The 72,089-nt window shown below is 40.3% G+C and overlaps 1 protein-coding gene across 2 annotated transcripts; it reads left to right on the top strand.

Moving 5' to 3' along the window:
• Positions 1-13,524: 13,524 nt before the first annotated feature.
• On the top strand, positions 13,525-45,099 carry ANXA5 (annexin A5). Of its 2 annotated transcripts, none has more exons than XM_082463008.1 (13): positions 13,525-13,950; positions 14,165-14,212; positions 26,807-26,891; positions 28,175-28,269; positions 29,450-29,563; positions 31,327-31,417; positions 33,988-34,067; positions 34,807-34,863; positions 40,079-40,172; positions 41,075-41,170; positions 42,735-42,793; positions 43,002-43,124; positions 44,568-45,099. In XM_082463008.1, exons 2-13 carry the CDS (start codon positions 14,204-14,206, stop codon positions 44,625-44,627), a joined length of 963 nt encoding a protein of 320 aa, XP_082319134.1. In that variant the 5' UTR covers positions 13,525-13,950; positions 14,165-14,203; the 3' UTR covers positions 44,628-45,099. The 2 variants fall into 2 exon arrangements, with proteins under 2 accessions (XP_082319134.1, XP_082319133.1); XM_082463007.1 differs by having other exon boundaries at positions 13,525-13,962.
• The last annotated feature ends 26,990 nt before the right edge of the window (positions 45,100-72,089 follow it).

Here is a 72,089-nt window from a genome sequence, read left to right as displayed (position 1 = left end):
CTAAATGTTTATGTCCCCCCCAAATTCATAAGTTGAAACCCTAACCCCCTAATGTGATGGCAATAGGAGGTACAGCCTTGAGAGGTGATTTGGTCATGACAGTGGAGCCCTGATGAATGTGATTAGTGCCCTTATAAAAGAGACCCTGCAGAGCTCCCTCATCCCTTCTGACAAGGGAGGACACAGCAAAAAGATGGTCATCTATGAACAAGGAAATTGGCTCTGGCCAGACACTGCATCTGCCAGAGTCTTTTTAAAATTAATTAATTAATTAATTAATTAATATTTTTGGCCGTGTTGGGTCTTTGTTGCTGCGCATGGGTTTTCTCTAGTTGCAGCGAGCAGGGGCTACTCCTTATTGTGGTGTGCGGGCTTCTCATTGCGGTGTCTGCCAGAGTCTTAATCTTGGACTTTCCAGGCTCCAGAACTGTGAGAAATAAATGTTTGTTGTTTAAGTCACACAACCCGACCCAACTAAAACACCCTCCTGGGGTTCCACCTGAGGACCTGGGGTGTTCACTGTGGCCCTGTCCTCCTGTGAGTCTTTTGAGTTTGCAAAATCTCTGTTCTACTTTATAGAGACTTTCTATTTAGTTTCTTAACATCTTGATCCATGTAGTGTCAGAACTTGGGAAAACAGGTCCAGTGTCAGACTCGGTTTTCCAGCCACCCTTCTCACTGGCATCCCAGCCTCACAAGATTCTGACTTTTCTCTCCAGTCCCCCAAACTGCCGACAATTCTGCTGCCTTATCTGCCCCTTGGTGATCTCCTGCCCAAATCTCTGGCTTAGATTCTTGGCCCCTTGCCAGGTACTCAGAACTGGCAAGTGCCCCCAAAGAAAAATCAATTGCAGAATGCCAGCACTCCTGTCCAAGTTTCGTCCTTCTCCAGAATCTTATTGCTCAAGTCTGAGCTTCCCCAGCAGTTCTTCAATGCGTTCAAACAGGTACTGTTCTGCGTATTTTATCCAGCTTTTCTAGTCATTCGCAGAGAGAGCATTGGCCTTCATCTCAGCTGAAAGCAAAAGTCCTGACATACATTCCTGACAGATGCTTCTGTATTTTCTCATTTATTCTGTTAAGATTAACAAATAATAGAAACAGTTTAGCCAAGCAATCTACCTACATGCTTGATTTTATGGATGATTTGTCATTCACAAGTATAAATCTGTACTTTAATTTAGGATGTTGCTATATTAACATATTTGATCATCTGTTGTGTAAATACTCATGAATTTTTTCATGAATTTATAAATGAATATCTGGTGGTCAATAATCACCATATTTGTGTACTATACATGAATTTCAACTGACCAATAGAAATATTGGGGAAATATAATTTTTTTAAACTGAAGTATAGTAGATTTACAATTTTGTGTTAGTTTCTGATGTACAGATAATTTTATTTTATTTTTTTTGTAACTCAAATTACTTTCAATCTTGAGCTTCCATTTTACTTGGGTGGCAGAAACTAATCTCATTCAATTTGGGGATTTCCCTAGGATTGTGTTTAAATAATGAGGGACTTACATAGTGTCAAAGCATCAGGGATGGGAGGGATCTCAGTGTCATCTGTCCACGATGTATCTACCACACGGGCATCATCTGTTCATGATGTATTCACTGACATGGCACCATCCTGTCTCCCCACTCAGTGGTCTAGTCTGGCATTTCTTGACCTTCATTCTTATCTGTGAGGCTCCTTTAGATCCACTGGCTCTCTCTGTTTACCTTGTTTTCATCCATGAATGCAAAGGAAACTTTCCAGGGCTCCTGAACCATTCCAGTGGGATGAAATGATCCCAACTGTCTAGACACACTGTCTATTTTTTCTATAGGACTTTGATGCCTCCCTGGAGCTGACCTCTGACTCTCTTTTGGATCAATCTTCCAGTTTTATGGGAGAGATAGAGGTATGCTTCACAATGCTTTGCCCCAATATTTTGTTTATGCCATAAGCCCTTTGAATTTTCCTAACGACCGAAACATTTGAAACTCAAAATCCTGGCAGAGTTTGCTTTCTGTTGTCCCATGCATTCCCTGAAGCCGTAATAACAGATTAGTCTAGCTGAAAAAGGGAAAATGAAATACTGGAGAGAAAAACAAAGCAAAACATTGGTTACTATTTCAGAAAAATTACCGTGCTATGTGTGTATTCATTCCATAACCCCTTGCTTTCTTACTGAGCGCCTCATCTACGCCAGGCAATATGCGAGACACCAGACTATCATGATACGTGAGACACAGTCCTCGGCTCAGCTACCACCAGACTGAACAGGGAACACAGACAAGAAAGAGGCAACTCCAAGACTTCTGGTTAGAATATGGCAGAGTAAACACGTTTACTCACCCTCCCTCCCAAAACTACATAAAAGTAACAGTAAAGAGTTTTTTAAAAAACCATGAACGTATAAAGACAAAAAACGAAATACTTGTAAGTCGAGTATATGGCAGCAATGGAATGTTGGAAACTAGAAAGCAGGGGGACTAGTGGCAAAACTGACTTAATAATTGAAACCAAAGCTGGCAGTAAGGAAAGCTAAGAAGAAGGCTGATTTGAACTACAGGATCTCAGAAACATTTAGAAATATTAGAGGAAGGGTGCAGGTGTTGCTGGCAATGGGAGGATTCGTTGCTGGTCTGTAAAAGAAATGAACGGGCAGCCAAAGATTTTTTTATACTTTCCTGGTGAGAGTGTGGTTGAGTCATCTGTGGGAAGCTAGCTAAAAACAAAAGCAAAGGAACAAACAAGAAACAATGTAAAACCTAGTCAGACCTGCTGTATAAAAAAATAAAATAAAATTTAAAAGTTAAAAAAAGCAAAAAACAAACAAAAACCTAGTCAGATCACCTACAGGGATGTAGACCAGTCTATTCCAGGCAGTTTTTAAGAACTGCTTTATTTTTAAATATGAACAGACAACAGAGTTTTAAATTTTAAGGTAGTCAAATGCATTAGTTTTCCTCTTATGATCTGTTATTCGTGGTCTTAATTTCTTTGTTAATGTAAGGCCAAAACAAAGTAGAGTGAAACAATTGCTAAAAAGCACGTGTAGTATGTTACTAATTACATTAAAATGGAAACATATCAAGAAATACTACACATTGTTTTTCATTAGATACATAAATATGTAAGGGAGAGTAACGATAGTAATATTATTCTATGTCTACAACATTTTCTTTATTTTAAAATCTGTTTAATTAAGGTATGAATTGTAACAAGGTTTAATTGGGAACAAAGTATCCTTTTTTACTTTTCTATAATTTGAGATATTTCATACTTAAAAAGAAGATAAATAGGCAGCCACAATACCCTGAGGCAAGGCTTACCATAGAGGAAGGTACTTGGTGTTAGGGAACCCATAGAAAGGCAGATTGCTGGGTGGTTAGGGAAGAGTTGGGAGGGAGTGATGGCATGCAGTCTACAACCCAAGGGAAACATTGGCAGTGCTGGAGGAGGGGGAAGGGGGGGCGGGAGGGGGTGCGCCAGGAGTGGTGGAGCTGTGTTTCCCTAAGAAAGTTAGGGGCATTTGTGGTATGTGTGTTGGGGGAAATAGTGAAGACCTTATAAAACCAAGTTCTGTGAGTCTGGATCTCATCCTCAGGAAAAGGTGAAGCATAAAGAGGGCTGAGCATCAGGGCCAGGGAAGGACCCTGGAGACCTAGTGAGGAATCTGGTGTCAGTATGTAATTGGCAGGAGCTCAAATTCTTTACAAAGAGGTTTTCCTCTAACATGATGCCTTTCTGTCTCAGCGAGCTATACTGTTTTTGCCTTCTCCCCTTCCCCTCGGCAGAGGGGAGGGAGGAGCCCTTGTTCCTAATTGCTTTCCCCTCGTGTCGCAGCCCCCGGCCTTCTCCAGTGTCCGCTAAGCGTGTCCAGCGCTCCCTTCCTGTTTCATCAGCCGATCCCACCTGTCTCTCAGGCAGCCCCAGTTTGCAACTGTGAAGGCCTGGTCAATATGTTTTTTCCTTCTTAGTCTCCTTTCTAAGCCCAAACCTCTCTTCCTCTGTCCTTGTGGGATTCCTGCACGCTGAGTCACCCGCGGAGCCCTCTAATTCCTGCCCACTGCCCTGACGCCTTTGCTCTGCCTGCCGGCCTTTCTGCTGCATGGCGGGTCCCCTTCCTGCAACGTGTGCTTCATGAGCAGAGCAGCGTCCCAAGTGAGGAGAGGTGGATGTTGATTTTCCCATCGAGCCAGCTTGAGAGACAAGGCAGGGCTTATGCTATGAATCAGTGGGTATTTATCATGGCTCAGGGGCTGGGGTTTACTTCTCTCAAAGGTAATTTTTGGAAAATATTTGGAAATATTTACTTTCTTTAACTTGTGTGATGTGAAAGCTCTTTCTATTTGGTGTTCTGAATTCCCTGTTTACACCTTCTAAAAGAGAGTTTATCCATCCAAAGGGGAAACATGGTTTAGTTTTTACTTTCTTTTCTTTTTTTATGTTGTCTTTTTTTAGATTGAGGTAAAATTTACATATAGTAAAATGAATATAAGTAAATTGTGATTTTTGATAAATATCTACACCCATGTAGTTATAATCCAAATCAAGATAGAGAACCTTTCCATCCTTTCCAGGAAATTCTTTTGCTCCTGTTTTAGTTAACTTCACTCCTACAAAAAACTACTCTTGATTTCTATCACCTTAGCTTAGTTTTCATGTTCCTGAACTTCATAAAAATGGGATCAGATGGAATCTATCCTTCTTGTGTCTTGCTTCTTTTTCTTTTGTTCAACACGTTTTTGAGATTATTCCTGTTGTGTTCTTTTTTACTGCTGAATACCATCCCATTATATGACTATACCGCAATTTATTTATCTATTCTCATTGTGATAGACATTTCAGCTGTTCCTACACACTAGTGTAAACTAACTGTGTAGAAAGATTTAGAACTTTTCTTTATAGTGGAGAGTGTTCTTTATAAAATCAAAATTACATCCCTAACCGAGAACAAACTAGTAGTTACAAGTGAGGAAAGTGGGAGGAGCAAGAGGGTAGGGGATTAAGAGGTACAAACTATTAGGTATAAAATAACCTACAAGGATATATTGTACAACACGTGGAATATAGCCAATATTTTATAATAACCATAAATGGAGTATAACCTTTAAAAATTGTGAATCACTATATTGTACACCTGTAACTTATATAATACTGTATAGCACCTATACTTCAATTAAAAAAAAATTACATCCCTAGCTGATTATCTAACATACTGGAATTAGAGTCTCTGTGTCTTATAGACTCTTCTATTATTGGAAAAATAGAAGCTTGAATGTCAAGATCCTTGTGGCCCTACTCCCCAGGTTCCTGAGTCAGTGGGCTTCTGGGAATTCCCTGGCGGTCCAGTGGTTAGGACTCCACTCTCTCACTGCCAAGGGCCCGGGGTTCAATCCCTGGTTGGGGAACAAAGATCCTGCAAGCCATGTGGCACGGCCAAAAAAAAAGAAAAAGAAATGTCTTGATGTTTCCTCGACTCCCATCCTGAGTCTTTAAGGCCATATTAAATAATAATAATAGAGTTTTGAACTGTTACTCTGCATATTACTGTATGAACATTGAGTAGTTAATCCACTAAAAATGTAATTAGTTTTACCGTGTTTCAAAAAGAAACTGGAGAAATAAAAGACAGTTCCCGGGTATTGTTTAAAGACCCCTGGAGGCTTGAGTTAGGAGGACTCAGCACCCCACACTTGAAACTTGGGTCTGGAATTTCGTTCATGTTGACCTCTGCAGGTAAACTGTTTGAACTGGTTTCCTATTGCTCTGTCACAAAGTACCCCAAAACTAACTTGGTGACTTAAAACAGTAAACACTTTTTATTTCATCATTTGTGTGGGTCTGGAGTTCAGGAGCAGCTTAGCCGGGTGGATGAGCTCAGGGTCTGTCGAGAGATTGCCGTCAAGGTGTCGGCACACGTGGCCAGAGAGGGGCCTTAAGAGAAAATTGAGAAGAAGATGCTTAGCGACGGGCCTTGAAGGAGGAACAGGAGCTCACCAGGGAAACTGAAAGAATGTAGGGGTGGGTGTTTGAGGCAGGCAGAGGAGGTAAATGCAAAATACGAACTTTTATGTGGTTCATTAGCGAGAAAGTAGAGAGTGCAGTAAAGTTGGAGGAAAAACTCAGGAAGGCCATAGTACATCTTGCTAAAGAATTCTGAATATTTTCCGCAAGCAATTTGGATGTACAAAAAATCTGTTGATTTTAAGCATGGAGTAACACAATCAGATTCACATTTAGAAGACAAATTAGAGAGAGGGGAAATTAAGAGGCCAGTAGAAAATGATTGCAAAGCAAATGGGTAGAAGGGAGCCGGAACAAGACAAGGAGGGGTGTTATTAGAATCTACCACCTTAGATGTGGTGGTGCGAGGGGCTGGCGAGGGAAAGTGAAAGATCCAGAAGTGTTGCCGGGATTCTGCATCAGTGACTGATTAACAGTGATGTCTTTAACCAGGACAGGGAATGTGGAAGAAGCTGGTCTTGAAGGAAAAATGGTAAGTTCGGTTTGGGCATGCTGCTTGTGAGTTACCTGTGGCCCATCCTGGCTGAGACATGAGAAGCAGGCAGGGAGCTATGTGAGCCTAGAGCGCAGGAGAGAGGTCTGAGCTGAAGATGAGGATTTGGAAGTGTCCTTTGTTGTGGCAGGGCCTGCTGCAGGCTGGGTGACACAGTAACGAATGAACATGGAGCTGCGGCTCAGCAAGGAACCCCTCATATAGGTTAGTGGTTCTCAACTGGGGACAATTTTGACCTGCAGGGGACTTTTGCCAATTTTGGGAGACATTTTTATTTCTCACAACAGGGGCGGGGGGCGGGTACTACTGACAGTGGGTAGAAGGTGGAAAGGCTGTTACCAGAAAACTGGGTTTGCCTCTTGGTGGGTATTGAGCCAAAAGACACAATCAAGCCAAAGAGCCGGAGAAGAAAAGATTTATTATTACTTGCAGCAAGTAAGGAGAACACTGGGGATCTTTCCCAAAGCAGCATCTCCCAGGATGGCAAAATTGGGGAAGTTTTAAGCTAAGGGTACATGCAAATTAACGAAGGGGCTTAAGCAGAGGAGAATTCAGCGTAGAATTGGGGCAAAGGTTGACGGAGTCCAAGCTTTACTTGACTGAAGTCAGAAAATGTCAACATCATCATTCCATCTTCCACCTGGGTGGGTGCTTTATTTCCTGCAGAACTCAAAGGTATATATTAAATTGTTATGTGTATCCCTGGAGGAGGACCTAGGACTCTATTTCATGCTGAACTATTATTTCTTGTAGCCATGTTTTTGCCACAAGAAGAAAGCTGGTCTCTGAGAGAGGAAAATAAGACAGAGAGAGCTAAGAGTGTGTGATCAGTCATACCTTCCCTTTATTGGCATTTCTGTTTTTGTTTTTCTTTTTTAACTTCTATGAAATTAATGTGGGAAGGAAGGATCCTGCTTCCATAAAGTTGAAGTTAGCACTCACTTCCCAAGACCTTGAAGTATGACTGATGACACACTCTTAGCTCTCTCTCTTTTTACCTAAACTAGCTTGAGTTGGGTTTCTGTCACTTGAAACTAAGAAAGTCCCGACTTAAACAGCTTTGTTAATTTAGCCTGAGAAGAAGCTAGTGAAAGGAAAAGATTTAAATACAGATGAGAATAAGATCATTATCCTGGAGGATGAACCTTAAACCTTGGGTAGGAAGAGGGTCCTCTCACCCTCTGAGTGAGAAAGAAGGAGGTAAGAATGGGTGTGGGTGAAGATGAGTTTGTAGGTGTAGGGTGAGAATTCAGGGCAAGGAGACTGGCTGAGTAGGAATTAATGTCATCTGCTGGGAGAAAGGATGAGGACTAGAATCTTAAGGAGAGCAGTGCAGATTAAAATAAATATGATGAGGGATGGAAAAAGAGCTGCGCAGGGACATATTAAAGGGTCACTAAGAAACGCCAAGGGCCCAGTTGAGACGGATGACTCCAAGTCTGTTTCATGGCCAATCTATGGTATGATTTTGTTGTGTCCAACTGTGCTCAGCAGCCTGCATATAGGGGCAGATGATGGTGGGGTAGCGGTCAGCTGGACGTGTGAAGAGAGTAGACTGGAGGAAAGTGACAAGACGGTGGGGAAATGACTTACTCTATAGGCCATAGGTAGGATAGAGAAGAAACGAAGCAGGAGAAAGGATGGATGGTGGTCTGGGTGGGAAGGGAGGCTAGGGGTGGGTGAAGTCTGAGAGTACTAGCAGATGTGGCTGGAATGCCAGGAGAACATGGAGGAAAGGAGGGAGCTGCCGGGGGTGGGAATAAGTAAGGTTTTAGCGGAGGAACCGTGTAGAGAATGGCAGTGTTCAGGGTGTGAGAGAGTGAACCCTCATTCCCTCTCATCCAAATAATAAGGTTGCATAAAGGGGAAAAAAATAACACTACTTCCATCCACCAGGTGCCTTGATATGCCCATTAGGCTGACTTCTGGGAAGGACACCACCCTCCTGCCCTACTTCTCCCACCCCTCCACCGCCGCACGTACACACCCACCCGGCAAAGGCTTTCCTTGTTTAAGACTACTTCCTACTCTAACCTCCTACCCTAAGGTTAACAGAATTCTGCTGTGTCATCTCATTTAATCTGCTAGACCGAGCACTGTAATTAGAGAGATTTTATTTTTTATTTTTTTAAATCACTGTATCCTTAGTGCCTATGACAGGGTATGACACACGATAAAGCTGTTGAATGAATGAAGATAAACTTCAGATAAAGAAACCAATGCTGAGAGGACCATCAACTGGCCCCAGAAATGGGAGTGGGCTGGGGGTAGGGCACCAGTGCTGAGAAGCTGGCTGTTGGTGGGTAAAGCCTGCTGCAGTGGGGCAGTGGATGCAGAGGGACTTAATCTGGGTTTTTAAGTGGGATGGGTGGGGACTGAATGATCAGCATGGAAGAGATGAGGGTGGGGTTTTGTGGTGAGAGTTTTTGGAAGGAGAAAGAGGGATGGGAAATTGAAACCAGTCTTCCTGTTATTTTTAGGCATTAAACAAGTGAGCTCATCTAATCCTAGCCACCACCCCAAATTAGGAAAAATCAAATCATTGTCCAAGGTCACACACTACTAAGATCATAAAGCAAAACTTTACCCACCCAGGGATGAGTCCTCCCCAGAATTCAGAATCCCTGTCTGGGACTACATCTATTCCACTGGCAAAATTCTCTCTTACAAGGTTTCCTTTTAACTTTTTTTCATATCTTCCTAGTCATTTTGAATATCAACGGTTTGCAGTTAATAACCCACACCACAATGGATTCATTCAGCCATTCACGCATCCATTCAAAACATTCACTGCGCTGCTCCGAGCAGGTACTGAGTGTTACTAAGGGCACTGTGCTAGGTGTTGGGGACTCAGCAATGAACAAGAGAGACAGGATGCTTGTCCTTTTATAAACAGGCTGAGTAGTTTTGGGTTTCTTTTTACTAATTGCTCTGAAGATCTTAATCAAGCTTAAAAATCCTGCCTGAAAGATTCCTATCAGAACCTTTTTTACCTAATTATTTACCCAAGATCTATATTCCAGTCTCCTGCTAGGGAAGCTGACTTAACGTTTTACTGGATAAACACAAATATTGTTTTGAATAAAAACAGTGGCAGGACTTCTAAAGATAAAAATCTCCTGAGGAGTCTCTGCTTTTAATTTCTGGTGAGCATGTGGACCTCAGTGAGGGGAGATTAAAGTCTCCTCCTAATTTCACACTGTTGGCTCAGGATGAGTTTCTGAAAGTAAATCTGGACCTATTTCTCCAAAGGACATTACAACCACTTTAAGTCTAAAGGGCAAGGTTGGTGGTGGGGGGCCACTAGAATGCTGGCTACGCTCCAGTATTACTTCTGGGAGGTAGAAGTGATGGTGAAAATGGACAGGGCAGGATCTGCAGAAGAATGAGGCCTCACCTTCTCACCCTGGGAGGTTCAGGGATGGACGAGATGAGGCCACATAGACGGCTTGAATTAAATTCCAAACGGTGCTTCTGGAGTCTTTGGCCACATCAGATGGGGACCGTGGGGGCCTGCATATGGAGAGGAGTATAGAGGGTGGGAGTCTCATTTAGCTGTATTTGACAGGGGCCACTGATGGGAGACTCTAGTAGAGGAAGGATAGGAGAGAACCAGGAAGCATCAGCTTGGCCCTGGAGAGTTGGGGCCTGCCGGGCCTGAGGGATTGGCTGGTGATAGGACAGGTCCTGTCGCACAGGGCAGTGGGACCATCAGAGATTAATTTGTTTTAAATGTGAGAGTAGGGGCTGAATCATCAGGTTAGGAGCTGAGAATGGTAGTGAGGGTTTTGCAAAGGAGGAAGAACTGTGGAGGAATGAAACCAATCCTCTTATAATTGCTAGGCAGTTTTACAAATTAGCTCATTTAATCCTTAATTTCTTGCAATTCACTATCTTGTCTTCTTCTTCTTTAAGTAATCATAATTTGTAACAACTATATTTATTAAATGATATTAATTTAAAAAGAAGACTAATTGAGAATTTTATATTCTAAAAAACAAGACTAACACTTCTAGAATTAGGGAATATTGTCTTACTTATACAAAGCCTAATACTCATTTTGTTTTTCTCTTTATGTATCAGTATAATTAAGGGAAACAGTAGGTCAATGAATATATGATGAAAATATTAGATTTGAGACATGTAGAAATTACAACACAAGGAAGCTAGACCTGTTTAGAATAAATTGGCTAGTTCCTAAATGATCCAAATAATTGAGATAAAGAGGGAAATCAGGAAAATCTCCGGTTTACAAATAAATTGAGGTTCAAAAATGTGTTTGGGGACTTCCCTGGTGGTTCAGGGGTTAGGACTCCACGCTTGCATTGCAGGGGACGTGGGTTCTATCCCTGGTCGGGGAAATAAGATTCCACAAGCTGCACAGCTTGGCCAAGAAAAAAAAAAGAAAAACAAAAACAAAAATGGGTTTGTAAATTAGTTATCTGAGATTTGGTACATTTCCCCAATGAAAAGAAAATTTTAGGCTGTAAACTGATATCTGATTATCTCATCAGAAAATAGCTGAAATCCATTATTTGTACACAAGAACTGTACAGCAAACAAACCAAAATTATCACAAAATACTTAAAATTAACGCAACATAAAGACAACGCACTAAGAAGACTTTAATTTTAAACTCAAGAAAGAGAAAGTTTAAATTAGGAGGATGAAAGAGTTAACTGAAGAATCTGGTGGAGAGCCTGAGGATGCCTTTTGGACACTGAGCAGGGACTTTTGGGATAGATGACAGATACTGTTTTTAAGACATAATAAAGGAGATTTTCTGAGTGCCCATCATTTATAACACCCAGTAGTTAAAAAACACCACTCATTCAAAATCCATCAATTAAATATACCATTCAAAGCAGAGTCTTTAGGTGGTAGTTTTTACGCACTTTGCACTCCAGCCGTTTTAGAAATTCAATTCACACACACACAAAGGCACTTTCCTTCTTTTGGTTTTGCTGTTCACTTAACCAGATCACCCTTTCTGCCTCTTCATCTCCTGACAAAATATCCTCCCTCGAAGCCTAATTCAAATGACACATCCATCAATTTTTTAAATCCCTTGACAAAATATTAGCTGTCTCTCTTCTGAAACCAGTTGCATTTTGATTCCATTTTATGCATCTCGTTTATGATTTCCAGTTTGTCTCCCATTGTAGTATTTGTATTCATGCTCTATCTGTAATATTAATGGGAGTAGACTCTTGTGCAGGCCTTCTCCACAGCTTCAGACCACCTTTGCGAAACAGTGCTCCCCTCAGCCTGATTTCCCAGCTCCACTTTATTTTTTTATAGAAAACTTCATACTGGACATAATAGGTATTTTTTATTATCTGTCCCCTCCACCAGAATGTATGACTTATGAGGGCAGGGACTTTGTTTCATTTACTGCATTACCCTATCCCCAGTGCCTAGAACTGCACCCGGTCCACAGTAGGAACTGAATAACTCCATGTAACTGGAAGTGAAAGAAATACCAACTGGGGTATGTATATCAAAACACTGAGTCTAATAATTCATTGATTCTATCACTATTTATTTTTTATTAAAAAAAAATTTTTTTTTAATTTATTATTTTTGGCTGCGTTGGGTCTTTGTTGCTGTGCACGGGCCCTCTCCAGCTGCGGCGAGCGGGGGCTACTCTTCGTTGCGGTGCGCGGGCTTCTCATTGCGGTGGCCTCTTCCGTTGCGGAGCACCAGCTCTAGGCGAGCGGGCTTCAGTAGTTGTGGCATGCGGGCTCAGTAGCTGTGGCTCGCGGGCCTAGTTGCTCCGCAGCATGGGGGATCCTCCTGGACCAGGGCTCGAACCCGTGTCCCCTGCGTTGGCAGGCAGACTCCCAACCACTGCGCCACCAGGGAAGCCCTCTATCACTATTTAGCTGCAGGACACAGCAAGTCGTTAACCCGTGATGGGCATCATTTTCCTATAAAATCAACAACATCGTTAAACATAGGATTGCTGAGTTCTGGTGTCATTCCATTACTCTGAGAGTAGAAACTGAGAGAGACGATGAAGAAAAGGACTTCAAGTAAGTGGATGTGTGAGGGGAAAAGAATGCTCCAGGCCACACTGAAGGAGCTACTCTTGGTGAAGGTCAGAGAGAAAATGATAAGCATAAGTGAGGAGAAAAAGGTGCAGAGGAAAGGGCTGCCTTCAGACTCCTTTGCCTGTCAACAGTGCTCTGGGAGAAGTGCTCAAAGTAGGGAGCCTGAGGCCCTGTAGAGATGCCAGCTGCTTGGGAAGAGGCTTCCAGGGAAGAGGAAAGGCAAGCTGAAAGGGGAGTGTGTGTGTGTGTGTGTGTGTGTGTGTGTGTGTGTGTGTGGCGAGCTCCACATGCTTTGCAATTTTGCCTCTCTCTCCAGCAAACAATCACTCTGCTGTGACTTTGTCAAGGCCTGATTAAGCATGTGGCTCATACGTGAAAGCAAATGAGAAGTTCTATCTATACAAAGAACACATTCGTTCTACATTTAACTTATGACAAAAGCTCTTCTTTATTCTTTATTCTAGCAGACTAGATTCTTATGTCTTACCTTGACTCTCCACAGCACGTTGCGCTTCTCATCCTAGAATATCTTACTGCGTCTAGGGCTACCGGCTTCTGTCCTCCCGCCTGCCGGCGCCCGCCCGGTGCCTCCCCTCTCGCCACGCTAGTAAGTCTGAGAAGGGCACTGTCTTTCTGTCTTTGCGTTCTCTGCACCAGCCTAGTACAATCTCCTGTAGTGTCTGTGTCTCCGTCTTTCTCTCTCTCATACTCATGTATTTTACGTTTAACTAATAATAGGGAATGGCTCAAATTTAAGTTATTTTAAAGTTCTGGGCTGGTTCTGAAAATAGGAACCGACCCCAGGCGGAGGTTTTTAAATTTCCCAAGGAAGTCACCAACGAGCTATATATACATTTAAGAGAAGGCCATCTAGGAAGCAACGATTGACACTTTTTATTTTTTTTAAACAAACTTAAAAATAAACTTGGGAATTCTAGACCGTGGTCAAAGACGCGCTGTCCTTGCCCGCAGAGACTGTCTGGTCTTCACGCTCCTGCACCGTTAAGGCCGAGCACCGGGTGAGGTCCGCGTTCCTGCCGCCACGGAGGGGAGGGAGGCCCCAGCGATCCCAAACACGGAGTCCTGGACAGCTCCCCACGCCCTCCCGCTGCGCGAAGGCCAGGCTGTCCCCGGGGCCCTCGGGGAGCCGCACCCAGCCCAGGCTGCGAGGACTCAGACCGGCCGGGCTCCACGCAGGCGCACTGAAGCCCGGGCAGGGGCGTGTCGGAGGCGCGCAGGGCCGGGCTGGCGGGGGCGGGGCGGGGGCGGGGCGGGGCCGATGCCTTTTCCGTTGCCTGGAACCCGCAGAAAGCAGCTGCCTGGAGCGTTCTCCGCCCGCGTCTCTGTCTGCTCTCTGCGCCGCCGCTCTCCCGGAGGTTCGTGTCTGGGTGAGTGAGCGCTCGCCTAGCCCGCCGAGGGCAGCGGGGGCGCCGGGGTGGCGCGGACGCTCGGCGGAGGGCTGTCCCGGGAGCTGCGGAGAGGGCGGGTCTGCGGCGGCGGCGGGTCTGCGGCGGCGCCCGGGGGGCTGTCTGGACGCCGCGGCGGAGAAGTCCGGCTCGCTGAACCCGCCGTCTCTCTCTTCTCTTGCAGTCCTGCATCAGTCACCTTCTCCTGACCTGGGCAGTCGCCATGGCACAGGTAAGGCCGTGCGCCCCCGCGCAGCACTCGGATTTACCAACTTTCTAAACTGTTCAGGAGTTCTAGAATTTGTTGGAAAGCCAGAAGAGTTTAGGAGTAAACTGAATCTGCCTTCGGGAATTTCTTAAACCTTTCTGTTTCCCCTTTGCTCCCCTTCCTAGGGAGCGCCCACCCGAACCTACTCCCACCCGGCGCTGCAGCGCAGCTGGCGCAGCCGCCGGTGACGTGGCCGGATTTGGGGGGCGCTCCCTCTTCTTGAGTGAATGTGTAAAAGGGAGCCTTCCTAAAATTCCAGAGAGTGGCTGAAATTAGAACCAGAGCAAGTACAGCTCCTTGTGGTCATGTGACGCGAACGCATTTCTTTTTTTCTTTTCTTGGCTTTATTTATTTATTTCGCCAAATTTCCTGTATTTGAATACTATGGGTGGGCGTTGGCTTTTCCAGTAGAGTTGTAGTGGAGCTTTTTCCAGTCGCTCAACCCAATTTAACTAAAAGGAACTGTTCCTCGTTGGCACTGATTTTTTTTTTTTCCCCCCAAGCAAAAAGTTTAAACCGAAGAGCTGCTTTTCCTAAGTAACGAACTCGCGGAACGAGTTCTGAATTGAATCTGCCTTGGGACTGTTTCAGAATTTGATTACCTAATAACGGCTTTCTTTGCTGTTCTTAACATTTATCAAAAATGTGGGGAAGAGAAAATCGTTTAATCTATATAGCACTCTTTAAAAATTGACCGTGTTGTACAATCTTTTGTGAAGAAAATATCGGTGCTTACGACAGCTCCACCCCGAAACTAATTTTACAAGATCTCATCGATCTAACTGGCTTGTCAGAGTCCAGAAACTTTTTTTAAACAAGTGTTTCAACTGCTCAAACAATGCCCTCTTTCATGTATAGTTCACTTTTTAAAAAAAATCAGATTGACTAATCAAAATTGAATAAGGTTTCATGATCCTTTCCAAGAGAAGATGGGAGGATTAAGAGGAGTTGGTAATTTTATTAAATTTATACAGTACTTCCATTCTTACTTCCTCTTTTGCACTTAAGTATTGCAATAAACCAAGTCTCATATTACTTCAAGTGGAAACTTTGGTTTAGATTCTTCACCATATAAAGGATACTTTTATATGGAATTAACTTTGCTGAGCATTATTTTTCCTATCTTGATATGCCGGTGTGGTGATGTAAATGATGATTTCGTAAGCATTAAAGAATAATTCTCTGTATCCTAGCTCTTTTGGCTGTTTCTCTTGTCTCTTTTGTAAATTTACCCAGTGATTTCTGAAGCTTTTCAGTCAGTTCCTTTAATTATGTAGACTCTACCCAAGATAGCATAAATGAACACATTTTCCCAAATGTGGACATTGATAATTTCAAAGAATGAAAATAGTGTAAAAACCCTTATATATACAAAACCTGGGAGAATGGTGGCTTGTATTATAGAATTTTGTACATGACCTCTATTACAGTATAACCAGGACTGTTTTCTATCCAAGTCACAGTTTTTAGTTATCATAAAAATTACAAGTAATATTAAGAAAGATACAGTATTGAATTTTACACTAGCTTTGTTATTAGTTATCCTTGGAAACCATGGAAGTAAAACATTTTGTTAAAGTATTTAATATTAAGGTGAAGTTTTGTTGGCTTTATACTCACATTTGATGGTGTGCAGAATGCCCACATTATGGAATTGCACTTTTACTGTCTAAAATTTCCTTTGGACCCCAGTGTAATTGTAGGAAAGCTGAAGTACTTCAGTGTTGGGTTTCAAACAGTTTCCATGGTAGTACCTTTTGTTGACGTGCAGTATGGGCTTCCACTCTCTGGCCATCTGTAGAGTAATGGCATCATGGCTGAGTCTTAGAGGTGCACATTCTGGCAATTTAAAATATGTTGTTAAATATTAATGTCTCTTATTTAATGAAAAGTGAAAATGTAGCCTCCCACAGCAGTGATTCTTCATGTTTATGAGCTACATCTTCCATACCAGTGGTTTTCTCTTCTTACTTAACATTGGGACCACCCCGCAGATAACAGTCTGCAGATATCCAGGAATCAATTATTGCATATGTAGATCACGGGCACAACTGTCTTATTACGAATTTGACAAGAAAGCATTGATTGATCTTTGACAGATACATTGGAGTTTCTTTTTTTATGTAAACAAATATTATTAGGGATATTTTACACTCTTATGAATATTTATATTAATATATTTGTAAGTAAATTATAAGTTATATTATAATGAATGTACTTCATGTCAATGCTGCTTTTTTATTTTTAATTTTTTATATTTATTTTTTGGCTGCGTTGGGTCTTCATTGCTGCGCACCGCGCTTTCTCTAGTCGCGGCGAGCGGGGGCTACTCTTCATTGCGGTGCGTGGGCTCTAGGTGTGTGGGCTTCAGTAGTTGTGGCACGTGGGCTCAGTAGTTGTGGCTCACGGGCTCTAGAGCACAGGCTCAGTAGTTGTGGCGCACGGACTTAGTTGCTCTGCGGCATGTGGGATCTTCCCGGACCAGGGATCGAACCCGTGTCCCTTGCATTGGCAGGCAGATTCTTAACCTGCCTGGCAATACTGGGCAAATATTGGGAACAACATAAAAAGTGACTTATCATGTTAGGTAAATACATTCAGAGCTGGAGGCATTTGTGGGGTACCACTACTTGAGCTCTGCCCTTCTCCTTCTGGTCCTAATCCTCGTCCATTAGTATTGAAATATGTGGGATTCAACCAGTTAACTGTTATTTGGAGAGACATAGTCTAACCTGAGGCTTCCCAGTTTTTCTCAAAGAGAGCACACTGGTTAACAGTATCTTCTCCATGACATACGAGAATATAAATTACAAATGTACCTGCATGTAAACAGTTCCTGGACAGTATTTACTTTTTTATAGGTTTGAAACTATTCATTTGAATGGTTTTGTATTTATCTGGTTTGAAACCGCAGCATCCATGTTATTTTAGCATAAAAGGCTAAATGAGTAATAAATTATTATGATTATTGGATCAGTAACAAAATCTACTATGTTAAATTTGGGTACAAGCTAGTTGAAGATATTTACTAAGGAATAGCCAAAGAGCTGTTAAAATTGCCTGAGTTACCTGTATATAGTAAATATTTTTGAATCCCTTCATCTTTTTTCTCTCAGCAATCAACTTCTGATTATGTAAATGTGAATTTTTCATTAGGTTTTAGGGTCATTTCTTTAATCTGACTTACAGTATTTGGGATTTGGATTTCTTAAATAGGCTCCTGACCTATTTCTCTCCTATGGCTTTACTTGCTTACACAGGTTTTTTTTTTTTTTTTTAATCTCAGTATTTAGCTAGAGCCAAATTATTTCATAGATATTCTAATTTGTTTAAGTATTTGAAAGTACATCGTGTAGTTCTGTGTTCTTTGGAAAAATCAAGAGTTGGCTATATTTCATAGACAAATGATCCATTTAATACATTTTAATTCAGTTTAAGGCTTTTATGTCTTTAATTTTCTTTAGGATAATGAAACTTTAAAAAAATTACATTTTGGGCGGTCTGAACTCAGTTTAATTTATAGTGTTGTTTACAAAGAGTCAATATATTCAGAGCATCAGGAACGTCATGAAGCAAAAGCAGGGTACATAATTTTTGACTAGAAACTTCATGAACATCATAGTTATCAGCCTGATACATATTTAAGCTGTACAAAATTTGAATAGAAATTTTTTTGGTTGGCTTGAAATCATCGCACTATGATAATTCACAAGGGCCCTGTGCTGAGCAAGCAGGACCAATGTAAATAAGGAAATTTGAGGTGAGGTTCGTTCCAGAGGAGTTGACTGGTTGTTGAGTGCCTCTTTTCATGCCATTCACTTTACGGCCACATCTCTCTGTAGTGATTCCCTTGGGGGTTCTTAGATCAGGTCACCTGTTTACCCGTGGCCTATGCTGCTTTGGGTTAGTCTTTCTCCATTCCTGATTCCTTGACTATGGTCTTCATTTTGGATGCTGAGAAAGAACTACATCACAAGCTGCTTGGCTGCTTTGCAAGCTGCTGAGCAATTCATTGGTGTTCAGTAAACCTTAATTCTCTTATCTTGAGCTAGTGCCCCTTGGACACAGGTGGCAAGTTAGTCTGAGGTCCACTTCTGAAATAAATTCTATTCATATAACCTGTATGCTATTCTAAAACTTCACAAATGTATCAGTTGATTTTGTTTGTTTGTTTGTTTACCAAATTAGTGCTCCTAAGACCTTTTCTTTGTGTTTTATGGACCCATCTTTCAGTTTATTGGTTTGTATAATATTTACATCTGTAAGCAATTGATTAATTGAAAGGAATACATATTCCAGTTGGTGTCATTTTCTTTGGACTCCAGTTCCTAACTGTTCTCTTTACTTTGCCATTCATGCATACATTCATGAACGTTTGAAGCTTTTGAGTTCCTACTGCGTGTCAGGTATTATTAGACATGGGAAGTAAAAAGGGAAATGGAGCTAAGATTTATTGATACGACAGGTGCATTGCCAAGTCCTTTTTATGCATTATTTAGTGGTCATAATACAGTTTTGGAAATAAATATTACTATTTCAGTTTCACAGAAGAGGAAATTGAGGTAACTTAGCCGACGTTAGTCATATGGGACAAAGGAGGAAAGGCATGATATGTAGAGGCAACAGGAGCAAAACTACATGCTTGGGGCTGTAAAGGAGTTTGGCAGGGCCAGGAGCTGCAGGCAGTCTGGTCTTGCTGGCGTGAAGCTGCAGTCAGTTGGGGAGATGGAGCCCTGCCTTGGAAAGGGGTGCCGGAAAGGCAGACGGGAGCTGGAGCTAACGGATATGTGCCATTTTGTAGGTAATGGAGAGCTACCAGAGAGTCATTAGTTGGAGTATGCCGTGGTCAGATTTGTATTTAACAAAGATAGCCCCGGGGCCAATGTGATATTGTGCTTCTGGGGCCTGCAGAGGCGGGATGGTGGTGTGGGAGTTGAGGAGGGGAGAGGGAAGCGGGACATTGGAAGACTACTTGGGCATCTCTTGCTGTAATCCCAGTGAATCTTAAGGGCTTAAATTAGGCAGTAGCTGGGACTTTAGATAGGAGGGGACTGTAGGAGAGAGTGGGCAAATTGGATGCATGAGTGAGTGGGAGTTGGTGAAGGGCCAGGTTAAGGTAAAGGTGAGCGGCTTCCTTGATGGAGTGGTTGATTGTGTTTTTCTTTGAGAAAGGAATGCAGGTTGGAGGTGGGAGAAAGGCAGAGTTGGTAGATTTGTTGAATTTGAGTTCTTTATAAAACATTTAGGTGGAGCTATCTAGTACACAGCAGGGTGTATGTGATCTTTAAATCTATTTTCATCTCTATAGGTCATCCATTTGATTATGTATTATTTATCTCTTCCTACAACTAAAGATTTGAAGCTAACTTATTTCTTCCCTTTTTCTAGGATCAGCCAAGTTTGTTAGATTTCTGTCTCTTGTTTAGATGCAAAAGGAAGTAAAGTTGTGAATCCATGCACACTCTTCTCTAATATGAGAAATCTGTAAACTTGATTGTTTTCTGAAACATCGATGTGAATGAATTGGTTAGTGAAATAGCTTTTCACGTGCTATGTGCAAAATGGCCAATTCAACAACTAGGTAAAATAGCCCCTTCTTCGGAGGTTAATACATTTGCCCACTTTACTGACTCAAAGGTATCACCATTATTCATGGACAGTTAAACTTTCCCCTTTATTAGTATTTGCCAAGGGAAGGCATTCTTATACTAGCAGGGAGGTAGCCATAGGAGCATTAAAGAAACACAACAAAAATCTAAATTATGTTGACAAAACCTTTATTAAGTTACTAAAAACTTTTCTACCGCTGTGCACATAATGTAAACTATTTTATAGTGATGCTTTGTTTCCTTACACCTGACTTTGAGAGGTCAAAGGTAGTTGGATGATTAGACAAAATGGAAAGAAGCAAAAATAAGAAGGAGCATGAAAGGGAAAGGAAGTTATGTGAAACTTAGCAAAAGTTATAGACCAGTTCGAAGTTGAGGCTTTGAACTATAATTTTCACCACTTTTGATGGGATTGAGCAACAGTGAAGATTAGGACTTGAGACCTTATTTCTGACCCCTCATGGTATGTGTTTGTGCCCCTCAGTCCTCTTGGAGGTTCTAGTTTTTTCTGATATTTAATTTACTTTGCATCTCAAATCATAATCATGTTGCCCTGGCTTTTTCCTCTTTTCTTGCTCATCTCATTTCTTTCTTAGTACAGTGATTTTCAATTTTTTTTTCTTTGCTGATCAGTGGGACCCATTATCAAAGGAAATATTAATGGGCCTGTTCTGTACTGTGTCCGTCAGATAAGACCTGAACTGCTGTGACTGGAGAGGGAAGGCAGAACTCTGCCCTTGGCCTCCCCACCCCACCCTTTCTTGGGGGGAGGGGGGGAAAGGCTTTTTGCGAAACCGGAGCCTCAGAAGAACCGTGGGTAAAAACCATTGTACAGTTGCTCAGCTGTAGTGTTTTGCTTAATGATTTCTGGCTCTTAGTTAGTACTATGTGGAATGTTGGGTAGCTGTTTAGGTGTTGATTTCATTGAACTGGATGACAAATTTAAAGAGGGTTTAATTCTCCTGTTAAAATGTCCCAGACCAGGTGAATGTTTTCTCATCTTTAAATTTGAAGTGTTATTTCTGTATTATTTTCCTGTGCATTTAAATTCTGTGTCTAGAAAAGCAACTCTTCACTTGTGTTTTGGCTTAATTTTATTCGTTTTATTTTGGCATAACTAGTCTTTGAAGGTAAATAACTTTTTCATTTAGAGCAAACAAGTGAAAAAAGCCAACAAAATTATAGAGCTAAAAGAATGGATAATTTTGAAGCTGAGAGTTAACAGACCGAATTATATGTTTTGGCCACGTACCGTCTGAGCATATATAATAATTCCCTTGGTGCGGCACTGGTGGCAGAGCATTGAGGTAGATGGGGATGAACTGAGGGTGCGTGAGGGGAACAGTAGCTGCGTACGGTTGGAATTCATCTGGGGAAGGTGCACATGTTGAACTTGAGGCCGGTGGCAAAGATGGGAAGCAGGGGAAGCCCTCTGTGAGCCATGCAGAGTCCCATTTGCCCAGTAGATGGTTTTGTGTGGGTGGGGATGGAGCTTGGACAGGATGTCCAAACAAGGGTTCTCTCTGTGTGAGTCACGTCCTGTGATTCACATCTGGTCCCTTACTACCGCTCCGTGGCTTTGCTAGCTTTCACGATGACTGATCGAATGGAAATGTAGCAAGAGTGTTTCCCAATCTTCAGAAAGCTCTCAAAAATACAACCAGCAGTTATGTCTTCTTCACAGTAGCTGAGACTCAAGGATACATCTCTTCTTTCCATTGTTCACCTCGTTTCCTTCAGGCTCAGGGGTCGGATGTCTCTTCTTTTTAAGGCAAATTCCTCCTGTCTCCTCTGTTCTTAACCTCTTCGCTGTTTCTCTATCTACTAGAAACGTCTTCAGAGCCTATAAGCTGGAAAAAGTATTTTTAAAGTGTGTGTATTTTTTTAAGTATTAAAAAAAAAGCCTGTTTGTAAAATGGGAGTTCACAGAGATGCGCTGCCTCGCAATTCACTCTCTAGCGTCCTCCAGTCAGGCTTTTACCGCCACCAGAGACCTCCTAGCTGCCAAATCCAGTGGCCCCTTTTCCATCTTCCCTCTTACTTGACTGCCCTATGGTTTGGGCACTGCCTTTTCTTCCTTTCCTTGGAACATTTTTCTCCTTTGTCTTCCATTCCATCACCTTCTTTGGATTTTCTTTTTGCCTTTGGGAGGCTGTGTAGAATCATAGTTAAGAGCCCACAGTCCCATGGCCTGTGTTCAAGTGCCAGCTCTGCTGCTTGCTTGCTTGCTGGTCACCTGGGTGATTCGCCAAACCTTTCTAAGCCAGTGTGTTTCTTTATCTGTAAAATGGGGTTTCACTGAGATGGTCCACGTGAAGCTCTGAGCTCATTGCCGCCCTGAGCTGATATTAGCTGCCATTCCGATTGTAGGTGACCTTTCCTTCTCCAGCTCTTCTTTCCATTCCATTAATATTGCCTTTCCTGAAGCCTCCTCACACAGCTCTAGTTACCACTTATGTGCCCTAGTAACTGACAAGCCTGCTTCTCTTTCAGTATGTGGAGAAATGCAAAACCAGCCATCCTGTTCCTTATCCAAAAAATGAATCATCCTAAATGGTTTCCTTCTGCCTTGGCCCTGTTCCTGTCTGCCTTTTCCTTTCCATTTCCACTGCTCCTGACTTAGATCAGGTCTTTTTTAACCTTCTTAATGTTTAGTAGTCTTTAAAACAGTCTTTCTGTCTCCACACATGCACAATTCTGTCCTTTTGTCCCCACGGCTGCCCTAGTAATATTACTGTGCAGAGTCAAACTTGTTCCTTGCATGCTTGCTTAAATGCCCTCCAAGGGCTTCCTTTGCCAACGGGGTGAAGGCTGCTCTTCTCAGCCTGGCTTCCAGCCGTCCTCGCTCCCCACTGTGACCTTTCCCTTGTTTGTTTTTCTATCCAATTTTACTGCTTGTTCCAGTCTGTTGAAATACTTAACCCTTTGTCCAAAGCACCACATTGTTTACTTCTTCCATGTTTTTAATTCATACTGAAATAGCTGCCTGCCCTTTTCTACTTTCCTGAGCCAGCCTGGCAAAATTACAGGCAACTTTCAAGACATCTTGGGGAAGTTTTTCTGATTTCTTTTCTCTCCACTCTTCCTGTCTCAGTCCCTGCTTTGTGTGCTCATATTACCCTGATGAAACCTCTGTGTGTGTATACTGTACTGCGCTTGACTATTTACATGCCTATCATTTTCTCTTGACTTAAGAGATCTTGACTTTTTCCTAGTGATTAGTACAACACCTGGCAGTGGAAGGCATTCAGAAGATGGCTGTTGAGTGACTAGATAAGCAGACAGGTGAACTAAGTCATCCAAGTTCTCACAGTGAGAGAACCCATGGTATTTGTTCATTTTTATGATGATATTGATGGTGTCGTCCTCATGAGTTTGAAGTGGTCTTCCTGAACAGAGAGGAACTGCAGTTTGACTTGAGAGAAATAACTTTCCTAACCCATACCAATTTTGAAGGGCCATCTCCTCAAATCTTACCAGTTTCTCTCCCAACCTTTTGCTCCTTTTAATTATGTTGAACCATTTGAAGCTGCCAGTATTCAACCATTCACTTTCATATGGTCAAGCTATAGAACAAATGGCAGGGAGTTTATTGGCCCTTATGCATCTGTGCTTGTTAGATAGGGTGGAAATGGAGACTAGCCTGGCTTTGGGTGGATTTCTCAAAGGGCTCTGAACCCACTTCTAACGTGGGGTGTGGTTTCCACACACCAACAAGCAGTTCTCCTGTACCAGATGGGTGTCTTGCTATTCAGCTCAGTTCTGCCATTGTCTGCTGGAGATGGCATCAGCTCCCACAGGTTTAAGGGCTCAGTTCTGCAAGACCACCCCTCTTCATACCTGCACCCCCATTTCAGACGCCAGTTGCAAGGCCAGATTGTCACCTGTGATTCTGACTGACTGGTTGTAGATTGGAGTTTCCAATGACCCCATCACTGGCTCACAGATCTCAGAGAAACATTTTACTTACTAGATGACTGGTTTATTATAAAAGGATACAACTCAGGATCGGCCAGATGGAAGAGATGCGTAGGGCAAGGTGTGTGGGAAGGGGCCTGGAGCTTCAGTGCCCACTCCGAGTGAACCACTGTCCCTACAACTCCATGTGTTCACCAGCCTGGAAGGTCTCCAAACCGTGTCCTTTTGGATTTTATGGAGGCTTCATTACATAGGCATGACTGACTAAATCATTGGCCATTGGTGATTGAACCCCATCTCCAGCCCCTCTCTCTTCCCTGAGGTGGGGTTGCGGGTACGGGACTGAAAGTTCCAACCCTCTAATTGCATGGTTGGTTCCCCGGGCAACCAGCCCCCAAACCCCCATCCTTAGATGCTTCCCAAAAGTCACCTCATCAACAAAGTCAGGTGTGATTGAAGGGGGTTTGCTATGAATATCAAGCTCTTATCATTATGAAATTTATCACTCTTATCATCCGGGAATTCCAAGGGTTTTAGGAGGTCTGTGCAGGAAATGGGGACAAAGACCAAATATATATGTTTCTTACTATAAATCACAATATCGCATTTTCCCACTTAGTAGAATGAAGAGCTCTGGCTTAGTTTCATGACCTCCCCATGAGATAAGTGAGGCTTCCCTGCCCCTCCTTTTCCTGCTTGGCCACAATCTTTTGTTTGGCTGTGAGGGGTGGGGGGGATGGCTTGGGGGGATGAAAGCTGCTACCAGTCAACACTGGGGCTGGGAGATGAGACTGGGAAACACCTCTTCTCTTGGATTGTATGCTTTTGGCCACATAATTACAACACTAAGGTTTTCCTGTAGGTTCTCTCAAGGCTGACTTTGTTCAGAGGAAAGAAGAGTCTTTCTTCTTTCCTTGAACAAGAGGAGACTATTGTTAAAGAAAAAATTATTCTCACACTTGTTAAATGGTAAAGAAGACTTTCAAAACTATTGCAGTAAAGGTCATGCCTATTGCAATAGAAGAGAAGAGATTGGGTTCAAGTCCAGATATAGCAAAGGCAGCTGGGAACTTACAACCACTGAGCAGGATGAAGGGGGTCAGTGGATGGGAAGTTACTAAGAGGAGACATTAAGGGTAGAGGGATTCTTGCTAAAGGCAGCCCATGGATTTATACGTCAAAGATGGAGGATGAGTAACTTGAACAGATATGAAGGTTTGCGGGATTCTCTCTAAACTGACTTTAGCAGGATTCTTGCTACAGCTGGGCTTGGCAGGCTAGAGACCAGTCCTAGTCAAAAAGAGGGCTCTGAGGAGCCTGCCTGAAGTTTGGTCAAGGAGAGAGTCTGTCTCCTGGGTGCCTGAGTGCTGCTTTTTCAGGAGGCGAGATTCAGTGCCACTGAAGAGAGGTCTCTGAGCTGACCTCTGGTGCGTGTCCCATGGAAGTTCTTCCCCATGGATGTGTCTCTTTGTTGTCTTTTTTTTTTTTTTTAATGTGGTTGGTGTTAAGATATTGTAGGCAAATGCAGCACTTGGATGTTAAGGTGGAAGAGAAATTTTTTTCCTTGTAGGTGATCATGCTTCCATGCATTCATAATAAAACAGAAGTGATCGTAAACCAGACAAGTATTCTCAGTCCCCAACCCTTATAGCTGTTTATTTCTCAGTTTTGGCTGGAACCTTGACAGGAGTTGTGAGGTACTTCAAGAACATTTATTGGTAAAAATAAATCCTGGGAGCCTCCCTTTATCATAAGATAAAAATTTATGGCTCAGTAATAATAAAGCCTTCCGATTCTAAAGATCTAATGATATTACAAAGATTTTTTGGAGGTATTAAAATATTTGGATGATTAAAAGTATTATATATGATAACATAAAATAGGAACTCTTACAAACAGTATCTTCTAATATATCTTTAAAAGTTCTAAATTCAGAAATTTGTATTCTTCTGGCACATGAGCTACTGAATATCTTTTCAGGTTTTGCCAGGTTATCTTAAAATCCCTAAGTAAGTATAAGGAAACAGGACTAGATTTATTAAGAGCATTGCTTAGTGTTCAGTGCCTAGGGTAAGGCCTCAAGTTTTTTTTTTTTGTTTTTGTTTTTAACATCTTTGTTGGAGCATAATTGCTTTACAATGGTGTGTTAGTTTCTGCTTTATAACAAAGTGAATCAGTTATACATCTACATATGTCCCCATATCTCCTCCCTCTTGCGTCTCCCTCCCTCCCACCCTCCCTATCCCACCCCTCTAGGTGGTCACAAAGCACGGAGCTGATCTCCCTGTGCTATGCGGCTGCTTCCCACTAGCTATTTTACACTTGGTGGTGTATCTATGTCCATGCCACTCTCTCACTTCGTCCCAGCTTACCCTTCCCCCTCCCCGTATCCTCAAGTCCATTCTCTAGTAGGTCTGTGTCATTATTCCCGTCTTGCCCCTAGGCTCTTCATGACCATTTTTTTTTTTTTTAAGATTCCATATATATGTGTTAACATACCGTATTTGTTTTCCTCTTTCTGACTTACTTCACTCTGTATGACAGCCTCTAGGTCCATCCACCTCACTACAGGTAGCTCAGCGATGTTCCTTTTTATGGCTGAGTAATATTCTGTGGTATAAATGTGCCACAAAAGGCCTCAAGCTTTAATGCAGGCTCAGCATGCTCCCAGATCCAAGTGGCGAGAGGCTTAACGGGAAGGAAGCCTGCAAGGAAGTGCCCTCCGTGAACCAGGAGGTGCTGGTGGAGCTTGATCATGGGGGCGATGCCTGAAGGAAGAGGGCCTTGGAAGCCAGCCTTCCTGCTAATGGTATCGCAGGTGGCCCAGGAGAGCTCGTGCGCTGAATTGGTGCACTGCTAATCCACATTGTAATGGTCTGTTTCCCATTTCACATGGGGTTGTATTGATATATCTTATCAAATGATAAATTTATGTAAAGTCTGAACATGAAACAGAGCAAGCGGCTTACTGTTTATGTTGTCTGTCGTATTAGTCATGCTGTGAATAATATTGCTGTTTTTCCCGTGTCAGGCGCTCCGAGGCACTGTGACTGACTTCCCTGGGTTTGATGAGCGGGCCGATGCAGAAACTCTTCGGAACGCCATGAAGGGCCTGGGTAAATTCAGCCTTCTTTTTGTTCTAAAAAAAAATGTGACATTTGTTTTTCTGAACAAGAAGTCATTGTTTTACAGTAAGATTAACTTTAGAATACTTTGAGCTGAACGTATATAGAGAGAAACATTAAAGGAACAAAAATAATGACTGACCACCCCTAGTATTTAGTCTCTAGAACCAAGCTCTTTGTGTTTTTAGCTTTTCAGCTTTACCCGTATGGTAGCTGACTGAGTAGATAAACAGACATTCCTGGGGGTGATCAGCTGTGCAGGCTTTTGCTCTCAGTGTCCCATCAGATACCCAGTTCTGTAAGTTTCTTGCATCCCGCTGTCTTCTCTGTCGCTGCTTTCCTTTTCTGCAGTTTAAAAACCTCTCATCATGAGGACTTCCACCTATAATTAATCTTCCTGTCCTCAGGCTCCTTCTATACCAGTGTCCGTGTGAAGGCATCCGTCTTCCTCAGACTTGGCTCTGACCCCATCACTCTCCATTCTGAACATCTTGTGAGATCTCCTGTTGTAGCAGGAGGTGCAGGCTTTCTGGCCTTGTAAGGCCCTCCCTGGTACTCCAGCCCACCTCGTCGGCCCCAGCTCACATCACTGCCTGGCGTGTGCTCTGATCCAGCCGTGCCAGGTGATCTGCCGTTCAGGAAAGCTCTGTATTTCCTTACTGTTGAGCTTTTCCTGGATTCTAAAAGCCTGTCTTTCTTCCTTACATCACTGCCTGTCAAAATCTTTTCATCCTTCAAGACTGTTTGGGGTGGGTGTCACCTTCTCCATGAAGCTTTTTCCCAAACTGTCTTCCTCTGCCTTTCAGCTACGAGCACCTCCTCTGAACCCCATTTAACGCCTGGACCTCTCCTGAGGCCCTTGTCACATTCTGCCTTACCTCACACAAAGAATTTTGTATTTTTTACCCTAAATTGTTCGTAACTTGAAACCAGGGTCTATATCTTTTCTCCTTTCTCAACCCCCTGGAACACCCAACACATCATGCCTTGTGAAGAGCTGTTAATTGAGTAGCTATTTGTTGCAAGAAAAGCTGGGTGCACTCAGTTTTTAAAAAGTCAGGAGAATGTTTGCATCTCCTTCACAATGTGTAGGGGTAGTACGTATTGTTGGAAAAATAACATATTGATATTGTAAATTTTATAGTTTAATAAATTATTTAATAAAGTATATTTTATGAGGCAAGGAATTAAAGTGACTGGGGAGCTGGATACAAAGGTTGTTGAGAGAGTGGGCATGTGGGAGCCCGGATGTAACGGTTGGAACGTAATTGCAGGCACCGATGAGGAGAGCATCCTGACTCTGCTGACATCCCGCAGTAATGCTCAGCGCCAGGAGATCGCTGCGGCTTTCAAAACTCTATTTGGCAGGGTAAGACTGTACTTCATCCCAAGGTAGAATGTGAGAGCAGCTCTCTCTTTTGAGACTAGTTTGAAATCTACTAATATTCTTTTGTAAATATCATTAATCTTATGATTCTGACTTTCCTAATCCTCCTTTTTTCTTTTCTAGTTTGTTTCTTAGTTATCAGCTGTTGGTTAAAATGCTCACTCAGCTTATCCTCATATGATTGTTTTTCCTCACTTGACACTGTATAGGTGCTGAAAGATCCCATGGGGATAACTGCCCTTCTTTCCTTCTGTGTTTCCCACTCAGGATTGTTGTATCATTTTCCAGGTGTAAACCTGTATTGCAATATGTTTTGCTCTGACACAGTCACAGTCTTGGTTCCTTTTGGAGTGGTATTTTAATAAATGAGTTTTTAATTCATTGATTTAAATGTGCTTATTTGATTAACAATTCAAAGTAAAAATTAAATTTGTTACTAAATGAATTAGTACAGACATGAAAAACTTAAATGTAGTTTTGTTATTCTGAAAATTTTTGTTCATTATTTCGAGAAACAAATGCAAAGAAAAAGAAAAAAAAGCAAGTATTTTAAACACAAATTCTAGTTGCCTGTGTGCTGAAACTGAAATGGATGAGAAATACTGCTTTTATCTTTATAATTATGCAAGTTACCCATAATAGCAGCTGTCCTGAAGTAGTCAGGGGCATAGTAATGAACATAATCTATTATGTATGTATTAGAATATTATTAGATATGGAGAGAAAAGAAAACATTGTTTTGTTTAGGTGTGATAGGCCAAATTTTGTCTTTTGTAAAAATGCATTATGATATTTTGGGGAAATTTTTTTTTTGAGATAGACATGTTTCTCAGAAGAGTATTTTAAAAATATTTTAGGCTTATTTTAAAATATTTTAAAATAAATATTTTTTATGAGAAGTATTCATTTTTTGAAAACTCTGAGATTAAGAAAAACATCTTAAAAACAAATACCTTGACACATGAGTGGCTTTGCTTTAGCTTAAGGTCAGATGTCAAAAGTACATTATTAAAAGCCACAGGGTGTTGTTTAGCTCATGTGTCGTCTACTTGGAGATAGCAATGTAAAGAATTCATTAGAGCAAAGGGCTATCGTTCATATTTAAGAAGAATCTCCTTAAAATTTCTGCATGGTTAACCAATTTATATTTTCTGTGAGTTAGGACCTTCTGGATGACCTGAAATCAGAACTGACTGGAAAATTTGAAAAATTAATTGTGGCTCTGATGAAACCCTCTCGGCTTTACGATGCCTATGAACTGAAGCATGCTCTTAAGGTGAAAGGATGAGTGTGAGGAATATTCCTGTCACGTGTATAATATTATTTTGTGTTGGTAATTACTTTATGGTATTTTTACTTTTATTTATTTATTTTTATTTTATTTATTTTATTTTATTTTATTTTTTTTTTGGAACATATAAATCATCACATCAGTTTATTACAGTCATTATACATGACAATTAGCTGTTCTAACAGCTATTTCTTTTTTTTTAAATTTAATTTAATTTTTTTTTTTATACAGCAGGTTATGGTATTTTTATATTACAACAAATTGAATTATTTCACTGAGGGTTTCTGGAAGGACAAAACTGCATAGGAGGCAATAAGAAAAGGAGAGAGAAAATGACAAGTGTGTCATTTAATCTTTTTCTATAGTTAACTCAGTAGTAGTGGTTTTTTAAAATTTTAGTGTATTTTACAACCTTTTGTACTTTATTTTTATGCTTGTTTTCTAATTTTGAGATATGTTTTAAAAATGTTACAGATTAGGTGTTTTATCTTTTAGTTTAGAAAGTTGCCTGATCAGGGAACAATAATATTGGTAATCGTTTTAGCATAAAAGATGAAGCTTTGGAGAGAATTTTGAGATAAGAAAGATTTTCTAATACCCTTTCCTTCTTTCCTGTACTTCTAAATACTAAAATGAAGCAGCTGGTAAACTTGATATAATTTCATTGTAGCAAGTAACTAAATGTATATTCCCTTGCCTGGTGTTTGCAATGTTGTATAAATGTGATTACATTGAATCATTTGTTTAGACTTAGGGGACAGGGAATAACTCAGTCTCTAGTAGTTAGGTTTTGAATGGACAAACTGAAATTAACAAGGAGATGATGTAGCTCAGGTGGAGGGAGGAGAGGGTTTATCAAGTTAGGAACCTTTCTGTGCTTCTTCATTTTCCTACCATGATTCTTTGGAATAAATAAAATCTTAGGTTACTGGAAATGGGCATTTTTGCAGCCTTCTGAAATATTAGCAGTGGCTAAAATTCTGCCCGAGCATAAACCTAGTTCTTTCAGTGTTTTTGATTTTTTTGGTAAAGCAACAGAAATATAAGGAAATTAAGGCTTAAATATGCTATCTTTTAAAATTAAGTTCAGCTATGTCATTGCTTGTATCTTCTAATTTAGTAGTGTAGATATGACTTATAATCAGAAAAAGGAAAACCAACTACAATTATTCTTTAAAAATCCAGAAAGCAAGTCCCAATTCCTTTATGCTGATCCAATAACTGATTCCTAATAACTAAGCCATGCTATATTTATTGTTACCTGTGTTGCAGAATTTCCCTGTGATCCATAGAGAACTTAATTTGAGGGCAGGGTTGTTTATGTTTCGAGGTACATATTGTTTAAGTATCAGTGTTCCTCCATGTAAATTTATGTAAAGTTTTCCATTTTTACTATTTCAGCCTTTTTATTATTTCCTGTTTCATTAAAATGTTTCCCTTTAAAACTATTTAGAATTAAACTGATAAAATTACAAATTTATGTAATCTGTTATATGTCATATATGTAGACACATTCATACAATAAACATTTTTTTCATTAGGCAAAAAAGGATAAAATTGTCTTTGGAAAGAAAACTAATTTGAAATTTCGTATTTCTATAACTAATAGAACTCATATAGGAAGTGAATGTTATGTTGGACAATATATATATATTTATGCAGTTGGGGTAACATCTGTTCTGGGAAAATCACTTTCTTTTTAATCTTATTAACATGTTTTTTTCTATTAAAAATAAATCTCCAAACAGGGAGCTGGGACAAATGAAAAAGTCCTGACAGAAATTATTGCTTCAAGGACACCTGGAGAACTGAGAGCCATAAAACAAGTTTATGAAGAAGGTAACTGTTTCGAATTACGTCTCCCTTCACTTCCGCTGTCACTTTGTCGTTTCTCTAAAGTGAATGCAGTTCTTTGGAGTTATAGGAGGGCAGGCCATACGTGATTTCTGGATGAGTGAAGGAATGAGTAAACAAATAAGCAACCATTCAAGCTAGTTTCTCTTTCAGTAGGGAAAAGGCTGCCTTTTTCTATACCTATAACTACTTTAGTATTTGTAAGAAACTTCTGATGAGGATGGGACTTATTTTCATATAGGATTTACAGTCAGTGTTGGGATATACAGGTTGTCTCTTTCACATTAAATTTAACATGTAAGTGGTTTTTCTTCCTTAAAAATTTCAGTTTTATGTTAGTAGAAGTTAAGAGTTACTAAAAAGGAAAAGAAACCTTGTCCAAATCAGAGTCAATAATGTCTGAGTAAATGTATGTCATTTTAGCTAAGGGGAGTGCTTGACTACTCTGCATTTTGACTTTTCTTTTTGGTGTCTTTTCTTTTGGATTTTTAAAATTTTTTTGCGTGAAAAAAAAAATCTATATTTCAATCTGAAGCATATCCTGTTAATGGAACCAAGAAAATGTAATAAAAAGTAAAGGTAGGGAGTTCTTTTCTCATCAGATTTTCTGTAAAAGACTCTGCCCTCTGCGTGACTGAGGAGGGTCAGACTGTCCAGGTCGTCAGCTCAGTCAGCAGACCTCCAAGCCTAGTGCCCACAGCTGGGAAAACGGGTCCCTATCTTGGCATTAGTTGGTTAATCTTAGAAATGACCCTGTAACCCAGCAAGTTAGAACGGTGTGAAATTTATGGCAGCTAAACAATTACCTTCTGAAGTGCTGGAATCTTTCTTTCCTGCTCCTCTTTTTGTAGTTGGATAGGACCCAACCACTAAGGCAGAGGTGATACGTGTATCTCAGCTGCAGGTGATCACGCTTGAGTTTTACGTGATATAATATTCAAATATCTCCTTCTGGGGATGTGGACATTGATGAATGAGCCTTTGTGCTGCCGGATGACAGATGGGGTGCCACAAGAGGTATAGTAACTGTGTGCGGTCCGTCCAGTCAGCCGTGCTGCTATTGTGCACTAGCTGTGTGTCCAGCAGCGTGCTGGCTGTCATGAATGATGCAGAAGGTGCACATAACAAAGCTCCTGTCCTCAAGGAGTCTGCAGTCTATTTAGGGATGACATGACTTAGAAAAAACTACAAGAGTTACAGGATAGTAAAATTCAAACATCAAACATGTGTAATGAAAGAATTCATTCAGAGAAGAGAGGTCATTTTGGCTTTGGATGTCAGGAGAGGCTTCTTCACAGTGAGGTCAGACACTGAGCCAGGGTTTCAAGACTAGATAGGTTTCGAGTGGGTGAAGAAGGCATTTTTGGTCAAGGTGCACCCACTGTCTGCCATGGCATGGAGACCAGTTTGAGAAAAGTATTTTGAGGGAACAGAGAGAACGTGACTGTAGCGGAGGGAATGTGCATGCCCATTGTGGAGATAAACTGAATAAGTGCGGTTAGGCTCTGTTACAGATGGTTTTGTATGACTGGATTAGAAGTTTGGACTTGGTTCAAAAGCATTGTAAGCTCCTGAATGGATAGTAGAGTATTGAAGGGACAATTGAGGGAGGAAGAAGGTTTGAATTAAGAGGCTGATTAGGTAGCTGTGTTGGGAGAGGTAAGCCGGGCAGTTATGGCTCAGCCTAGGTTGGTGGGAGGTATGAGGCGAATCAGAGAGAGGAGAAATATTTAAATGGATTTGATGGTTGATTATACATAGGTGTTGGAGTAGAGGAAGGAATAAAAAATTCCTTCAAGGTTTTGTATTTGAGCAACTGATTGAAATAAATATGTATCTCTTTTGTATCTTTAGAAGTGTCAAGCTTTTAAAGTTTGTCTCCTTTCAAATAATGATGAAATGTTTAAATGCCTTAGAGTAATACCTCCTTTCCTTCAATGGAAGCTGGTTGAGAGACGGTGAAAAGTGCCTGTAGACTCTTGTAGATCCTGGTTTTCCCCTTTGCTGTGGCTTTATGTCGAATAGTTGGAAATGGAGGGGAGAAAGGCATATTTTAAAATATCACTGCTGTCTCTCAGAGTTAACTTTATTTGTTGCAGAGGAAAAAAATCTTATTAGGGGAAGGAATGGCCATGCCCCAAAGAAAAGAAAAACTCAGAATATTTGAGAGTGGAAGACCTTTGGAGATGAATCATGTAAAACATTTGAAAGAAAGGGAAACAAAGTTTAAAATTGAGATTGACTGTAGTTTAGAGACTTTCCAGTACCATCATGTATCTACAGATTAATAACTACGTTGGTTGAGAGCATTTCTAAATGGCCGAGTCACGATTTAGGTTTGAACTGAGTGCTTTTGGGAGACTTTAATTTCTTTTCTTCCAGCCACTCACCACTTAAAACATTTGCCTTCAGTCTTCAGAGCGCTCAGAGAAGCATGAACTATTATGCTAATCAAATATTTCTTCCTTTATGTCTCTTCCATTGGATTAATGGGGCAAGATATCCTTTTCTAGTTGAAAGAAGCTGTAAATAAGTGTGAAATTATTCTGTTGCAGAATATGGCTCGAGCCTGGAAGATGATGTGGTGGGGGACACTTCGGGGTACTACCAGAGGATGTTGGTGGTCCTCCTTCAGGTACTGGGTGGAGGCTATTTGTGGCTTAAAAAATCTGAAGCCGGACTGGTCTGAATCTAGTTAAGTAAAGTCACTTAAAATTCTTTTAATTGTTTCTGGTACTTGCTTGATTCTGGCTGTGTGGTGCCAGTATGTGTTTGTGTTTCAGAATATCTGACCTGAACTCGTAGTAGGTAACTCATAGTTTTTTTTTTTTTTTTTTTTTTTGGATATCACTGTCCTCTTTTATTCATAGATTTTAATTTATTTATTTATTTACTTATGGCTGTGTTGGGTGTTCGTTTCTGTACGAGGGCTTTCTCTAGTTGTGGCAAGTGGGGGCCACTCTTCATCGCGGTGCGCGGGCCTCTCACTATAGTGGCCTCTCTTGTTGCAGAGCACAGGCTCCAGACGCGCAGGCTCAGTAGTTGTGGCTCACGGGCCCAGTTGCTCCGCAGCATGTGGGATCTTCCCAGACCAGGGCTCGAACCCGTGTCCCCTGCATTGGCAGGCAGATTCTCAACCACTGCGCCACCAGGGAAGCCCTATTCATAGATTTTAAAATCAAGAGGGTCAGGTTGGTTTTGGACAGTGTTTGTGTGATAGTGTAAAAATATTGTAGGATTGATAAGATCTTAATTAATGCATATTATTCCTAAGAGAAAAAGCTTTATGTGCATAACCATTAGGTGGAGCCGTTTTTTTCTTTAGAACAAAAATATTCATGTAATCCAATAACGTGACATATTATCTCTTCTAGGCTAATAGAGACCCTGATGCTGGAATTGATGAACCACAGGTTGAACAAGATGCTCAGGTGAGTACGACTTAATATGTGATGACTTTATTATGACATAAATGAAAAGAAGAATCCATGCTAATGGCAAATCATAATATGTTGTAATAGCATCTAAGAATAGTCTAATGGGTCGTACAAATCATAAGACCCATGTAAGTAGGTGTCTCTCATTTTGATCTGGCCAACAAAATGTTTTATCCCTAGGCTGAAGTGAAATAAAATAAATTACATGTAAATAATGAGTTCCACCTGGATATATTATTTTCCTTTAGATTATGGGACATTCTCAAAATAGAGAATTTTACAAGAAAACCAGGTGTTATGGATTCTACTGCCAATGTCACTTGGCAGGAAAGGATAAAGAAGAAAAAATATTTTAGTGGTAAATGGTGTTTTATTACATAATAGATGACACGTTATTGTAGAATTTGAAAGTTCCTCCACCTTTCCTTTGATAGACTTCTAAACAGGATTGTTCTTTTGTCAGTTGCTCTTTAGTCACTCCCTAATGAAATTTTGTACTTAAGTGGCTTTTAAATTCCATTATAGTCTCAGTATGGTTTATAAAGTAGTCAAATGTAGGAAATAAGTGTTAGGAAATTTGAAACATGAGACCTGAAAACTGGAAAATGGTAATAAAGGAATTACTTGGGTTCCTAGAATCACATATCGTAGTCCTGTCTCTCTGGTCACATGTTTCAAATATAGGCATACCTTGGAGATATTGTGGGTTTGGTTCTAGACCCCCACACTAAAGTGACTATCACCATAAAGCAAGTTACATGAATTATTTTGGTTTCCCAGTGCATATAGAAGTTATGTTTACACTGTACTTTAGTAACTGTGCAATAGCATTATATCTAAAAAACAATGTACCTCCCTTAAAAAAAAATACTTTATTGCTAAAAAAATGCCAAATCAATTACAATGGTAACATCAAAGATCACTGATCACAAATTTAATAATAATGAAAAAGTGTGAAATATTGTGAGAATTACCAAAATGTGACCCAGAGACACAAAGTGAGCAAATACTGTTGGAAAAACGGTACTGATAGACTTGCTTGACACAGGGTTTACAAACCTTCAGTTTGTGAAAAACGAAGTACCTGCAAAGCACAATAAAAAGAGGTATGCCTGTAATAAAATGTAAAATTTTGATTGCTAGTCATGCACCATTGAAAGGGGAAAAGCTATGTTCACTCCTCCAGTTGTCTGTTCTCTATGAAGTAACCATTGGATGTGTGATCTGACTTTGCTAATAGGAAAGAGGAGAACATTATTCTAATTTTGGGTGGGTTGATTTCGTAATGGTGTTGGGACGCTGTCATCTCTGTGTGGCTGGAGAGAGAAAAGGAAAGGAAATGCATGTTTGCTGAGGGCTGGCTGTGCGGTGTTTGGCACTCGCCTCACTATCCCTTATAAAGTGCAAACCCGTTGTGTCCCATCTCTGTTTAAAACCTTAAAAGCCTTCAGTGGGTCTGACTGTCCGCAGGATAAAGTTCAAGCCCCTGAATGTGGTTTATAAGCTACTTCGTTATCTGTCCCTTGCTTTCTTACGCCTCCGTCTCTCTCTCTCTTACTTGCCCTCTCTTTCTCCTCCCGCCCCTTCTCCGCTCATTCACCTCTTCAGGGGTCAGTCCTCAAATTCGCTGCTCTTCAGGTCTCCCTGCCTGACCCCCAGGTGTGTGTCAGGTGCTCCTTACAGGGGAGACTATAGCATCTCAAGCTTCCTGTCACAGTTCTTGCCACCTAATACCAAAGCTGCCTATTTACTTGGCTGCCCGCGCAGGGCACTCTGAGCTGTCAGTTCAGTTTGTATCCTTTGCCCCTGGCACATGGTTAGCACTTAGTAACCATGAGTCACTGATGAGTGACCCAGTGCATAACTCTAACATAGAGGGGATCAATTCCGTTTTCTAGATAAGGAAACTGAAGCTCAGGGGTTCGAGAAACAAGCCCATGGCCCCCACTGAGTGGGAATGGGGCTGGAATTTCCACCTGGGCCTATCTGACCCCAAAGCCCTTCCTCTTTCATAGACAACAGTCTTGGCGTTCTTCCCTGTTAGCTCCTCTCTCTCCTTTCCGCTACCGTAAAACGGGCTGAGTAAGTATAGATTGGAAGGACAGATCCAGCTTAATCCTGCCTACTTGAGGGAACAGGGCCAGAGCAGCCTTACAAACCCGTACTCCCAAGCCGTTAGGGGCCTTGCTCGTTGCTGAGACGCGCTTGTTGCTTGTTGCTTGTTGCATTGTCTGTGGGTCTGTAGATGTGCTGGTTCTCACACTCCTGCTGTCAGGAGTGGGACTTCTGGATGCTTTTCAGGGGTCGTGGTCACGGCGAAAGGAGCAGCTTTAGTAGTCTCAGGTGACTGCAGTGAGGCCTGCGTTAGCGGGCGGTGGGCAGATTTCCCGGCACAGCAGGTGGTGTGATGAGAGCACTGCTGCAGCCTGAGGCTACTGAACGGGAACAGTACATTGTTACCTCGTCTTCACTGATTTCTCTGCTTGGAGCACTCACTGTAGAGCGTGCTTTTCAGACTTTAATGTGCCTATAAGTCCTCTGGGGATCTCCTTAAACTGCAGATTCTGACTCAGTAGGTCTGGGTGGGGCCTGGGATCTGCATTTCTAACGAGCCCTCAGGTGATGCCCGTGCTGGTCCTGGGGCCACACTTTGAGTACTGAGGCTGTATAGGCGTCACTTAGCTCTGCTGCAGGGGACGTGACCATTCAGAGCCCTGAAGGGGAGACTTTGTACATCTGAAAACTGACTTATGAAGTTACTTTAAAATACCGCTGAAATAGTATCCAGGCTTTCTTTACCTTTTCAGTGACCAGGGACAACACAGAATACAGACTGGCTGTTGATCTTTGATTCATAAAAATGTTATTAATTAATTCAGCCTGTTGAAAACAATTACCCTTTCAGCGTTATGAAAAGGGAACGCACCCATTTATACCTTGTAGCGAGGCTGCCTGGACTGTTATCGCTAATGGGAACCTCAGGTCTCTTAACTGAGCGCCATCCAAGACGACTAAGGGCCCTGCTCTAAGCATCTGAATTTTTTCCCTACTGCTACCTGGCACTAAGAGGATTCCTGTTATTTCAGGGACTTGATAAGCCTCAGTGAGTCATTCACCTGGGAATTGAACATTTTGTAGTTAATGCACTTAACTTGTTAACATTGTTAACGCGTTGAACTGATTTTACTTTCTCCCCTACCAAATCCTTGTTTTATGCTTTCTCTGGAGAGAAAGTTGAACTCTTAAAGGAAGGAGGGAGAAGGGAATCAGTGTTTATTGAGTACCTGCTATTGATTGCCTGACACTGTTCAGTGCATTCGTTATGTGAGTTATATAATCTCCATGAATAACTCTATAGAAATATTATTCCTACTGTGTAGGTGAAGACGCTGAGGCTCAGGAAGAGATTAAGTAACTCATCTAAGACTCACAGATAGGACAGGACCAGTTCTAGTTTGATTCCAAAACCTCGGTACTTTGCACTGAACCAGAGGTTCTCAAACTGCTTGGGCTAAACTGTCAAGCCCCCTCTGAGGGAACGGGGCGGGTGGGGAGGTGTGAGGGTCCCTCATTCAGAAGAGCTCCGTGGATACTGGGCATCCTCATTTAAGCCTGACGTTAAGACAAAACAAAACAAAAAACTCTTAAATATTGCTCTATATGATGATACCGCCATTATTATTGCATATGATTTAGTTAGTAGTAGCTTTAGACTAGGTAATGATCCCAGACGTAATTCTTCCAAGAAAATTAAGAGATTATAGTTAAAAATAGCCATCTCACCAGGTTTTTCCATACAACTGCTACAGCTACTAGAGAACATCCCTAGAAATATAGAACAATTGATAAGAAAGGAGGCTTCAGCAGTGCTTGCGGTATTGTACAGGATGAGCCTGTCACCACTTCTAGGCGTTAATGTATATGTATATCTTATCTGTATGTGGAAAACATACTAGAGGTAGTAGCCAGTATCTTTGGGATGTTGATATTCCTGGTAATTTAAATTTCCTTATTTATGTTTTATCTCTGTTTTATAAAATTTATCAATGAACATGTGTAATTTTTGTAATTAGATTAAAAAAGTTATCTTAAGAGAGGTCTACAGCACCCTGATATAGTTGTAAGGTTTAGATACTTGCATGACTTTCGTAGTAACACTCTTTTTAGTTTTGAAGCGCATGCTCACGTGACCAAGATTGATGTTGTTTACTTTTATCATTAAAATAAATTAGTTTCAAAATTGAGTGTAAAGATGATTCTCTGGAAGTGTAATACAAAATAGATCTGTAGTAGCGTAGTCTATATTCTTAAACATCCTGTGATCAAAATTTCTACATCCAAACACGTGGTTTGATCACCTTGTATCATTTGTTTTGCCACTTGTGGCCAGAAAGGCAGCTCCGAGTAGTCGTCTCAGCAGATTGCATTTGGCTTGCTTTAATAGGTGTACTTACCTTGAAACGATCAAAAGGGTAGTATAGACATTTTAAAGATTGATTCTTTGGGTTTTAATAAATAATCTACAACCCAATAAGTGGACTCAGATTTAATGATGATGTTTGTATACAATTTTTTCAGCAATGATACGGACATTGGAAAACATGTGTTCTTTTCCATGTAAAAAAGTAAATGTAGACACTCAAACTATTCAACAAGTATATGTTAAGTGCCTGCTGTATGCCAGGCACTGTGCTATACTCACAGTGTTTAAAAAATTCGTTGTGATCTCTTACAAATGGGAAAACTTTTTGTAGCTAGCATTGGTTAAATTTCAGTTGTAAAGAGAGAATATGGAGTTTCATCATGTATTACTGAACAGCTACAGAGCAAGCAAAACAGAAAACACAGACCCCTTAGCTCCTAGTTAAACTTTCCCAGTCTGTAAATGGATGTATCAGCAGTGAGATAATCAGAACTTTCCACCAACCATATCATTGCTCCTGAATGATTGGAAGTCACGGTAGACATTTTGGGAACATTTAACCTGGCACCATTGCTCTGGTTTATTGCTTTGACACAGTTTAGTGGCAAGCTCCCAAGTAGCCCCAAACTTAGTGAGCTGAGTTTCAGAGTAGGAAACACCAGAATTGAAAAATATAAGGTGATGAATCAGGCAAATTAATATTCAGGGAATAAAACACAAATGTGATTAAGAACCTGGAAATGAGATGAGAGAACAATTTATTAACTGAGGTTGAAATTTTCACAGGCTTTGTTTCAGGCTGGAGAACTTAAATGGGGAACAGATGAAGAAAAGTTTATTACTATCTTTGGAACACGAAGTGTGTCTCATTTGAGAAGGGGTGAGTGATAAAAATGTGTATGATACAGGTACTTTGATTAATTTTGAAAGTACAAGAGTCAGTATGCCAAATACCTGCTGCATAACAGGCTCTTACTGAATGGATCAGTTTTTAAATTTCTTCCTTTCGGTGACCTTGAGAAATCTCATAATTCTCTGCTACTATTGTAGCTTTTACAAAACTTAGATATCCTTAGTCCACTCTTTGCTATCAGGGTGATGAGGGAGATAGGCCTCTAGATTGTTACTCATAGTGACAAATCACTGAGCTATAGCTCACTACAAGTATTTCCTCTTAGATAGTGGTACCTAAGAGCTCACTTCTGGGTATTCATCAGTACTTGTGGCATCAAGTGGGAATAAGTTCACTGGCAAGTGACAGAAAACCCTACTAATAGTGGCTTTAACATTGGGCTTTCTGTAGGTAAGATTCCTTTGCTGATTTGGCAGGACATAGGCTCTTTCTGTTTTTCTTCTCCGCTGTCCTTAGTGCTTTGGTTCTCTTTCTCATCTTCGGTACCTCATTGTCACACGATGACTGCTGTTGCTCCAAACATACCAACCATTTTCACAGCAAGAAGAAAAGAAAGGGGTAAACTCACCATATCTGTCTATTACTTTTAATAAGGAAAGAGAAAGATTTTTCAGAATCCTCTCCCACAGATTTCCCTTTAGATCTCATTGGTTATAACCAGTAAGGAGGGGCTGGGAAATGAGTGAACAAAGAACATTTATAGTCCATTGTTTTGGGCTTGGCACGTTGAGGCTCTGAACAAAATCAAGGTCTGTCAGCAAGGAGAAAGGGGAGATTTGTGTTTGGTAGGACAGTACCTGGTTAGACGAAGTATCTTTCTGGAAAGAGTGATTCTTACGTGATTAAGAAATTGTTTTCTTGTTTTCTAGTGTTTGACAAATACATGACTATATCAGGATTTCAAATTGAAGAAACCATTGACCGAGAGACTTCTGGTAATTTGGAACAACTGCTCCTTGCTGTCGGTAGGTAATTTTATAATGTATGTAATATTCATGGTGTTAAGAGTTAAAGTATTTTATTCAGTTGAAGCTGTATCTGAAAATAACCACCTATTTCTTTATAAAAAAACAGCTTATCATGATATTTGGGTGAAGCAAACTCCTAAATTTCCAATTCAAAATCTGTCTTGATGTTAGAAATACGTGAAATATCTGGTTATTTCATTTAATCTTATGGAAACATTAAGAGAATTGTTTAAAAATCATTTTGAAGCTGCATTAAAAGTATTACTGTTTCATTGTGAACCTGAAATGTGGGCATTGTTATCTCAGAGGCTTGTAAATGTTACTTCTGATATCTGTGGAATTTTATTTTTCTTTAGAATACCATCCTCACAGTTTTGAAGCAGACTGAGAAATTGGAATCTGATTTAGAATAAGTATCTTTGATATAATGGAAGATGTGTGATAGCGGTTATTTTTCTGAGTAAATAGTTTAGAATTTTATTTTAGCTAAATATTCAGAATAACCTGGAAAAATTGGAGAAACGAGTTTGTGCAGTTTATTGTCGTATTACGTACTCACCAAATTCCAGGGAGCATCTAGGTTGTGAGTTCCCTGTGGTCCCAGTTTTCATATGGGTTTGGAGTGAACCTCTGTCTGCTGTTTGTTCTGAGTATTTGGTGTTGAGCTGAAGTTTTTGTGCTCTCCGTCTTCTGGAGAATAAGCTAAATGTGTGCACAAACCAGCACTAACAGTGACCTTTCCTTTGAGTCCACAGTTAATGAATTTTAATAGAAATCTTTTAGATGGCACCTTCATAATAGAATACACATAAAAGTTATGACAGTTTTAGTTACTGGTGGCTGTTTTCATAAGCACTGGAAAAGAACACACCACCCCCAACCAAGGATTTGTTATTTTTGCATATTAAGGAGTTTTTATGATAGTTTCTGAAGCTGAGCAGGCTGAGTTCTGAGGAGCCCTAACACACAGTAGACAGGTGCATGTTCAGGGAAGATACTCTTTTCTGTTACCAGTTCATCTGGATGTTTCTACCAAAATGGGTGAGTCTCATGCTGCTCTGTGTGAACCGTGGATGTTATATCAATAGAATACGGAGGGAATACCTATATTAAGGTTCCAGACAGATAGTCTAAGGTTTGTCAGATTAGATGGGGTAGTAATCTTGCATTATTTGCTTGAATATATTGGAATGAAAACTCCCAGGAGGTTTGTATAATTTACTGGGGTTGAAGAAGGTTGTGGCTTAACAGCCCAGGCTGCCAAAACTGTTACAGCAAAAAGGTGCTCATAGAAGAAAGGGGCACTGAAAAACTTGCAGCCCCTGTCCGACGTGCCTTTCTGTGTAGAACTCAGAACTCTAAGGAAAACTCAAGCGGGTATCTATGGAGATTCTCTGTAGTCAGGAGATCAGAGCAGCTTGCAAATGAGCAGCTCTTGAGCCTGTGTTACTTTCGTACTGTATTTAAGTAGAGCTATAAGCGTAAGGCAGCTTTGATTTTAATTACTTTATCCTTTTCACATCAGAATAGCGTTTGACCATTATATTACTTACTTTCGTAGTGAAATCCATTCGCAGTATACCTGCCTACCTTGCAGAAACCCTCTACTATGCTATGAAGGTAAGTGCATGCCTTGAATCTTCTATCTAATTAATTTATCTCTCTAGTGTGTTTTAGATGATAGACTTTGAGGGTTTTTTCCTCCTTAAAACAGGTAGTTCAGTTCTACTAAATTGTTTTACTTTATTGACTCACCCCAACTCAGGGGAGTTTGATGCTATAATTGACATTTTTAAACACTGTGCCTCTCTTTTGTTCTTTTTTAAAGGGAGCTGGGACAGATGATCATACCCTTATCAGAGTTGTGGTTTCCAGAAGTGAGATCGATCTGTGTAACATTAAGAAGGAGTTTAGGAAGAATTTTGCCACCTCTCTTTATTCCATGATTAAGGTAGTAGAACCTTTAAATTATGTTTAGAAATCCACAGCAGACCAGTGCATAGCTTGCAAGACATGGGTGGGAGAGCCTCATTCCTGTGTTAAGTTTAGAATTTTAGGGATGTGCTTAGAGCTGTGAGTTACAAAGTTTGGCGTAATGTCCCCTGAAGTAGGGATGATGGCTCCTGAGTGAAAGATCGGCTCTCGGTGAGGCCGAGGCTCCTGGTGAGCTTAGACGCGTTATTTAGTAGTGGTGACAGACGACTCACTGAACCCAGTCTCGTCCACGATAATAATACGTTTGTTCTTCCTGTCTTTTATCAGTTCAAGCTGTCTTCATTAGTTTCTCCTTTCTTTCATATCGGTCTTTCCTTTCTTTGTTGTCTGTTATCCCCTTATCTCTGGTATTGGTTCATAGTTCAGGAAAGAACCGACCAGGTCATTTCAGGAGTAAGTAAACAGCTTAAGTATTACTGTCATTTTCATCCTTTTAAAAGCAAGGGACGCTGTGGCCTGTAATTAAATTTGGCTTAAGGCCTTTTGACTTCCTCATTCTTTCTTTTCCTCCCTCCCTCCCTCCCTCCTTTCCATCCTTCCCTCCTTCCTTCCTGTCTCTGTCTGTCTTTCTGTCTATCTTTTTTTGTCTCTCTGTCTTGGTCTTTCTCTTTGATAAAGGGGAATGTGGGCTGTGTGCAAAGCAGCATCTCAGTTGAGAAAGCGTTGAACTTTGTGTGTGCGTGGTGTGCTGGGCTGAAGGGTACTAGAGGGTTCTCCCAGTGACTCATAGCTTGAAACGTTAACTTATCCCACACATCTGTGCATGACACAAGCAGAGGCAACATGTACCTTACCCTTCCGTCTTTGAGGCAAAGCCATAACAGACAGGCAGTCCCAGCATTGCCCCCCATACCCAGCCATATGCTCTGTGATAGGACAGGGGTCCCCAACTCCCGGGATGTAATGCCTGATGATCTGAGTTGGAGCTGATGTAATCATAATAGAAATAAAGTGCACAATAAATGTAATGCCCTTGAATCATCCCGAAACCATCCCCTGCCCCCCCGGTCCTTGGAAAAATTGTCTTCCATGAAAACGGTCCCTGGTGCCAAAAAGGTTAGGGACTGCTGTGATGAGAGACTTAGAGTTTGTTTAGAAACCTTGACTTGAACATGTCTGTAAAAGCTTCCCTGTTCTCTGTGTTACTAGAGGGAATAACGTACTTCACTGTCTTAGGTAGAACTGTGCTTTTAAGGGGTAAAATTAGAAAGTTAAACATCAGTTGCATGAGTAGGAAATTCTCTGTAAAACATTCTTGATGTGAAAGGCACTCACAGAGAGATTACCCACTTGGGAGAAACGTCATGTGAATAAAATCTGTTGCCAGATATGTCTTAGTTTTTTATTCTCTGTGGCTTCTGTGAGTCATGGGGGTTAACGGAGTACATTTGGGTTTCAGGGGGACACATCTGGGGACTATAAGAAAGCCCTCCTGCTGCTCTGTGGAGAAGATGACTGATGTGCGCCTGGGGAGAGACCCTGCACCGTGCCTGCTGCCGTCACCACTGCCTTCCTGCAGTGCATCTCACTGCACTTCCTGCACGCCAGAGCCTGGCACGTGGCCTTATTCATGCTAGCATGCTATGACCAAAACATATATGTTGTAGAAGAAAATAGCGGTGCTCCTTTCTGATCTTCACTTAAAATCCTTCTCTTTCACTGTCGTAGTCCTGAAGTGTACTTATGTTACTAAGACTAAAAGTCTGGATCATTTATATTTTCCTTTAAGAGGTCAGACTGCTTTCAGCCTTTTTTAAAAACTTCATTTATATTAAATTTATAACCGCATTACCTTAACCGGAACCTTAGCCTTGAAATTGTGAACTCCTGGAAATGTTATTAATCAAGTTTGCTACTAAATTAAACCTGAAAAAATTATGGTGGTTGCATTCAAAGGATTAATGAATAATAAACATTACCTTTCTCCTGAATTACGTGTGGGTGTATGTCTAAAGAAAAACTTATTTAATTTACCTACTTAACAATGATATGTTTTTTCAAGCTAGTCAGTTGACAGTGTTGTCAGTTGACAACTGAATTTATAGTTGGCTTTTGGGTGAAAAGCTTGAAATACAACATGCAAAATGAATTGGCTGTGCAGTGTGGAATGAGGGAAGAGTTGAAGGGGGTCTCTGATTTATTGGTGGCATGTTTATGTGGGCATCAATTAAAGCAATGCTTATGCTAGTTGCTTAGTAGAAATGCTGATTTTAAAACTTAACCTAAAATTTCAGAGTGTTACTTTTCACTTTCCTATTATCAACTTGTTTTTCCTGTTTTCATCTACTACCTTCTTTGAGATAAAAAAGCAGGCAATATAGAGGCAAAAAGAGAGAAGTGGCTTCTTTCTCTCTTCTAATATTTACCTTTCAGTTTTCTGCTTTCAAACTGCTTCTTGAATTGGTGTCAATTTCCTTTTTTCACTTACTCCCTTATAAATGTGTTTTTTTAAAAGCAAGTGATTGCTATTAATAAGACATTTTAATAAATGGACTCCTCTCCTACTGAAGACTCTTAATTAGTGATATTGTTCTTTTCACAAGCTTGGCTGGTCATCAGAATAACCATGAGAGCTTTGAAAATTATGTGTATGTATATATGACATGCTATTTTTTTTTCCGAAAGCTCCATAGGCAATTCTAATGCAGAGCCAAGTGGAGAATCAACTGCCTGTACTGCCCCCAGCCCCGCATACTGAGATATAATTGACATACAACACTGATAGGTTTAAGGCGTACAGCATGATGGCTTGACTTACGTATATTGAAAAATGATTATCACAGTAAGTTTAGCTAATATCTATCATCTCATATAAATTAAAAAAAAGAAAGAAGAAAATGTTTCTCCTGGTGATGAGAACTCTTAGGGTTCTCTCCTAACAAGTTCCAAAAGGCCAGACAGCAGTGTTAACTATAGTTACGTTGAACGTTACATCCCCAGGACTTACTTATCTCATAACTGGAAGTTTGTACCTTTGGTTCACTTTCTTCCAATTCCCCACTCCTCACCCCTGCTTCTGAGAACCACAAGTCTGACCTCTTTTTCTAATAGTATTTGTTTGTTTGCTTTTTAGATTGTACATGTAAATGAGATCGTGCAGTATTTGTCTCTCTCTGACTTATTTCACTGAGCATAATTCCCTCAAGATCCATCCACATTGTCCCAAATGGCAAGACGTTCATTTTTACGGATGAATAATATTCTGCTCTTTGTGCGTGCGTGTGTGTGTGTGTGTGTGTGTGTAGCTATCACTTTTTCTTTGTCCATTCATTCATTGATGGATACTTAGGTTGCTTCTATATCTTGACTACTGTAAATAATGAACATGGGGGTGCCTATATCTTTTTGAGTTAGTGTTCTCATTTTCTTTGGATAAGTACCTAGAGGTGGAACTGCTGGATCATATGGTAGTTTATTTTTAACTTTTTGAGGACCCTCCATGCTATTTTCCATGGGGGCTGTACAAATTTACATTCCCACCAACAGTACACAAGGGTTCCCTTTTCTCCACATTCTCGTCAACATTTGTTATTTCTTGTCTTTTTTATAATAGCCATTCTAACAGGGGCAAGATGACATCTCATTGTGGTTTTGATTTACATTTTCCTGATGAGTGATGTTGAGCACCTTATCATGTACCTGTTTTGGCCATCCATATGTCTTCTATAGGAAAATGTCTATTCAGATCCTCTGCCCATTTTTTCATTGGATTATTTATTATTACTATTTGAATTCTTTATATATTTCGGATATTAACCCCTTATCAGACGTATGATTTGCAAATATTTTCTCCCATTCTGTAAGTTGCCTTTTAATTGTGTTGATGGTTTCCTTTGCTGTGCAGAAGCTTTTAGATTGATGTAACCCCACATGTTTATATTTGCTATTGTTGCTTTTGCTTTTGGTGTCCAAAAAATCATCACCAAGACTGATGTCAAGGAGCTGACCACCTATGTTTTCTTCTAGGAGTTTTGTGGTTTCAGGTCTTACATTCAAATCTTTAATCTGTTCTGAGTTAATTTTTGTGTATGGTGTAGTTTAGTGGTCCAGTTTCATTTTTTTACATGTGGCTGTATATTTCCCAGCACTATTTATTGGAGAGACTGTTCTTTTCCCGTTGTATATTCTTGGCTCCTTTGTCAAACATTAATTGACCATATATCCCTAGGTTTATTTCTGGTCTCAATTCTATTGTGTTGATCTATGTGTCTGTTTTTATGCCAATACCGGACTGTTTTGGTTACTGTAACTGTGTAATATAGTTTGAAATCAGAAAGCACGTTGCCTTCAACTTTGTTTTTCTTTCTCCAGATTGCTTTGGCCATTCGGCGTCTTTTGTGGTTACATACAAATTTTAGGATTGTTTGTTCTATTTCTGTGAAAAATACCATTGAAATTTTGATAGGGATTGCATTGAATCTGTGGATTGCTTTGGGTAATATGGACATTTTAACAATATTAATTATTCTAATCTATGAACATGGAATATCTTTCCATTTATTGTGTCTTCTTGAATTTCTTTCATCAATATCTTGTAGTTTTCAGTGTAGAGGTTTTTCACCTCCTTGGTTAAATTTATTCCTAAGTATTTTATTCTTCTTGATGCAATAGTAAATGGAATTGTTTTCTTAATTTCTCTTCCTGATTGTTTGTTATAAGTGTATAGAAGTGCAACAGGTTTATGTATATTATTTTTTTTATCCTGTAACTTTACTGAATTCATTTATTCTAGCAGTTTTTTGGTGGAGTCTTTAGGGTTTTCTCTTTAGTATCATGTCGTCTGCAAAAAATGACAGTTTTACTTCTTCCTTTCAGTCTGCTGTCTCTGTGCTGTGCCCTGAGTAGGGGTAACCAGTCAAGGATTATTTGTTTGTAAGAGTCCTGTGGGACATATGAGTGCAAGCCCCGCTGGCCACCAGAGCCAGGTAACCACGAGATGTCTCCTGAGCAGTAGCTGCAAAAATTGTTGCATCATACAAGTGCACCAGCTCCTTCCTGGGAGAGACTGGCAGTCTGGAGCGAGGCAGAGTGAGTGTGCAAAGATGGCACCCACGGGCATCCTTCCCCAGAGAGCACCTCTACAGGTCACTATAATTGTGCCAAACCAGAAGCCTGCCCTCTTATCAAAGCTCCAAGATAAGCAAGTAGGTCTCTTACACAGAAAGACTGGGGGTGTGTTTTTGTCTGCTGTCTGTGAAGTGCCCTGAGAGTGGCAGTCTGCCAAGAACTATCCCCACATTTGTTACAGCTTCAGGAAGGCAAGCAGCGCTGACCACCAGAGCCAAGGGATCAAGGGGTGTCCCCTGGGCGGCAGCCACAAAAACCAGGACACCAGACTAAAAACTGGGGCACCAGATATGTTCCCAAGCTCCCCTATGGGAGATACCGGTAACCTGGAGCGTTGCAGAGGGAGAGCACGAAGATAGTGCCTGCCCTCCAGGGTCTCTGGAGAGACTTACAGTTAGCCCTAAGCTGTGTGTTCAATTAGAAACCTGCCCCTCAGGATGCAGCCAGGAAGGTATAACAGGCCTCTTTCACAGAGAGACTGGGTGCCTCAGTCTTTTGCATCTCTGCTGTGCGCTGGGGGTAGCCAGTTAGGAGCTCTTTCTCCATTTGTTACAGTTCCACGGGACCTGTGAATGTGAGCTGCGCTGGCCGCCAGGGCAGGCGATTTAGATTTGGACACATGTGGGCAGCAGCCGCAAGACTTGGAGCACCAGGTGAGCGTGTAAGCTCTTTTCTGGAGACACCAGTGGCCTGGAGCGAGGCACAGGGAGAGCGAGATATGGTGCCTGCTGGCCTCTATCTTTGGAGAATATTTCAGGCGGCCTTTAGAGGTGTGTTCAGTTAGATGCCTGCCCCTCAGGCTGACACTTTAAGATATTCACACAAGTCTCTTTCACAGAAAGTGTGGGCACTTTTCAGTTGGCTGCCTCTGTGCTGGGACCTGGGTGGGTGATCTGTGCCAGCCTTTTAAGAACTGTTTCTCAGTTTGCTGTAGTCTTGTAGGTCTCATGGATATGAGCCCTATTGGTTTTCAAAAGCCAGATATTTTGAGGGTTTGTCAAGGGTAGGTGTTAAAAATCGGTGTGCCTGGTATATGGTTCAAACCCTTAGCTCCTCAGGGAGAAGCTTGGGGTTTTGAGTTCTGTCCCCATTGTGGGGTGTCGCTCTGGGGTGGGGTTTATGGTGAGATTGTGTCTCAGCCTCTCCTACCTGCTTCACTGTGGGGTTTTTCCTCATTTGTTTGATGTGTAGGAGTCACTCAGCTAGGTGTGTTTTTCTTTTAACCCTACAGAGGAAGTTGTTCCCTATGTAGCTGTAGATTTGGTGTGTCTGTCAGAGAGGGTAAATACAGGATCCTCCTATGTTGCCATCTTGAACCAGACTCTTGGTTTTTCTTCTTTTTCTATTGATAAGGTGAATTACATCAACTGATTTACAAATCTTGAACAATCTTGCATTCCCAGGATGAACTGCACTTTGTCATAATGCTTTATCACTTTTCTATATTACTGGATTGGTTTTGCTAATATATTTTTGAGAATTTTTGTTTCTATGTTCATGAGAGACACTGGTCTGCAGTTTTCTTTTACTGAAATATTTTTTTGTCTAGTTTTGGTATCAGAGTAATGCTACTGTCATAAAATGAGTTGGGAAGTATTTCTATTCTATCTTGTGCAAGTCTGTGTAGAACTGGTATGAAAAATTTCCTTGTATGTTTGGTACATTTTCCAGTGAAGCCTGTCATGAGCTTTTTTTTTTTTTTTGGAAACTTTTAAACTACAAATTCAAATATCTATCTATCTGATTTTTTTTTTTTATTTTTATTTCTTTGGCCATGCCTTGTGGCATGCGGGATCTTAGTTCCCCAACCAGGGAGATTGAACCTGTGCCCCCTGCATTGGAAGCGTGGAGTCTTAACCACTGGACCGCCAGGGGAGTGCCACTATCTGATTTTTAATATATAGACATCACGTATTCATCACAAACTCAGTGGCTTAAAATAACACAAATTATTATCTGACAGTTAAAGGGGTTGGAAATTCAAAAGCATTCTCACTGGGCTAAAATAAAGGCATTGGCAGGACTGTGCTCCAATCTGGAGGCTCTAGAGGAGAACCCACCTCCTTGTCTGTTCCAGCTTCTAGAGGATGCCTGGGTTCCTTAGCTCTTGGGCCCTTCCTGCATCTCCAAAGCCAACAATTAATTCACTGCAATTTCTGCTTTCTGACCTCACATCTTCTCTGTCTCCGACTTTTTTAAGGACCTTTGTTGTTTACACTGGTCTTGCCTGGGTAGTCCAGGGGCTCTTTCCATTTCAAAGTCACATCTGCAAATACCTTTTAGCCATATGAAGTCATGTACTCACAGATTCCCGGGATTAAGACATGGATTTTTTTTTTTTTTTTTGAGTCGGAGTGGGGGCATTTTTCTGCCAACCACAGATGGTTTCCAAAAAATGTTTCTGTGGTATACACAGTATTTTCCCTTTATTAGGGTAGGAATGATGCTCTACATCCTAGGTATAAGTGAAACTTCCAAATGATATATACCCTTAGTTAATTTAGCTGACATAAATGGGGAAAAACATTTTATGACCGGATTTTGAATGTATACTTAATTTTAATGATCAAAAACCTCTGAGGAGGTTTTTCCCGCCTTGAACATGTGTATGTACACATGCGCTTTGAAGAATCTCCCACCAAGTCTGTGGCAGTCTATCTTGTGACAGTGGGTGGTGCTGTTGGCATAATTTACTTCCATCACATAAAACTGCACTTCTACTTAACTGAACTTGTTGATTTTTCAGCAGCAGAGGGTGTTCCTACACAATCTTCCTCCCCGCAACACTCAGACAAAAAGTGAATTTAAAATTTAATACCCTACTTGGTTACTCATCTGTCACTTGGTGGCTTAGAATCATCTTGTTTTCCCTGGTTTAGGATGTTCAGTGTTTTCTGAAGCACTGGTTTGTCTTTTCCCCCTGAGATGTTTGGTAGTTAAGTCTCACCTGCTCTCCTGCTCCCAACCCTGCAATGGAGCACGGAACACGTCACCTTCCCCTGTAAAGTCTTTGGATATTTTCTATGGATGATGTATATTTCTCTTCATTTTTCAACCTGACAGCATTTAAAGATACAGCCAGAGGTGCACATAGAGAAAAAAAATCTCCTTCTGCAGAATGAATTTGCCTTTTGGGTTTTGATACTTGAAATGAAGGAATATTTTAAAAATTTAAATTCACTTTTTTAAACCGTTGTCTTTTCATACACAAATGTCTAAAGCTATATTCATCACACATCCCACAGACAAGTTTGCCCTCCCAAATTCCCTGTTTTGGGTAGTAGCTCTAAAATTCTTCTAATTATTCAGTCTCAAAACTTTGGGACTATTCTTATATCCTCCCTTTCTGTGTCTTTCATGTTAAACTAATTATCAATCAAGTCCAAATAATTCTTCCTTCATTATGTCTATCACATCTGCCCCCTCCTTTCCATTCCTGCTACTCCCCTATTTCTAGAACTAACTAACTTATTACTATACAAATGACTTCTTTTTATTAAAGAAACATTTCTTTATTTTTTATCAAAGCAATAAATGCACCAGGTAAAAAAGTCAAAAAATGTGGAAGTATAAGGAAAAGAAGTCCTTATCCTCTCACTTCCCAGCCTGTTCCATTCCTCGTTGAGGTGGGTGTCAAAAGCCTTAAATAGCCTTAAAGCCTTAAACATTTTTATCATTTTCCATTTAAATTTTTCCAGGAAGTTTCATCCATCAAATATATATTTGTATGTAATACTTGTAATACTACTATGTATACATACTACTCTTTCCTCATTTATTCATTTCAAGGTTTTCTATTGGTTCTGTGCTGTAATAGGTGGTGATCAAGCTCATCTACCCCACTTTCCTTTCATCTTCTCTTCTCCCTCCTCTCAGTGTTCATATGTTGCTCTTCTTAGTTCCTCTCAGGTTACCTATGTACCTTTAAACAATATATTTACATTTTCATTTTTTGTTCCCACAACTGTCAAAGAATCTCTAGAACCCTCATTTGGAAGGTAAGGGTACTAGAGACACTTCACCTCTCCTCTCCCCTTTTCATCTTCCAACTCTTGTCAACTGTAATTTTGCTTTGTAAATGGTCAGGATTAATCCTATAAACACTCTGGTCTATGGTCCCAGTTAAGTCTTTTGTCAGTATATTGATCCTACAATTTGAAATGGAAAAGTTCAGATTATTGACAAATCTCTAACCTAGCTGTGTTCTATGATTTTATTTCCCTCCTGGTATACTTTTTTTTTTTCCACACACACACACTGTATTTTATTTTTACAAGAGATAAATAAACTGACACCTCCTGGTATATTTTTATCTTCCAACGTCATGATATCTGCCTTTATTGTTTCTTAAGTGTCTATAATATCCAAGCATTGTGGGAACTCTACGGCACCTTCCCCACATTTTTCCTCCTGGGATTTGTTTCCTGGAGCCCCCATCCTTTGATTGGACTGATTTCTCTCTAGACCTGCTGCCTACTGGGCACCTCCAAATATCAGCATGTGCGTGGCTTGGCTCTGAGGGTGGCCGTACTCACTATCTGACCTGGTTCTGCTTAGACTGCCCTGCAATCTTTTTAAAAGATCTCCCCTTCCCTCCCCTCCCTGCCTCCCTTCCCTTCCCCCCTCCTCTCCCCTCCTCTCCTCCTCTCCCCTCTCCTCTCCTCTCTGTTTCCTTCCTCCCTCCCTCCATCCTTTCCTTCTTTCCTTCCTTTTTTGTTTTGTGGCTGGGGGTAGGGGTAAGGAGTTGGTGAGAGGGGTTCTGAGCTCCAGGGTATTGTCTGTGTATGTGCCTTGTTTCATATACAGATTTTCAATTAATTCTTCTGTTTTAGGTCCTGCATGCCATTCTCACCTCCATGCTACTTGATATTTGTGAGGCACAATCTTTTCTGGGGTGCCGTGGGGCAGTCTGTCTTTCTCATTGTGTGCAGCCTCTTCTCTGTGTATTTTTGGTTAGGGCTTCATCAGACAACACTTGTCCTTCTCTTCTTTCATTTCCCAGAAATTTGATGACATTTCTCTTGCGCTGATGGCTTCCCCCCCCCATTCTTTCTTTTGTGAGATTTTTAACGCCTTGATTCTCATTCTTAGAGTCCAAGGTTCATAACTACTCAGACTGCCACCTAGAACTGCATGTCCTGAAATGACTTTGTCAGCGCCCGTGCTGGTTAGAGCCTCTTCTGCAAGTCCTGCCTATTTCCCGTGCCCTTGCTCTCCTATTTCCCTCTGCACCACCAGTGCGTCTCCTTTCCAGAAGCCTTGACCCCATTCCTAATGCGCCAATCAGGTTGACAAAGAAGACGGTCTCTAAACTACCTCCCTACCTCCCTCACGGAGGATGGTCACCAGTTGCCCTGCTGGGCTGTGGGCGGGATTCCTACCGCGGATCTCTGGGTCCCAGATTTGTCTGAAGACACCACTTCTTCTGCCCCTTCTGCCCCAGGCTCCCAGGACTTCACTTCTGCTTCATTCCTTTTCTAGCAACCTTGTCTTGTGTCAGCCTCTTCTCTCGCCTGTTGGCAGTCTTGTGAGTCGGCCACGGTGTAGCACATCTCCAGGGCGATCGTGGCTGGCAGGCCCCAGTCACCATTTCGGATGCCCTGGTACTATGTTCCGTCTGCCTCGTTGGGCCTCTTGCCTTCTCCTGGAAATCCAGCCGCAAGCTGCTGCCCCATCTCCCCTGAAGGGGCCACCTCTTTGAACTCTTCCTTGTCCAACTGGTTGCCCTTCCTGCTGAAACCAAGGTCAGTTAAGGCCCTCTATAAACTCCATAACATTTTCATGTACTTAGTTGCTATAAGGGTTAATTTTAAGGTATAGTCAACACAAAAACCAACCTGACTCTTGGATGTAAGGCAATATGAATATGTGTTTTGTGACAAATAATATCTGCATTTTTTTCCAATTAAAAAGTTCAAATGACTCTGTTCATTAAATATGATCTTTAAAGTGGGAGAAAATCATTATTTGAGTTTCCTGGCAAGGAAAATGACTGTTATTTTGCTCTGTGCAGTTCTGCTTCTGTGGAGGGGAAACCAAAGATCTTTCATAGAATAATTCTTCTGGCACAGTGTCCCAAGTATAAAATAACTTAACTATCCTAACATTGCTGGAACATGATAACACCTATTTTTATTTTAAGTGGACAGCAGATATGAGAAGAGATTCTTGCTTAATGTAGTATGAAGAATGTGACCCAAGAATGATCTTTTCTACTGAGAATGGAACAGAAGTGAAACACTAGACTGCAGGTTTTTTTAAGGAAGTGATTACAACTATCTGATTTACTGCTATATTCTTAGAGCCCAACACAGTGTCTGGCACAAAGGAGGTGCTTACAAATTATTTGTTTAATAAATGAATGAAGAGGAACTCAGAGAGAGACTCATCAAGCTTTACCCCTAGAGGGCAGAATCCTCCTGAGTACAGATAATCCAACTAAATTCCTGAATTTGGAATTTAATTCCAGAAAGGACTCATCAATCTTACTATATATGATTTCCTGATATTAGTTTTATTATTTTGACTTATTCTTGGCCAGTATATATTCTATGAGTTTTTTGAGCAAGGATGTTCGTGAAGTATTTTTCATATCTGTGCATATCTGTGAATGTCATTTTGTTGTCTTCCGCATGAAAAGCAACTTGGTTGGTTATAAAATTTGTTCTTGTTCAAAAGCTATAGATGTTTCTTTTTTTCATTTAGCACTGTAGAAGAAATTTTTAAAAATGAGACCAATCTGTGTTACTTTCCCTTCTCCTTTTACCTCCATCAGACTGGAAGTTTATGACTTTTTTTTCTTTATTGTTTTGATTTAAAAAATTTACCAGGCTGCATCTAATGATGAATTTCTTTTAGTTGGCTTTCCCTGGAATGAGGTGAACTGTTTTAATCTGAGACCCCAAGACTCTTTTTAAAATTTAGAGGATTGCTTAATTAGAGGTTTGATTTTTTCCAATTGTTTTAGTTTCTTCCTGAGAGAAAAATATAATTCTTAGGTTAGATCTCTCTTCTCTGTTTTCCTTGGTTTTCATTTCTTTATCGTTTTTCTCTGTGCTTTGAGACCATGTCTCAAATTTGTCCTTTCCCTCACGGTCTCAAGTTTTTATAATGTGAATTCTGATCTTTTCTTCTCCCAAAGTTAATTTTAAGTGTTATTGAGTATTTACTTTCTCTGCAACCCTCTTATCTGGTTTCTTTCCTGTCTTGCCATTTTATTTCAGGATCTTATTTCTTTATGTCAGCTGTACCTTTTTCATGGAGGTCCTGAAGTCTGACTTCTTATAGAGGATGCCAAAAAGTTCATCACTTTATAAAAAAAAAATATGGGTATTATTTTCAGAATACTGATAAGTCATATTCCTATTGACATAGGCAGTTCCCTCAAGAAGAAATTAAGAAAACAAATGGCAGCTTCACAAAAATTATTCCTTGCTGGCATTAATCCTGCTACCACTAAAACGTGCTGAATAAATATTTGTGAAATATAGTTTTATAGGGGTGCCATGTTATTAGTCTCTCTAGAAGAGACATATGATTTATAATAGCCTGATCCTAAAAATATGGGTGGTAGGAAGCAGAACAGGACATCACGGTACTTATGTAATTATTTATATCTATAGGTTGTTGAGGTTACATTCTGGAACTTGAGAAGAGGTTTATCGTTTGGAAAAGCTTGAGGAGTCCCTGTGAGTGAGAGAGGCCCCAATCATATATTGGAGATAGAGGGCTGAGCCTTCTCTGATAGTCAGTCTTGGGCGGAATAGAGAAGCTCTGGATATACAGGAGACATTGGCAGAGTGGAGGTAGGGGTAGGAACTGGGCAACTTACAGGGGACTGGTTGCCTGTTCTAGTTAATTGAGGTGGGTTGAAGACTAGGGGGGAAAGAATGAATACATAAGTGATTTTTGATAAGGGTGGGTCCAGGTGAATGTCAATCTCCTGAAACTTCTGAGTAAGGCTATTGAGGTCTTTATTATTTCTTTCAACAAAAATACTGTGCCCTTACTCTATGCAGAGCACTCAGTGGTCCCCAATTGTCTAAGATGTGGTCCCCGCAGCCACCAAGTGGTTTACAATTGAGTTGCCTTTACTATCAAGTCTTTTACTGTGAGTCAGTTAATGGTGTGTAACTGAGTACCCTGCAGGAAAAGGGCAGGCTGGGAAGCTCCTTGTCCCAGGCTACTCTGTTTATGCTAGCATTTTTAGAATTCCATGGAATAATGGCACATTATAATACCAATAACATTTCATTTGTCTTCTGCTTTTAAAAACCTTTTAAGGGTAGCATATTTTGAAAAATAAGAAAAGAAAGGGAAGCAAAGAAAAAAGTCACTCAAAATAATAACAACCAGAACAAACCACTCTTAACATTTTAGTGTACAACACTCTCCTTCTGAAATAGCCATTTACCATATTTTCCAATGTGAATAGTTTTACAAAATATGGTATATATTTAACCTGTCTTTTTTTCCCCTAAATATGTGAGTCCTTAATTTTGAAGTCAATGCAACTAAATTATAACTAAGGAGGGGACTAGAATTAAAAATACAAACTATTACAGTCCACAGATGACATGAAAACACTATCATTTGATGGTTCACCAGTTCAGAGAAGAGTTAAAAATATTGTTACATGATTAAACATGTTCATAGTAGAGATATTAGAAAATATGGATATGACAGAAGATACAAAAGTAATTAGTAATCTCAGTGATAACTGTGATTAATATTTTGTGTTGTGTTCAAAGAGAATGTCTTTCTTGAATTTTTTTATGAGTGCAGAAGCATTGTTTTACCAAAATGGGGATCATAGTTTTACCAAAATGTTTCATAACTATTTTTTTTTTCACTTTTCAACTTCCTTGCAGTCAATACATATACTTTGACTATATGTTTTCTTCAACAACTGCACGGTAATTCCATCATATGACTATATCATAATTTAACTATATAGGACAATTAAATTGTTTCCAATATTTCATTAAGAATGCTGAAAGACATATTCTCTACATGCATTTTGCCTCTCATTTTTATTTCCTTGATAATAAAATAGGCTTTTAAAGTGATGGAATATATTTGTCAGAATACAGAAAAAATCTGATTGATGATTTTATGTCAAGATGTCATCACTCACTATGTACTGAAGATTTAAAGCTATTTATCAAGTGGTGTAAGAAAAAATGACAGAATAATCATCTATACACAAGGCTGATACATAACTTGGGAAGTGAGACAATGTGGAAGGATTTCTCCCAGACAACTATATAATCTGTTCTTACATAACATCAGTTAACTGAATCTCCAACCTTGGTTTTGAGTCTGGTTACTCCTTAGTTGTTAGAGTTTGTTTGGTTATATAAAGGTTATATAGGGTTTGCAATATTTAGACCAGCTACCAGATTTCATCATATAAGTCATATAAGAAAGAAAGAAAAGGAAGCACAGAAACTGAATAGAGGGCTGTACTGACTGAACTAAGTGTATGATATAAATCTTGTTCAAGACGGGAAGAAACAGCTACAGTTGGGGATAAATATCTGATGAACATAATAGAACATTATGGTTTTGAGGCAGTAAGTTAAGACTATAAAAACAGTAGTGAACAGTATTACATCTTAGAATTTTACCAGACAAGATCCAGTAAATGATGCAGAAATGAGCCGACTCAAGGACCCAGAACCTGGATCCAGACCTCCAATGCCGGAGGTGGGCTGCAGTGTGCAGCTGTGCAGTACACGGACTCTGACATAGGAGCTGGGACTAAGTTCACCCCAGAAGAGTGAGCATGTTTACAAAGCGTTTGGTAAGAGACAAACGGGTAGTACAACAGAGAGACTGTATTATTTTTCCCCCAAGTTTTATTGAGATATAATTGACATACAGCACTGTATAAGTTTAGGGTGTATGGCATAATGATTTGACTTATGTATATTGTGAAATGACTACAACAATAAGTTTAGTTAACGTCCACTATCTCATATAGATACAGAAAAAGAGAAAAAGAAAAAAATGGTTTTTTCCTTGTGATGAGAACTCTTAGGGTTTACTGTCTTAACAGCTGTCATATATACCGTACAGCAGGGTTAGCTGTGGCCATGATGTTGTACATTACGTCCCTAGTAGTCATTTTCCTTTAACTAAAAGTTTGTACCTATTGGCCACCTTCATCCAATTTTTCCTTCCCCACCTCCACCTCTGCTCTGGTAACCACAAATCTGATTTTCTTCTGTGAGTTTTCTTATTTTTTTTAAGATTCCACATATAAGTGAGATCATACAGTATTGGTCTTTCCTTGTCTGACTTATTTCACTTAGCATTATGCACTCAAAGTCCATCCATGCTGTTGCAAATGGCAGGATTTCCTTCTTTTTTATGGCTGAATAATATCATATATACCACAATTTCTATATCCACCCATCCATTGATGGACACTTAGGTTGTTTCCATGTCTTGGCTATTGTAAATAATGTTGCTATGTACATGGTTGTGCAGATATCTTTTTGAGTTAGTGTTTTTGTTTCCTTTAAAGATATTCCCAGAAGTAGAATTGCTGGATCATATAGTAGCTCTATTTTTAATTTTTTGAGGAACTTCCATACTGGAAGTTTTCCATAGTGGCTATACCAATTTACATTCCCACCAACACTGCACAAGTGTTCCCTTTTCTCCACATCCTTGCCAGCATTTGTTATCTCTTGTCTTTTTGATGATAGCCATTCTAACAGGCATGAAGTGATATCTTATTGTGGTTTTGATTTGCATTTCCTTAATGATTAGTGATGTTGAGCACATTTCCATGTACCTGTTGGCCTTTTGTGTATCTTCTTTGGAAAAATGTCTATTCAGGTCCTTTGCCCAATTTTAACTGGATGATGATGATTATTATTTTGTGCTGTTGAGTTGTATGAGTTCTTTATATATTTTGGATATTAACCCCTTTTCAGATATATGGTTTGCAAATTTTTTTTCCCATTCTGCAGGTTGTCTTTTCATTTTGTTAATTGTTTCCTTATGCAGGAGACTTTTAGTTTGATGTAGTCCCACTTGTTTATTTTTGATTTTGTGGCTTGTACTTTAGGTGTTGTGTCCAAAAAAATCATTGCCAAGACCCATGTCAAGGAGCTTTTTTTCTGTTTTCTTCTAGGAACTTTATGTGATGAAAATGACATTTTATATCTATGGTCTTGCTCCTCAAAATCTGTAACTCCAGTCATGAGAAAAAACATCAGATAGATTGCAGTGGATGGGTATCCTATAAAATACCCGACCAACACTCCTCACATTTGCCAAGAAAGTTTGAGAAACTATCACAGTCCAGAGGACCCTGGGGAGACAAGGCAACTAAAGGTGCTGTAGTATCCTGGTGGAATCCTGGAACAGAGAAAAGTTAGTAGGTAACTATGAAGGAGATCTGAATAAACAATTGACACTGTTTAATAATATATCAATATTGGTTCATTAATTGTGTCATGTACCAAACCAATATAAGATATTAATTAAAGGGGAAACCGTGCAGGATATATGAGAACACTGTACTATCTTAGCAGTATTTTTTTAACTCTAGAACTATTCTAAGATAAAGAGTTATTAAATATAATAAACAGATTTTAAAAAGTTTTTTAAGTACCAGAGTCAGGAATGGAAGAAGAGCAAGTTTGCTCTTGATGAGATGCAAACTAGTAATAGGCAGAGGACTGGAGATAGAGCAGATGTTGTACTAGCGCATGACCTGGTTAGGAGGCCTATCTGGCTGGTGGTTGTAATTGTTGTCAAAAACAGTGGCCATTTGGGGCTTCCCTGGTGGCGCAGTGGTTGAGAATCCGCCTGCCAATGCAGGGGACACGGGTTCGAGCCCTGGTCTGGAAGATCCCACATGCCATGGAGCAACTGGGCCCGTGAGCCACAACTACTGAGCCTGAGCGTCTGGAGCCTGTGCTCCGCAACAAGAGAGGCCGCGATAGTGAGAGGCCCGCGCACCGCGATGAAGAGTGGCCCCCACTTGCTGCAACTAGAGAAAGCCCTCGCACAGAAACGAAGACCCAACACAGCCAAAAATAAATATAAAAAATTAATTAATTAATTAATTAACTTTAAAAAAACAAAAACAAACAAAAAAAACCCAGTGACCATTTGAATGCAATAGCATCAGTGACAAAGCAGATTTTCTGATGCCATTTATGAAATTACTATATATTTTATTAAGCTCTTATCTAGAGGAGGACAGTGGTCCATTTTAACAACTTATTCCTTGAGGGGACTGGCTCTTCATTCTTTTAGAAACTTTAAACACTTAAAAGTTATCACTTTAGGAGTAGATAAATGTATGAGAAAGTTTCAAGCAAAAAAAATTCACCTGTGTTCACGCACACATGCAAAATATATACCTATTTAGTCTACAACAGTGCTTACTTCTCTTTCTACCAAAAACCCCACAAAATATCCCAGACTGAATAATGGGTTAAAGAATTATGTATAAAGGAAGGAAGGTGTAGTAGATGCATGGATTCTTGCCAAATACAGTTGACCCTTGAACAGCACTGGATGGGGCGCCGACCCTCTGCAAAGTCGAAAATCTGCAGATACTTTATAATTGGCTCCTCAGGAGCCTTGTGGGCAGATTCAGCCAACCAGATCATGAAGTACTGTAGTATTTACCATTGAAAAAATCTGCATGTAAGTGGACCTGCACAGTTTAAACTTGTGTTGTTCAAGGGCCAGCTGTAGTGTAGTTATGCCTTTGCTGCAGCTTGGTTTCCATAAGTGCATTATAGATCGGAGTCCTGGATCTTATGGTGTCTCCTCCCCTCCCCTCCCCTCCCCTCCCCTCCCCTCTTCTCTCTTCCACTTCCCTCCTCTCCCCTCCCCTCTCCTCTCCCCTTTCCTCCCTCCATCTCTCTTTCTTTCTTTTCTTTCTCTTTTTTTTTGTCATGGTGCTGTGACCATATATAGAAATCTTAGACACCCAATCAGAACAAGAAAAGTGGACATGCATAGGGTCTCTAATTCATCCTTGCAGTGATGAGAAAGGCCCCAGGCCTCCACCCTCCTAGCTTATCTCATGTAGTCTCATTACATAAATACTCTCCAGATGCTGGTTGTATCTCTAGCTCTGACCTTCCCACTGAGATTGAAAGCATAGATCCACCTGCCTACTCGTCATTCCCACTAGACCACTTCCCTCCAACTTGCCCCTCTCCCTTACCCAACCCAGTAAACAGCATTCCTACCCCATCTGTATCCATTTGCAACAGATCAGCCAGGGTAAGCTTTTAAAACACAATCCCATCATGCCACTTCACTATTTAAAAACCTCCCAATGGCTTCCCCTACAATTAAAATAAAATACAGTCAGTTCTACTGTAATGCTTTTTTGAAGAAGTGACTGCTATGTGTAAGGAACAATTTTAAGCATAATGCGAGTTTCGCATTTGCTTATGTGTGAAAAGCAGGAACTGCCCCTGGTGAATGAGGCACACGTGCCCGCACCTCAAACACCCAGCAGCCACCGCAGTTCACTGAGGGTGTGAGCCACACCTGTGCACATCAGGTGTTAGTAGCTCCACCTGGGTTTCAGATAACCCTCCTTCCGCCACTCCAGAAGAGCTCGGAGCTGCAACCCTTCGGACGTCCGCTTCCACCAGCAAACTTCAGGTCTTTTTAAAGGTAAAGTGCCATGGTTTTTGTAGTATCTATGTACTTAATTGTTAAAAATATGCTGCTATGTTAGGTTTCTATCATTTTTTAAAGTGTCGCAAATTTTTTGAGTCTTTTACCTTTAGCCCTTTGTTTTCCCATGAGCCCTGTGTTTTTATTGTAGGATTTTGCATAGCTCTGTGGTTTTTAGAAATGCGTATGTTGTAGTATAGCAGAACTTACTGTACAAATTCCTTACTTATAAAGACCTGCGTGTTGGCCTCAACTTGTCTCTCCAAGCTCGTCTCATACCACCCTTCCTTTGGCTCACAGAGCTTCTGCTACGTACCACCTCAGGCTCTCCTCCAGACTTGTTCTTTCTGCCTGGGAAGTTATCCTACCAGCTTGTCATGGCTGGTTTCATTGTTTTCTTCAGGTTTTAACTTCAGTTTCACATTTTTAGAGTAGCCTTTGTCAACCACTTTTTCTGATGTGTCACCCCCCAAATCTCCATCTGATATCTCTATCGTATCACCTTGTTTATTCCTTTTGTTGAATTTGTCACAATCTGAAGTTATATGAAATATAAGATTATTTCCTTTTTCTGTTTACTAAATCGTAAGATCCTTAAGGTTACTTCTTTATATCTGTCAGCTTTAACAAGTTCTGGTACACTTAATATTTTTTGAATGAATAGACGGAAACAAATATTTCATCATCTTTTTGCTCTACCATAAATGCTTACACGAAAAACCCTTATTTTTTTGAACTATAAGATCATGTCAGAAAATTTTTCATGTACTGAAAATCTTTCTCCAAGCTTTCTCCAAAGGGAGCTGTAGCATTTTACTGGGTAAAAGGAAATACCCAGACTTTTGAAGGATTACTACAAGGCTCTGAATCGATGCTAAATCCAGGGGAACCAAAATGCCACTGTTGTCCATTAGTCAAAGTAGCGTGTATGGTGGTCAAGTGATACACAGAGATTTTTTGGCCTAAATTTGAATCACTGTGGGCTCAATAGATCTGCAGGCTCCTGTTGTTATTTCCTAAGTTACTGACTGCTTAATTTGAATAGACATACTTGTCAGTTGGAAGGATCATCACACAGCTTCCCTGACTTATGAAGTAAAGATATTAGATACGAAGGACCACGTGGATGCCCCTGGAACTTCCCCTTCCTGCCAGGATGGTAAACAAAAGCAATACTGCGTCTCTGGAGAAATTGCAGGGATTGTTGCCACTATCAAAGACCTGGAAGATGCAGGTATAATGATATGAGTTGCATCTCTATTTAATTTGCTTGTTTGGACTCTGTAGACGTGGGATGGATCTTGGAGAATGACCGTGGAGTAGCATACATTTAATCAGGTGTTGAGTTTAATTGCAGCTGCTGCTCAAGATGTGGCACCTTTACTGAAGCAGATAGTAAAGCAAATCACAACCTGGCATCTGGTGTGCAACTATTGACCTGGAAAATGCTTTTCCCCCCTCCATATTAATTTGCAAGAACCACAAAAGTAGTTTGTTTTGCATGGTAGGACCTATAATAAACTTTTGTGGTCCTTCCTCAGCACTACATTAATTTTCTTGTTTTCTGTCATAATATCTTCCACAGAGAACACCTTGACATTTTAAACAACATCACATTTCCCCACTGATGGTAGAAGTGATGCATTGATGATGATATGCTTATTGTCTCTGATGAATAGGGAATAGCAAGTTCTTTAGATGCCTTAGTAAGACATATGAGAAACAAAGAATGGGTTATAAACCCATGAGAATTTTAGAGACCTGCCAAACCAACTCAGCGAAATTTCTGAGGTATCACCACAAGGGTGAAAGACAAGTTGCTGCACCTTGCACTACCAAATAACAAAAAGAGGCACAATGCTAGGTAGGCCTTTTTGGATTTTGGAGGCAACGTGTATCATATCTGAGTGTTTGATACCTCCTACCGAGTAACCTGTAGGCTGCCAGTTTTGAATGAGAACAGCAAGAGAAGGCTCTGTAGCAAGTCCAAGTTGCAACGAAAGCTTTTTTTCACTTAGGCTTTATGATCTGATGGTACTTGAAAAGGCTGTGGAGTCTAGGGATGCACTATAAGGGCTTTGGCAAGCACTAATAGGAGAATTATAGGGCAGATAATCTAGAGCTTTTGAGAAAACCCAGGCTTTCTTTTACAGATAACTATTCTTTTGAGAAATAGCTCCAGATTTGCTACTAGGCCTCAGGAGAGACTGAATGTTTAATCATTGGACATTAAGTGACTAGGTGACCTAAGATTTCTGTCATAAATCAGGTGTTCTCTGAGCCACTGAGCCCTAAATTTAGGTATGAGCAATAGCAACCAATTATCAAATGGAAAATGGCAAATAAGAAATTTAGCTGAGCTTGTGCTAAACGACACAACAAGGGAGTTGCATGAGCAGGTACCTCAGGCTCCTTCAGCACTAACTGCTGATGTATTGTCTTTTTCTTTCTTCCATACCTATGGCTTCATGGAGAATTCCTTATGAACTTATGACTGAGAAGGAACAAACCTTAGGTAGGCCTGGTTTACAGATGGTTTGGTGGTCTTGGTTCCGAAGGGGGACACCACAATGGTTCTATTGAACTAAGTGTTGAGACTGCCACTTGGTCACTTGAGTCCTCATGTCATTGAACTAACAGGTCAAGAAGGAGGTTATTCTACTGCTTGATCCTGATTTCCAGTGGGGAACTGGGTTCCTGCTATACAGTAGTGGCAATGAGGATGTCTTAGTCTTTTTGGTAACAAAATACCATATACTGGTTAGTTTAAAAAGAACAGAAATTTATTTCTCACAGTTCTGGATGCTGAAAGTCTGAGATCAGGATGGTTTCAGACATGGTCAGGTGAGGGCCCTATTCAGGGCTTCAGACTTCTTGTTGTATGTAGTCTCACATGGCAGAAGGGCAAAAAATCTCTCTGCGGTCTCTTTTATAAAGGCACTAATCCCATATGTGAGGGCTCCATCCTCATGACCTAATCAGCTTTCAAAGGCCCCACCTCCCAATGCCATTACCTTGGGCATTAGGTTTTCAACGTATGAATTTTGGAGGGACATGAACATTCAAACTACATCAGAGGAATATGTTTGGAACCCAGGAAATTTTTTGGAGATTTCTTGGTACTTCCTGTTCAAGAGCAAAAGTTAATAGGAAACTACAGAAACTAAAAAAAGATAGGACAACTAGAGATATAGAGCCTTCAGAAATAAAGTTTTGGTCTGCATGTAGGGTAGAGAATCCTGACCACCTGAGGCCCTGCCTGAGGACAAAGAAAACATGAATGGGATGTAGAAGAAAGGGGTTATAAATATCAACAAAGGCTGAAATGAGGTCTGCAGCAGCTATTTATATATCTTCTTTCTTGTCGCTGTATGTGTGTACATACACATATACATTTTCCTTTTCTTTAGAAACTTATGCAAGTTTTGTTGGAGGTAAACTTTACAACATCATCTTTAGATAACAGAACATTTACATATGGCTGTGACTGAATTTGAGGTGTAATTAACATAGCTCAGAGAGGGATACAATGATAGTTGGGACTTTGCATCTCCACATTTTGGGGAGAGGATGAGAATGCCTTCACTTGTCTAAAGGATAGTTCCATTATGTTAGGTGCAAATATGGAGTTCTTTTTGTTGCTGTATCAAAGTTCAAATATATGTAGAATAAGTGTGAATGGATGCTGAGTACCAAAGGGGTAGATTGCATCAGTTATGCAGCGATTGTGTCTCAGGTCCAAATCCACCCTTTATACTCTGCTTTGTGATGTTAGGGCTGGATTCTGCAAGTAGGATTTTCTTGTCAGTTAGCTTTCTGTTAGACTCTGACAAAGGGGGCATCAGCAAGAACTACAAATCTGGAGGAGAAAGAAGAAAGGAGGTTCTTCCCATTCTTCTGGTCAGCTTGGGTTCTCGTCAGTATCCCTCTCCGACAGTGGCCCTTAATTCGCATAGAAGCAATTGGATTCAGTTTGCAAATTTTCCAACCTTTGCAGAATTAAGTTTCATTGTGTCCCTCTAGGACACCAGCAGCTGTCATTAAGCATCCCCTCTGAGAAGTCTGAATCCCTGCCCCGTGGGGTCCCTCCTCCAAACTCAGAGACACCTGCTACAGCTGAGGAACATCTTTTCTTCAGAGATCTGAATATCAGCTCCATGGGGCTCCTTGTTCAAAGTTCTAATTTTAATAGTTCCAACGTCTTCCCTTTGTTGTCCTAACCCTAGAGGTGGTAGCTGCTTCCTATGGTTGTTAGTTTCATGACACTCTATTGTTCTTTAATTTTTTTTGAATTCTTAGTTTTTCAGTTAAAACATTCTTTTACTTAGTTTAATTCTTTTTTTAAAAAAAAAATCTTTATTGGAGTGTAACTGCTTTACAATGTTGTGTTAGTTTCTGCTGTATAACAAAGTGAATCAGCTATATATATATACATATATCCCCATATCCCCTCCCTCTTGCATCTCCCTCTCACCCTCCCTATCCCACCCCTTTAGGTCGTCACAAAGCACTGAGCTGCTCTCCTCATGCAATGCAGCTACTCCCCACTAGCTATCTATTTTACATTTGGTAGTGTATATATGTCAATGCTACTCTCTTACTTCATCCCAGCTTACCCTTCCCCCTCCCCGTGTCCTCAAGTCCATTCTCTACATCTGTGTCTTTATTCCTGTCCTGCCCCTAGGTTCTTCAGAACCTTTTTTTTTTTAGATTCCATATATATGTGTTAGCATACTGTATTTGTTTTTCTCTTTCTGACTTACTTCACTCTGTATGACAGACTCTAGGTCCATCCACCTCACTACAAATAACTCAACAGAAAGCCCAGAGTTTAATTCTTTATACTAAATTCTCTCTGCTAAAATAATTTATGTGATTTTTGTCTCCTAACAAGGATCCATCAGTATATAAAAACCAGTACTGCATTCATTGATTTTAACACTGAGTAGAATTCTTAAAAAATTCAGAAACCTTAACTAAACAGTTCTTGTGAATTTATATTACTCATAAACCATATGTTATTCTTTGTACATGCATCTTCCCATTGTCGTCCCCTTGGAGATGCATGCTATTCATTATCACCTGGTTTCCAAGCAAAAGAGAATTTTCATTGATATGGATGTTCTAAGGTCTTTCTTTTAAATCTTTTAGATTTTCCAAGGGTAATCATTCAAAATGAACTGAATTAGAGTTGGGCATATGCTGACTTAGGTCAGGCAAGAAACACGCCAATCTAATGTATTGCTGAACTTTGTTTCTGATCTTTTAGAACAAATAGAATAACACAACATAAAAGTTGCTTCTGAGAAGTCAGGATAATGGAATAATGTTGTTTGAAACCCAAGAACAAAGTTTTCCTATATTTACTTCATCTTGATCAGCATTATTAAAGCAAGAGACCCAAAGCATGCACGATGTTAAGTACACAGACCAGGCCAACATGATGGCGGGTAGGGGGAGACTTCCAGTCACTGATGGGCTGGGGATTTAGACATTCTCTTCTTGTGTTTATGAGTAGGAGCGTTTAGAGACGTCATCTGTAAGGGTCTAGGAAAGGCAGGAGCTGGCAGTCTTCAAGGAATTAACTAACAGACAAGGTCAGAAGCCCCAAAGCTGTATTTGAGGAAATTTCTTTGCTAGCCTCCAAACTGCTCTAATTGTCTTATCAGCTAGTGTGTCTCTATTTTATAGCTCCTATATGTCAGGCCTTCTAGATGCTATGGCTGCTGGAGCACAAAGACAAGACATGAATGCTCCTTCCATTGAAATTGCACTAAAATGTACCTAAATACATGGGTAGCAATTAACATCAAATTTGGTCTGTCAGTTTCTGACTCATCTTTAAAATTATAACTGAAAATTGAATGTGTGATAGGGAGATGATTTATTAATTTGTGTTTCTAGCCTGCATTCCTCCTTACCTTTTCCTGCCAGCTCTCCTGAAGAGTTTAGTCTGTGCCATCCAGACTCTGGACTTGTGAAGCAGAATCAGGAAAATTGGGGGGAAAAGGATTGGAGTATCTGAAAGGACCAAGGAAAGTAGCAGAGATTTTTAAAGAGACACAGGGGCAGAGATTAGAGAATGTGGTGGAGTTTGGCTATGAGAGGTTGTGGAGCATTTGTGGAATGAGATAGACTTGGGGAGGGGAGAAAATGGGCATTTGAGAAGTGTTATTGTGAGTTATAAATTCAACCTCACTTTATGTTCTTAGAGAGATGCATGTAAAGATGTGAATTCCTTTTAATATGCTTTTGGTTTCTGAACTGTGCTTCTCTGAATGTGATTTCATGCAAGGACTGGACTATATGGGTACTGACTTATTTCTGGGCTTCATAAAAGTACAGTTAACTCAACTTGTCCTCATACAGTATCATGTTAAATCAGGGAACACCAACATACGCAATTTCATTTATTTAAGGAACATTATTCAGTTGTGGTTTAGGTTTCAGTTGTGGCTCAGTGTCTCTTTCTCTTCCTGTTTCCAGTTCACTGTAATACAAATAGGTTCTCTGAGAACATTTGGTCAAGTTAGGACAAGGGTTTTGTATACACAGTAAGCAAGGAATTTTAGGCTTTTTGAAATCTACAAACCAATATTAAGTGGCTTGTAAACCACTGTTCAGGAGAGTCCATGGACTCGGTCCTAGAACTTCACATGGTAGCAAGGCTCTTTTACCAACCTATGATATTCCCAATGATTTTGTCATTTTCTGGCAAATGGTCTCTTTAAAATAATCCCCTGTGTTAATGAATATCCAGATTCTGCCTTGTCCTCAGTTTAAATTATCTGGCACTTTTATGGCTGTAGCTGCTATTAGTGCTGCTGCTGATTCTATTACCTAATCTGGTTGGCTAACTTTTTTTTTTCTTAAACATCTTTATTAGAGTATAATCGCTTTACAATGTTGTGTTAGTTGCTGCTGTATAACAAAGTGAATCAGCTATACGTATACATATATCCCCATATCCACTCCCTCTTGTGTCTCCCTCTCACCCTCCCTATCCCACTTCTCTAGGTGGTCACAAATCACCGAGCTAATCTCCCTGTGCTATGCGGCTGCTTCCCACTAGCTATCTATTTTACATTTGGTAGTATATGTAAGTCTATGCCATTCTCTCACTTGTCCCAGTTTATCCTTCCCCCTCCCCGTGTCCTCAAGTCCATTCTCTATGTCTGCATCTTTATTCCTGTCCTGCCTCTAAGTGCGTGTGTATGTTTTGTTAATGTCCACAGACTTTTAACCTACTAGTCTCAGTGTTTTTCTAAATTATTTGGATGATATCAGGAGTAACCATTGTTTGTTGTAAATTTTCCCAGTTCGAAAGCCTTTTACATAATTTGTATGCAGTTTAAAATTTTCATGTTGTCAAATTTTCTTCCTTTTTCTTTTAATTTTTAAATTGCTTTTAAACTTAGAAAGTCCTTTCTTTTCTAGAGATGCATGAGATACTACTTTGTATTTCCACTGAGTTGTGTTATGGATTTTTTTTTTAACATATTTCATTCTATCTACCTTTTAATGTGGTGAATGATTTGGACTGAGATGCCAAATGAACTTTTTCCCAAATAGTTAACCAATGGCCCCAGCAATATTTATTGACTAATCCTGCCCTCCCAACTAAACTGAGATACTCTTTTTATCATGTATTAAATTCTTGCACAGACCTGGGTCTGTTCCTGAGTCTCCATTCAGTTCCGCTGGTCTCTTTTTGTTGTCAACATCACACTTTTTAATTTTCTTTTTCAAAAAAGCTGAAAACCATTTAAAACTATTTGTTGTAACAGAGGAATTTTAGAATAATTTTTCCAAGTTCCAAAGAAAAACTATTGGTGTTTTTGTTGAAATGCTTAAACCTATACATGAATCCAGCCTTCTTCAAGATTCCAAGTTAATTTTTATTTCATCAGTTCATGTTATGATCAGAATTACTGATTCATAAATAAAACAGTAATACAAATTTTCAGATCACTTGGTGCATCCCAATTGTTTGGAAAGAACTCTAAAACGGAGTGTTTCAAGTTCCCTAGAATTTCAATTATTAAATGGTCATTAATGACAAAGTCTGTCTCTGGGTCTATATTAGACAAAACGTAGAAACTGGTTGAATGTAAGTCAGTGGATGAATGAATGAGATTGCAGATGGGCCATGAAAAACAAAAGATCTGGCTTATCAGAGGCCTTCAGTGCCATTTGGGCAGAGTGACTGTTACTTGTAAATCCCTGCTACTATCTACCAGTGGTTCCCTGTGTATGATGCAGAGATTGGAAACTAAATATTTATTGAACTATGCTAGGCATTTTGCTAGGTGCTTTTCATGTGTTATCTAATAGAAGAAAATAAGGTAGAAGAAAGTAAGAGACTTGCCAGAAGTCACGGAGTTTGTAAGAGGTAGAGCCAGACACAAATTCGCATCTCTCAGTCTCTAGAGTCTTTGCAATCTGTTTCTGTTGCTATAGCCTATGCATGGGCAGGTCAAATGAATCAGTTCTTAAAGAAGGTTATTTCATCTCTTCTAATTTTAATGTGTCAAAAACAGCACAGGAAGTAACATCTTAGAAATAGAGTCCCACTGATGATTATTTCTTCTTGGAAAAGACCCAAAGATTAATCATCTGTCCCTATTACATGGAAGTAGATCCACAAAGACGCGGGTCACAAGTCTACCGGGGGTGTGCTTGGGGACCAGAGGACTTTGCATAGATTAAAGTCCAGTCCATATCAATTGTGATTGCATAGACATGTCTCATGAAGCCTTGACCTGGCATCTAGTCTTAACAAGAGCATACCTTCTTTTATCTACTTTCCACTCTGCCGCTCTCCATCCAGGCAAGATAGTCTAATTATGGCATATGCGAGTTTATGAACTGTGGTTTACTCTTCCTAAAAAAAAAAATGCATTAATGTTGCTGTAATCATTCTTTAGCTGCATGTATTAGAGATTCCTTCCCCAGAGCCCTAAACACTTTGCAAATATGATCCTCATTAACCTACATGCCAGCCCACTGCGGTAGGTCAACCGTCTTGGCGGCATTCGGGAATTGAATTATCCAAAGAGAAAGTGGTCTTTTCAGAGCTGCCTGTCAGCTGGGGATGGGATCAAAATTAGCAAGGAATCTTAGAATTGTACATGGCCCTAGGTATCACCTGGTCCAAAATTCTTGTTAAATAAACAGGAAACTGAGGCCCAGAGGGACCATATCACTAAAATCCAGGATTCTCAATCATGGCCATTTGTCATCATCACCTGGGAAGTTTTAAAAATATGTACCCTTGTCCAGGTTCCCATCCAGACCAGTTTAATCAGTGTCTTTGGGACCTCCCTCCATGAATGGTTTTTAAAGCTTTGTAGATGATTCTAATGAGTAGCCAGAGTTGAGATTTAGGTGGACAAAAGCAAACCCAGGGACAAAAAAATGCAAAACCAAAACCAAAAAACCAAAAAAAAAACAAAACCAGGGACAAAAGCAGACCCAGTCTAAGGATCTGTCCATGGGGGTCCCTTTTTCATTCTACGTCATACAGTTTGGCTTAGGGCAAAAGTTCCTGAGGTTTTAACAATCCAGGCTAGCATCTTTGAAATGGGAAATATCTGTAGTAATTTCATCGCCTTTCACTTCATTTCATCAGCAGAGACACATAGCAAAGCTGTGGCAACGTGATGCTGAAGTAACTGTGTTATTCCACCAAGCCAGTCAATCAGTCAGTCAGTTCACTGGACAAAATCAGTCAGATCAGTTGGTTGGCTGACTTAGCCATTTCAGGTAGAATGGTCCAGCTAGTTGTCTAAGTGTAGACATTACTTTTCTAGACCTTGCCTAGGTGTGATGATATTATATTCATGTATTATACTATTTTCTATCATAAGCTCAGTTCTGGGGAGCACTGGAGAGGCTCAGCATTAGCCTTGTAAAGGAATAAATGAAATCTATCCTCTGGCATTATAGGGATTAGAGATTCAAGAGTTCCTCACTGTGCCCATAGTAAGTGCTTGATAAATGGTAGCATTTTTTATGCTCACATTGCCTTGGGATATTGTAGCGACCTAGACCTAGTTCCAGACAGGCACACGTGCATGTGAGCTTGTGTGCGCATGCAACACACACACACACACACACACACACACAGTGTACCAGTATGGAGCATGTTTTTAGATTTAGCTATTTGCAAACTTGGCTAAATTTG

Source organism: Balaenoptera physalus (assembly GCF_965194825.1).
Source record: "Balaenoptera physalus genome assembly, chromosome: 5".
In the NCBI taxonomy this organism is placed as follows: Eukaryota; Metazoa; Chordata; class Mammalia; order Artiodactyla; family Balaenopteridae; genus Balaenoptera; species Balaenoptera physalus.
This window is presented reverse-complemented; position numbering and strand designations above follow the sequence as displayed.

Excerpts from the sequence above, each read along its gene's own strand:
- ANXA5 (XM_082463008.1), top strand. Across the intron at positions 34,864-40,078 it reads AGGTTGAACAAGATGCTCAG|GCTTTGTTTCAGGCTGGAGA; the intron begins GTGAGTACGACT and ends AAATTTTCACAG. Across the intron at positions 40,173-41,074 it reads TGTGTCTCATTTGAGAAGGG|TGTTTGACAAATACATGACT; the intron begins GTGAGTGATAAA and ends CTTGTTTTCTAG.